This window comes from Rattus norvegicus, chromosome 15 (assembly GCF_036323735.1).
Source record: "Rattus norvegicus strain BN/NHsdMcwi chromosome 15, GRCr8, whole genome shotgun sequence".
NCBI classification, from domain to species: Eukaryota; Metazoa; Chordata; class Mammalia; order Rodentia; family Muridae; genus Rattus; species Rattus norvegicus.
The window spans coordinates 20,282,431-20,353,934 of NC_086033.1; the positions used below are offsets into that span (position 1 = coordinate 20,282,431).

At 43.5% G+C, this 71,504-nt stretch overlaps 4 protein-coding genes and 1 pseudogene across 4 annotated transcripts in view; 1 reads left to right on the forward strand and 4 right to left on the reverse strand.

Moving 5' to 3' along the window:
* LOC102550211 (disks large homolog 5-like) overlaps positions 1-1,400 on the reverse strand; it is a 5,583-nt gene extending 4,183 nt beyond the window's left edge. The window contains exons 1-2 of the mRNA XM_006251692.5: positions 1,218-1,400; positions 318-480 (exon numbers count right to left, since the gene is read on the reverse strand). Coding sequence (XP_006251754.3) covers positions 318-480; positions 1,218-1,368 — 314 coding nt within the window. The 5' untranslated portion in view covers positions 1,369-1,400. The remainder of the gene's footprint in view (positions 1-317; positions 481-1,217) is intronic.
* A 22,306-nt stretch (positions 1,401-23,706) lies between these two features.
* On the reverse strand, positions 23,707-26,103 carry LOC134482258 (disks large homolog 5-like). Its single transcript, XM_063274946.1, has 3 exons — positions 25,913-26,103; positions 25,008-25,170; positions 23,707-23,842 (listed from the first exon to the last, which is right to left on the reverse strand). Exons 1-3 carry the CDS (start codon positions 26,061-26,063, stop codon positions 23,707-23,709), a joined length of 450 nt encoding a protein of 149 aa, XP_063131016.1. The 5' UTR covers positions 26,064-26,103.
* Positions 26,104-36,133: 10,030 nt separating this feature from the next.
* Galnt12-ps3 (polypeptide N-acetylgalactosaminyltransferase 12, pseudogene 3) lies at positions 36,134-37,729 on the forward strand (annotated as a pseudogene).
* A 4,082-nt stretch (positions 37,730-41,811) lies between these two features.
* On the reverse strand, positions 41,812-49,381 carry LOC120093102 (disks large homolog 5-like). The gene is made up of 5 exons (XM_039093771.2): positions 49,048-49,381; positions 48,147-48,309; positions 46,852-46,983; positions 46,020-46,196; positions 41,812-42,345 (listed from the first exon to the last, which is right to left on the reverse strand). The coding sequence occupies exons 1-5, from the start codon at positions 49,196-49,198 to the stop codon at positions 42,261-42,263; spliced, it is 708 nt and encodes a 235-aa protein (XP_038949699.1). The 5' UTR covers positions 49,199-49,381; the 3' UTR covers positions 41,812-42,260.
* An 11,839-nt stretch (positions 49,382-61,220) lies between these two features.
* Positions 61,221-68,633, reverse strand: LOC108349347 (disks large homolog 5-like). The gene is made up of 5 exons (XM_063274779.1): positions 68,432-68,633; positions 67,527-67,689; positions 66,240-66,371; positions 65,399-65,575; positions 61,221-61,822 (listed from the first exon to the last, which is right to left on the reverse strand). Exons 1-5 carry the CDS (start codon positions 68,580-68,582, stop codon positions 61,738-61,740), a joined length of 708 nt encoding a protein of 235 aa, XP_063130849.1. The 5' UTR covers positions 68,583-68,633; the 3' UTR covers positions 61,221-61,737.
* Positions 68,634-71,504: the final 2,871 nt, after the last annotated feature.

Consider the following 71,504-nt stretch of genomic DNA (forward strand, 5'->3'; position numbering starts at 1 on the left):
TCCACGTCAATTACAACAATGATTGGTCATAATCAGAGCACCTAGAAATTCCCACAACCCAACAACTGTCCAGGCTACTTAAACCACACACTGAGAGCTCACACACTACTACCCTCATTCGCAGACTGTAATTCAGGCCACAGGCTATGATTTACGTTTGTAGGAATCAAAACAGCCTGTGCCACCATCTCATTCCCATCTGATCTCCACATTCTGATGCAATCAGGAAAGTGATTTTGACCATGAGCCCACCCTGGAGTTGTAGCCTACTGTGATGTGAGGAAATGTGGATTTAACAGAACTTGCATTGTGACTACCTGTCATTTAAATTCTTTCCTGGGTAATCAGCCAGGATTCTCCTGAGTTCATCTCTCTCCTTCTGCATCTTGTGGAGATCAGTTTTGAGGTTCTCCAAACGCTTCATTCTCTCCTCTTCAACAGGTGTCCTGGAGGTTTGGGATGATGCCTTCTGATCAAACTCTGTAGGTGGATAAACACCAGTGAACAGGCATATATGTGGACATAGTGTCAAGAAAAACTATGCTTACTCTAAAACAGAAGTCTGAGGATGAACAGTTCTACAGATACAGTGAATCCCTGACAGAACAAGAAAGCTATCTTTAAGCTGAACTCAGCTAGGTCCCTGTTCCCCACCATCATAGCCATATGATGACATATGCCATCATAGATATAGACCACACCTCCTAAAGCCATTCTTCTGCCACTGAAATTCTAAAGCTGGCCTAAACAAGAAGAATTGGAGGACCTTCTCAGCTAATGTCTGATGTGAGCCAGGTAAGTCCGTGAGTCCAAACTGCTTAACATCTTGAATCCCTAGTCATGTGTGTTTAAGTACAAAGTAACTGAGATCTTGATATATGACCAGGAGAGTATCCCTCTTGGCATCAATGACCCACGTAGTCTACAGGACACAGCTGAGAGGAAGTGCTTCCACAGCCTATCCTGAGAGAGACACTTTGTTATTCTTATACAGGCTCATCCTGGTATTCTTTGACACATGATATTAAAGATATCCAAGGAAAGCCCCTTGACATATAACATTTCTTCGTTCTCTGTCAAACTAATGATCAGAAATTGTTGAGTCTGGGTCAGCCATTTAGGAAGACTGAGGCTCTAAATCATACGTCCTACTCCTGGAAGGACCAGCTCAAGCCAACCTCCTCCAGGAAGCTCCCCTTGCCCTGCCCAGTACTCACTTGACCTCCTCCAGGACCTTTCCATTCGTCTTGTTCTCCAACGTGATAGAAGGCTGGCCTCCCTCTGCCTTGGTCTGGTCTCTGCATGGATATGATTGTCCCTCTGAAAGAGACTGAGGATCCTGGAGAACATGCCTCCTCGGGAACCCATTAGGAAATGAAGGGAAATGGCTCAGGCAGTTGGTGTCACCACAACACTGCTGACATCACAGAACATTCTAGTGTTTCCTGGATACAAGAGAATTTCCAGGGAAGACACTACCGGTGATGTTACTGGGAAATGCCATAGCTTACTTTCTAACTACCTCTACCCAGACTGACCAGGTTCTGCAGTGGCTTTTCCAGAGACTCACTTTTGAGTCAGGGAACACCCATTCGCACACTCTCCTTCCACAACTTCAGAGTTCTCACTACTTCATTACAACTCAGTTGCTGAGGAGAGGGAGAGTTGGTTAAAGCCTTGATATGGATAGAACATCTTTGTTAACAGCAGAAAATCTAAAGACCCTTGGTGAGGGAGATTCTTCTCCCTGAAATGTATAAACCCAGGATCCAGGCATGTGACATATAGTCCAATTCCCAGAGTTTTTACTGTTCCCAGGAGGCCAATATTTTTTCCTACACCTTTAAATGTATGCAAGTTGGAGTATGTTGTTTCATGGGTGCGCCTTGGGAGGGGGCATGGTTTCAATATATTCACCCATGTTTTTTCCTGAAATCTCTGTCTTACAATCCCATTTTGTGCAACGAAATCTCCCTTTTCGGGGAACATAGGTGCTCAGGTATAGGGCAAACATCAAATTGTAAACTTTCTGTCCATTCTTAAAAATTAAAATCCCCAAAAGTGAGGCAAGTGAGAGCCATGGAGGGGCAGAATGCAGAGGTGCTGCTGGCCAAGGAAGAGCAAGAGGAAGCAGAGAAGCTGTAGCACATCATGGTGCACAGGGAGCTAGAACTGGAGTTCGACCTGGGCAACCTGCTGGCTTCTGACAGCAACCTCTCGATGGTGCTGTGCCAGGCCAGGGCGTTGCTGGAGGCCGAGCTGCGTGCCCTGGAGTGGGAAAACCCAGAACATCTCATCAACCAGCTGTGGAAGCTGCTGACCAAGGCATGGAGGAGGCGGTGGTAGTGTGCTTGCAGGAGCCTGACACAGGCCTTCCCCGCAGGAAGCCACTGCCTGGCCAAGGGCTCTCACTTGCTGGTAGCAGTTGTTGAGTTTTAAGGGCATCCATCCCAAAAAGAGGACCAACCTCATGTGGGAGGAGGTGAATGGCCAGTAGTAATCCCCTTGTGGCTACAAGCCCTCCCTGGATGACACTGACTCTGGTTTGCCTGAAGCCTCACAGATAGTATTAACTTAACGTATGTATGTATGTATGTATGTATGTATGTATGTATGTATGTATGTATGTATGCATGCATGCATGCATGTATGTATGTATGTATGTATGTATGCATGTATGTATGTATGTATGTACGTAAATATGGCAAAACTCAAAAAGCCAAACTAGGAATGAAGGAAAAATAAATTGAGAGTATGACACAGTTGAAAAAAGTTCTTGGTTTTGGTTTAACCTGTGTTTCTATGTTTAATGTAAAGAAGAATCTTTCTTCTTGTCTGAGTAGGTGTACCTTTTGTGTCCTACTGTCAGAAGGTGTGCTATGGTATTTGCTAGAGAATTTAATAAAGCACCAGATGAATCCACAAATGTAATTTTATAAGGTTTTCAAAGAATGATGTTTTTTATGTAAAAGAAAAGCATCTGATATTGTTTCTATGAGCAAATAATTGCCATCAATATTTCAATCTCTAGCTATGCAAGTGTGGATTTTCCAAAGTAGGTCTTAATATTACCTAAACAAAATTTCCTAGGCTTATCCAAGAGCTTAGAGTTCCTGTTTGTTTTACATGAAATGCTGATAAACTGCTCTGACGATAGCCATGTCAAGTTACAGTCCACTGGGCAGGGATCCTCACTGGTTGATCAGTAAAGTATTAAATCCCTGTCACAGACCTCATGCACAGCAGTTGGCTGGGTGCACTTTGCTCCTTGTCCACTAGAGGGAGACAAGACTCAATGGTTGTAATGCAAATGGGATTCTCAGTAGCCATGGGCTCCTGCAGTGCTAAGATGTCCCCAGCAGAGCAAACCTGTCTGAAGAACTTCTCAGGGAGCAGGTGTTTCCTTAAAGCACTGAAAGGGGGTGCACAGGACAACTGAAAACTGACAGCACGTTCAAAGACAGTGCACAGAAGAAGGAACACATATCCTTGAGAAATGTAGAAAACCATGCAGCCTAATCACAGAAATACAGATGCTGAATTAAATGATGGACGGCCAAGCAAAACTCTGTGACTTACAGGGAGGTTATTGAGATGTAAATATTCACGATCCTCTGGGATGTTTGTCAATTTCTACATCCTTCCTAGATAGCAGCCTTGCTACAGATACACTAAGAGCCTAAAAAGTCCTAGGGTGCCAGCATTTCCAACCTGAAATTCCATCCCAAAAGAAGAACTAGAGATGTTGTCAAAATTACATTTTAAAAAATTGTAGCCCTATGTTAAGTAGAAGAAAAGAAAGAAATGAAAGATACTACCAGGATAAGGACTAAACAAACAAATTCAAACACACATTTATAAAGAAACTACTTACAGATGGGAATAATAAATATGTCTACAAAGATAATGTCTTGCAAAAATAAATCAAAAGCATGAATCACAGTTGCTCTTGTCCATAATTCTTTATGTTTTCCAAGATTTGAGAGAATAAGTAATCCTTTTACATGAAAGTTCATTTGAAAAAGTGTCTAGAACTAAACTGAGAAAATAGGAGGAAAAGGTAACCAGGGTGAGCGTTGGGTCTGAGGCATCAGAATGTGCAGAGGCAGGCAGACATGAATGAGGACAGCAGGCTTAGGAGCTTCATCTTGTCCCAAGTGTGGATTCATGACCCAAACCTCACAAAGAAGGCGCTGCAAGAGTGGCAGTTTTCACACTGGGGAGTAATGGGTGGGTCAGCAGTAGGAGCTAGAGTACTGGCAGGCCCTGCCTTTTTATAACTGGGGGCTTTTAAATGGGGGCGGTTTGATAGATGGAGTTGGGGGCTCACCCTAGGATGTGGACTCTGACCAGGGAGGGCAGGGGCAACAGGGTGCATGAGAGCATGTGTCACACCTGATACAGTGCTGCAGTCTTTGTACTGGACAAGGTAAGGAAGTAATGAATCTGTAAACAGCCTGGCCCTGGTTTTCATGCCTTGAAACCAACAGAATCGGAGGGAGGGGTATTTTATGATTTATGTACTTGAAAGGGGACATAGAGACTCTATGTGCAGGGGCAGAGAAGCTTAGTTGAAAGACTCCCCTCAAAGATAAAAAGGAGTCAAAGGCTTTGTCCTCTAAATGTAAACAAAAACTAGTGTTAGACTCAGCAGAATTCAAACCACAAAGGGTATTTGATTGAATTCAACTATGTGGCTATAGGATAGCACCAGGAGTAAATCCATCACAGCATGGTGGTTTTTAAACAAGCACCATAGCCATCAGAATACAAAGGGAAGAGCACAGAATCATGGGAAATCAAAGTGGTAATACCATGACACATGGCAGAAAGATTCAGGCAAGATGGAGCTGGATTCAGGTAACAGGGGAAAAGGAGTTGAGTACACAATAGCTTAGGAAGCAGAGCTAATGGGATCTACCATCTGACTCATGGGAACCACCGTGTGACTCATGGGATCTACCATGTGACTCATGGGATCCACCATGTCATTGGAGTCTGTGTCTTTTAAGTTCCATTGCAGTTGACCACTTTTTGTCTCTGAGTGTCTGTGCTCCCATAAAATGCTGGTGAAAGAGAACCACTGTGAAAGAGTGTCTCTTCCCCCTAAATTTCCAGTTTTTCTGGACAATAGGTTATGACTCCTGGCTGAGATTTCTGTGGATATTCAGGAGCTTAAGTGAAAGTTGATTGGCTTTGTCACTTCTCTGTTGCTGGGATTAAATATGTGCACAAAAGCAACAGTTAAGGGAGAGAAGTTTACTTTGTTTTATAGTTGCAAGATGCACCACAGTGGAAAGTCAAGACAGCAGGAGCTTGAGAGCTGTTGTACTGACTGCAGGCAGAGAGCAGAGGAAGATGCTGGTATTCAGATCACTTCATCCCTCTTATCCAGTCCACTGTCCCAGTCAACCACAGAGGGTGGGTCTTCCCACTTCAATTAGTCTAATCAGAATAGTTCTGCACAGCATGTCCCGAGGCTAACCTACATCTAGTAATGCCTTATATAATAGAGCTAATAATCAAATGATCTTCCACTTGGGTGCCTAGAGCTGTGTCTCCAGGGAGATTCCAGGTGCTGTCAAGTTGACGATCAACAAACACTAACCACCATGCAAACTATGAGGACAAGATCTTCATTTAGACTCAAGTCTACTTGCCATGTACTGCTAGAAGTTCAGGAAAGTAGAAATTCCATAAATATCAAAACCTGAATAACCTCCTCACTTACCAGTCAGGCATGCTAGACCAACACTTCTGAAACTGTGACCTGGACAAGCACCAGTAGCTTCATTACCTGGGAATTATCAGAAATGCAAATTTTAACTCTACTCAACCTATTCTCTGGATGAAGCCAATCACCTCCTCTCATTGGACTTCCTGGAATGGATGCTTTCTCTTCCCAGAATGGCCTCCAGGTGCAGCAAAGCTAAGTTCACAGCAAATTGCAGTTGGGTGTTTGGGGCTTCCTTTTCCTGCCCTTCACAATTACCTGACTTAGTAAAAAGAATCAGCGGGCCCCATCTGTTATTGACAATGTGACCAATCCAGTCTTGAGAAAAGCAAGATTTAGAAATCACTATAGTCTTGAAAATCATCGCAATGAAGGTAGCTAGGTCTTACCATGCCCTGGAAAAGAATCTACAAAATCAGAAAGCTTGGTTTTTGTTCTTATTTCTATTACCAGAATGCTAAAACTGAGAAGGACTAAACAGGTGACGCAGGTGACATATAGAACAACATATTTAATTGGGGACTTGCAATTTCAGAGTTTTAGAGCAAGAAAATGTGGCATGAACAGCTGAGACTTCCAGTGTTGATGAAGAAGTAGAAGAAACAAATGCTAACTGGGAATGGTGGGGGCCTTTGCAACCTCAAAATCCACTCCCAGTAACACACTGCCATCTCTGGTCCAGACCCTGAAACACTGGTTGTCTTGGAGTCCTCTGGAGCTAGAAAGAAAGAACTCCAAGAGTTATACAACCTGAGATGTTCCTCATGAAATCTCTTTGATGGCCAATGCTTTAAAAGAATCTGACACCTCCAGTCCAAAAAAGGATCAAAATTGAACGTTGTCTGGTTTGTCACCTCTAGAGTTAAGTCTGGTTAAGGCACCTTCTGTTTAGGAGGCCAATGAGATGCAGGTGGTGAGGATCTATGACTGGGATCCATATGGTCTCTTCAGGTGCATGAATGTATGAATGAGACCGTAATAATTTTCTCTATGTATCTATCTCTCTGTATATTTCTGTCACTTCTATGGATTGGAGACAAAGATCTAAAAAAGAAGGGAAGTGAGCCCTCCTAGGACAACAGCTACTGCTGCCCCTGGGATGATTCACAACTTCCCATAGGCTCATAGATCATGCTGGCCCATCCATGCTGTAGCCCTCTTCTGGCAGCAACTGTGGCTGCAAGCCGGTGCTACTGTTGCTATGATGATGCTAGCAGCAGGAGCTCCTGAGTAGTATTGTGGGTGATGGACACAGGCCCAGAAGGGGTTTTATGGAGTAGGATGGCTGTGATGGATGTCTCAGGCACTGTGATCCTGGAGGAGGCTAGTGATAGCCTCTCTATCCAAAAGACTTGATCCTGTTTGGCCTGCTTTTTTGTGAGCAGTTGTGGCTACAACCACACTAATAAATACATTGACTTTGTGCCAGGAACTGTTATTAACTTACACCTTCATCATCCTCCTGAGGGGAACCGCAGGAAGTGGATGCATGACATTGAAATAACCCATTATGAGGCACCTCTTCTGGGCCAGACCCATATCTGACTTAAAAACAGCGACAGCCGTCAGCCCAGCCAGCCCATTACCACATGATAACCCAATAGAGCCACTCCAAGACAGCAGCCAAGTTCAGGTCATCAGACTCCACCGAACAGAGGAGGGACATAGCCGTGGATGTGGAGAGGCCCAATAACAACCCTCATGAGGGGAAATGAACTCCAGGAACTGCTCTGGCTCTGGCCCCTCCAGTTCTGATCAACAGGAGCTCAAAGCTCAGATCCTGCAGGCAGGGTCTGACAATACAGAAACACCCACAGCTGTGGTAGAAGGTGGATGTGAGCAGTTTCATCTCCCGTCTTAAGCAGGAACCCAGGTCTGATTGCTGCTACCTCTGCAGTTGTGGCTACTGCATTCTGCTCTGCTCTGGGGCTGGCTGGGGCCTCTGGCTTCCACTCTGGGCTCCACTGCACTGCACTCTGCCCTTCCTAAAAGTGACTGATGCGGTCCAATATCACACATGGAGAGGTTTATATGGAGCAGTTTTCTTCAACATGGAATCAGGTACACTAGGTTGCAGTGTGGTACAGGCCCAGTCCCTCAGCCAATGGACTTCAGCACAAAGGGCTGACCTTCTGGCTTCATCCCATTCATTTTGCTGGGAGAAGGGCAAAGACATGCATATTGCAAACAGTTGACATGCATTTGCCAATGCCAGTGTCCATGGGCCCTTTTTAGAGAGAAGGGACTCCTCACCTTGACAGAAAGAAGACAGGAGGAAACCAAGTGACAAAAAGAAACAGGAGACAAATAGATGGCAGTTCTTATTGAACAAGAGACACATACTCAGAAGACAAAAAATTCTGTATATGGGTTGCCTCTACCTCTGAGATTTGACAATGCCCTCACCTTCATGACCAAAGTTTTCCCTAAATCTGGCAAAGGCCCTAAATGTTTATCTAAAATTACATTGTGCCTAGAAGCTGCAAAACTCAGGAACGGTAAAATGAATGTGTCCATGAGACCAATGAAAATTAGGCTAACCTCCTAAGGGTCAGATGCTCCCCATATTGAGATGTTTACTAGGTAAACGTTACTAGCCGTTCCCCCATCACATTCTTGGAGACACTGCAACAGACCCAGAGGACTATTCACAAGGCTGAACCCTTGCTCATGTCTGAGCTTGACCAAATGTTCCAGACTGGAAACCTTATGTGGACTGAGAGGATCCTGACACAGAGCTTGGAACCAACAGTGAAAGCCCATACATTGTGGTCCTCAGCACCCACTGTCACCACACCCAGCTAAACGGGGCTACAGAATGTAGGTCACCCCCAGAGTCTCTAAACCACTAAAGACAAAACAGACAGTTCTTATATTGAGTCTTCTTATTTTCTTTAGATTTATGTTTCACTAATCATTTAATTAATCCATACATATTTGGACACATAAAACATTTTAAAATAGTATTGGTATGATTATAACAACTTTCCAAGCTTAAAACTATAAAATTGTATGTTAAGTTACCAAATATTTTCTACTTCTTCATCTCTCTTGTCTTGATCACTCAGCAAACTTGGTTTAGCACAAATTACCACATGAATGCTAGAGCCCAGTTTTATATGCCATTCACAGAATGATGCCATGGCAATGATGCCAGCCACAGTGGGCTTCCAACCTCAATAAACTGAAGTTTTCTTATGTTGTCTTTTTTGTAGGAAACTCATTAAACCCTGATAATCCAAAACATCAGAAGCAGGGAGCTCATAGCCAATCTAAGCTCTACCTCCAATTCTATCAGCTAGAAATGGGACCAATCTAAGGTCACACCGGGGAATCTCCAGGGAAAGGGTACATGTTTAATGTCACCAAGATACCGGCTAGTAGTTCCTGGGTGAAGATGTTTTAGCCATGCACAGCAGATTAATTCGAAAAATGAAAGTCAAATGTTTTCCAGGCCCCAGAGACTACGTAGCCTGCTCGCACTAACAACTTAACTAAGGGTTAAGGAGCCAAATCTGGACCATTAATAGCTGATTCCCTCAAGAATTGCAGGACTGAGGGGTATCCACAACACTTATGGCTGCGGACTCACCCTGCGGACTCACCCTGCAGCCAGTGTGGCTCTGCTTCCTGCATCTTGAAATGCAGGTTTTGGGTCTGAGAAGGCAGATCCTCTAATGCAGTGTACACAGGCCTGTGACTTCAGGATCACAGGGGATGGGCACACCTAGTTTTATTGGCATAAAAATGTTTCCAACTTACACCACATCCCAGGATTTTGGGTGCTTCCTATCAGTCTGTGTCCTCAGTAACACTTCTATTGTTGGACGTTTCTGTTTATCTATTCTGGACTTGTTATCTCACTGAAAAAAATTTCTTTTTAGACAAACTCTAAGCTGGCTTTGAACTGACTATGTAGTCCTGGCTGACCCAAACTCACAGAGATCCTCCTGCCTCATCTTCACAAGTGCTGGGATTACACACATGTGCCAACATGACTAGAATGTCTCTCCTTGAAATATGGATGTGTTTTACTTGTGAATGTTGGTGTTGTACATACAGTATACTTAAGGACTGCAATTTGGAGATTTTTTTGTTTAAGAAGCTTCCTCTGGATCCTTTTCCTACTTTTAACATGCTTGCCTTTTCACGCTGATTTGTACATGTCCTACCACATGAATTCCTTCCCCATTCCTAAAACACATGCCTGAGAATCAACTTAATGAAGGGGTGTATGTTCGCAAGCAATTGGAGGTCACAGTTCACCCTGAGAACACAGAGAGCAATGAATGCTTATGCTCCACCCCCTTTCTCTTCATATTCAGTCAAGGCCTATTGATTGATCAGTGCTGTTCACTGTTAATATTTATTTTGCAACTAGCCTGACCCCAGTAATCCCTCAGGGTATCCAGAAGGTTATATAATCAAGGTGTGGTCCATTTCCTCAGGCTCTTGTTTTCTTGTTTTCTTGTGTGTGTGTGTGTGTGTGTGTGTGTGTGTGTGTGTGTGTTTTCAGACAGGGTCTCACTATGGGCTGAAGTTGGTCTTCACCATGACTGATCCTCTGTCTCCAGGGTGTTAGAATTATAGGGCCTAACCACCACATTTGCCTGAAACAGGAAAACTCCACAGATCTAAATCTATTTGTTTCTTGCTGATCAAAAAGAGAAAATGACAATGACAAGCTAGGCCCAATGTCTTTGCTCCCTTTCTGCTGCCTGCTGACTGGACTGTAGAATTCTCAGCTGTCTCTCCAGTACCATGACTTCCTGCAAGCCCCCCTCCCCCGCTCCCCATGACAATAAAAGACTGGACCCCTGAAAATGTTAAGCCAGTCCCAATTTAAAGTTTTCCTTTGTAAGAGTTGTCATGGTCATGGTGTCTCTTCATAGCAATAGAACATTGACTACGATACTGGTACTATGTCTGATCTTAAACAACTGTAACTCAACCAGGCATGATGTTAGTAGAACATCCAGGTGAGATGATGTTGGTGCTAGAAGCTCACAGAGAACCCCAACCAACAGGTACCTGTAAGGTCTCATGGGCAGGTCTCTGTTTTCTTTAGTGTCTTCTTTCCGTCTATCTTACTGAATTTTATTCTGCCCATGAACAGAGTGTAAAAATACGTTGTCTTTACTCCTAATTCCTTAGCCTTTCCTTTAAGCCTGAGTTTATGGGACAAGGTTTCTTTTTTTAAAGATATATTTATTTATTTTATAAATACATAAATCTTTATATATTTTTACAGTGTATATGAGTACACTGTAAATTCAGACACACCAGAAGAGGGTATCAGATCCCATTACAGATGGTTGTGAGCCACCATGTGGTTGCTGGGAATTGAACTCAGGACCTGTGGAAGAGCATTCAGTGCTCTTAACTGCTGAGCCATCTCTCCAGCCCCGGGGCAAGGTTTCTTACTAGAATCTTCACCTTTGGAATATTTCTAATCTCTGGACTCTTGGGCCCTGAAGAACAAAATAAGAACCAGGTTCTCAGAGACTCTCAAAAAGAAGAAATGAAGTCAGTGAAAATTTTTACCAACCCAAAGTCAAACTGATTCAAATCAATGCTGGCCCACTAAATTATCAGAGCATCTTCAAGAGAGAAAGTTCCCAGTACTAGGGAGATATGTTGAAATTTGAGCTTTGAATCTCATTTAAGAAGAAAGCGATGTGGACTGGGAGCAGAGGCAGGAGGGTCTCTTGGTTGTGTTAAGTCTGGGCTGTGCATTGAGAGCCTTTCTCAAGAGAACAGTCACAAGGAAGTAACATGGAAACAAGCTGTTATCTCAGGGGATGTCACTTTATATGATTTGGTGGTTTAATCCTGTGAAAAACTCAGATGTGGGGTGACAGTCTAATGGCAGAACCTTGTCTAGCAAAGACAAATAGAAGGACAGGAAGGAGGGAGGAAGAAGGGCCAAAGGTGAGCGATGCTGCAGGCATTCAAATGTGAATAATGCTATCCCTAAGGACTGGAGGAGAGCTAGCTGTCCCACACTGGAGCATTGCTCACAGCTGACTGCAGTTCAGAAACTGGAGATGATTGTCCCTGTGTTGCTGTACAGAAAGGACTAGAAGAGTAGCAAGGACACTGGCTGTGCCCATTTCATGGGTGCTTTAGAGCATGACACCTTCCGGAGAGGTTTCCAACTAAAAATGTTCAAATGTTACCTCTCAGCTTTAAAATTTTATAGCTTAGTTAAAATCAGATTTTAATTGTTATTTCCAAATGAAGTTTTGAAGGTTTTCAAGTCGTTCCTCTAGAGGGAGCCCCAGGACTTGAATATTCTGACAGTGAACCTCCCCAGGCATCTCCCCAGGGGTCAAGGTTTAATATGGGAACAGTTAGTGATTTTTACACAGCTCTTTTTGTTTGGGTGAGTGAGCTGTCCCTTGTGGACAACAGCTCTTTGTTTTCCTCAATGAGGAGTGTTGCTCATTTGTGAGCCATCATTAACTCAAAGTGAAATGGTTAAAAATATTTATCCTGTTAGAATAGGCTGCATCTTTTTAACGACTCATTAAAAAATGACAACAACGAAAACAAAACTCTGGCTTTTGAGATGACTTATACTAATTCACATTGTTTACCTAGCTATAGTGCTATATGAACACTATTTAAAAGGAAAAATAAACTTGGTTTACATTGAAAAAAAAACAACAAAAGGTTTCAGAGCTGCAGAGGAACAGCCTTGAAGGATGCTACTGACATGGAGACTCCAGGCTCAGCCTCAGCCCATGAAGAAGAGAACAGAACACAGAAATCTTCCTGTTCCTGCTAGCGCTGTGGCAGCCCACACCTGCCCTCCTGATGCTTGGGGAACTGAGACAGCAGAGGCTGGAGTCTGAGGCTACAAAGGGAGGCCCTGTGCTTTCTCATTACCAAGCCTAGTACAGCACAACACAGCACAACTGTGAAATGGGTCTCTCCCGCTCTTGCAGTTGCAAAGGGAAATGGGATGCAGCTTTGCACAGTTCTCAAGTTCCACCTGAGTCTCCCCTCTCCAGCTCTGAGCCCAGTCTCCCAGTTTGTTGGATGTGAATTCTAGGATCCCAAATTCATGTGCAAAATCTTTTTCCTATAATCCAGCTTTTCCTCAAAGCCACCAAGAACCAGAAGCTAAACAAAAAGCCACAGCTTCTCAAAACTTTTTACTTCTTTCATTTACAAGGGCCCAGGCCACCATCAAAGAGACTAAAGCTGGGGTGGGAAGAGCATGAGAAAGTCTCAGAGGTGTTGGGCCTGTACTGGGAAGATCTTTTCAGATGCCCCTAGAACGGTCTGAACTCACAGATGGGATTTAGAGGTGGGACTCTTTATCCTGGTATCTAGATGTGGAAATGACACTTCAACTCCTATTTGGGGTTGGCTTACCCAGGCAGCTTGACTCAGTGGTTGAGAGCATTGGACTTTTTTTCAGAGAATCCAAGTTCAATTCTAGCAAGAACCTGTCAACTCACAACTGACAGGATCTGATGCCTTCTTTGGCTTTCTAGAGCATCAGGCATGTGAAGAGCAATGGGGCAGGGGAAGAAAAGGGGGATGGGGTCAGGGAAAGCAAAGGGGTTAGAGAGTCAGGGAACATGAGAGGCTAAAGAGTCTCTTTTATAGCAAGCCAGGCCTACCTGGCTGTTGCTAGGTAACTGCTGGGTGGAGTGTAGAATGAATGCCAACATTAACAATAATTCTGGTACAAATGCAAATGTCTGCATCGAGTTCTCAAAAAATCCTTTGATGGTCCATTTGTTGGGACACAGCCTGGTTCCCAATCGTTTTTACCTCAGGACCCACCTTCTTAGAAACTTGCTTGCTTGCTGAAGACTTGGCCTACTGCTCCTGCTGAATGGCCTGCTTCTCTCTTCTGTTCTGCAACATTGACTGGATGCTAAGATTCATTCTTAGGCATTGTGACGTTTGAACCTTTACAAAATATATTATTTTTATTCACCTCTCTCTCTCTCTCTCTCTCTCTCTCTCTGTGTGTGTGTGTGTGTGTGTGTGTGTGTGTGTGTGTGTGTGTGCAATTGTGTACATGATTGCCACTGTGTACTATGTAGTAAAGTGTAACTTTTGGGAAGAATTCTCTTCTTTGGACCTGATTCCAGGGATCACACTCAAGTCACCAGGCTTGGTGGCAGTCTCCTTTACCTGATGAGCTTGTTGGTCCAGTCTGAGCTTTCACTGATCCCTTAGCCCCTCTCTCACCACCAACCACAAGAAAGCAATCTCTGTAGTGTTACTTTTGGTCCCATGTGACTTTCTTATGTCCCAACAACTAAACATTTTAATTAGAATTCAACATAGTAACTAAATTGCTGAATTTAATAGGAATTACAGAATGTGGGCTTTTCTGATTCTGTCTTGCTTTCCATATTCTTAATTAACAGTCTTCTATACAGTAGAACAGTCAACATTTGGACCTTTTTGGTTTCCTTAAGATACATTTTTAAAAAGCTTCGATGTTTAATTTGCTCCTCAAATACCAATTTTCAAACTAGGAAGTGAGTGTACTATGAACTTCAAATGAGAACCCACTCAATAGATTTTTTAAAAACGCTTTTGAGTCATTCAAAAGCTGTTTCTACCTCCTTCTTTGCAGGCCTCAGAATTCCTGGGAGGCCTTTTGTTTACTAATGAGAAAGCAGACTGTGGTGGAGCAGTGGATGCACTGACACTGTCTCTCCTCTTGCTGTGCCATCCATGCAGATGCCTGAAGCCTTGGAGGAGCTGAATGGTAGAGTTTCCTGTGTCTTCCAGAGGAGAAGAAAATACCATCCAGAATCCAGCTTGCATGTATGGGGGCCGGAGGACAACCTTGGTTGTTACTCTTCAGGTGCCGTCCACCATTTTTATAAAACGGGAGTTCATTGCCTCGGAATAGGACAGGTCAGCTGGGCTGGCTGGCTAGGGAGGACATGGAGTCTCTGTCTCCCCAGCAAAGGTGTGTGCCACCACACCAGGGTTCTTTATTGTGGTTGATATTGTAATTGGCTTCTTGTTTTTGCACTGAAGTTTATCATCTGGGTTTCTGGCTCCATGGCTTCCCATGTGAGCAGGAGAGGCCATAAAATGTCTGACTGACTGTGTGTTGTGTATGATTGTCCCTGAGTCTGGTATAAAAGTGAACCAGAATGTTGCTTTCTGGCTTAGTCTTCCTTGGTCACACTCAAGGCTTAAGAGGAACTTCTTGAAGGTTTAGTCACACAACAAAGGTTGTATAATTCTCTAAGTCCCTGATTCTTACATCTGAGATGACTAAGAATTTACTTCCTTTCATTTTCCCCGATTTAGGTACAGTCTGGATTAGGTAGATGAAATGTGGAATAAATTACTAATACTAAAATTATTGTGTTCTTAAATTAATTAGGGCCAAACTATTGGAAAAGGCTGGATCTGGTGCAAATATTGAGACTTTTCCCTTGCCTGTGATAGCCCAAAATTAGGCAGCCAATCCACAGAGGGCAGCATTTCTCCGGCTATTGAGGGCCACAGGTCCCTCTGTCTGCTTAGCCATTCTCTAGGGATTAGGGGTGACACTATTTTACTGTACTGTAGAGAAATGCCGTGAGGCAACTGTTCCTAGTTTTCCAGAGGCAGGGCACCCTAGGATGGTTCGCTCACTCTCACCACACTGAGATACAGAGGAGGTGAACGTCCTCAAGCAGAGGATCCTGGTGCTCTGTCTGCCAAGGAAGCTGCAAACCTGAGGACGTGGACTTCATGGTCATTTTCTCACGAGAAAGTAACTTTCTTTATAGCTTAAATAGACAGCAGCACCTCTAACACGTCTAAGAGTTGGACAGCTGACATGTTTCTCATTCTGCAAGGTGGTTTGGGTCACTAAGATCCAAGATATGCTATGGCTAGGGAAACAGCTTCTGGAGAAACTAGAAACAGTGGGAAACTTTTATCCTGTTTTGTCTTTAACAGAAATGAAACTGAATAAACTGTGCATTGGCTGACTGGGCTGTGTACCCCGTGTCCAGTTTAATATGACCCTCACCTGGTACCTCAATGTACCAGACTGTAGCAGTGAATTAATTAAACAGCTTTGGCTCCTTAGTGCAGTCATGGCACCTGCCAAAGAGTTCTCTGATTTTGAGAATGAAACACACGCACACAGGCACACACACGGTCAATGTCTGGACATTTCTAATCCTCCTGACAGCTACCATACACCTCCCTTCCACCCAGCATCCCAGGATTAACACCTTTTAAATCTATGTTTTATCTTTGCTGCCTGTTGCCTTCTGGGAAACAACCCACTCCCCCAGTAGGGTCCTATTCCCTTCCACCTACATTGTAGGCTGCTTTCTCTCCTGTAGCTCTTAACTCTGATCCTTCTAAGTCTGGATCATGGTGGTTCCCTTCATCCTCCACTCGCTCCCAATCCCTTGCCCTGTCCTTCTGTCTTTCTGTCCAAACATTGGCAATGGCAACTCGAAGCCCTCAGGGACCCTCAGGTCTGGAAGTGCAGCTTTTTGGGAGCCAAATAAGACAATTATGAACACTGGATATTGATACCTTACACATACATTCTTGATATTGAATAAATCAACTAACTTTAAGAATATGGGAATTTGATCCTCAGTACTACAGAGGGTAAACATCATGAAGAAAATGGCAGACATTTTGCCTATGGACTCTGTTCATATGTTTCTGAACAAAACTTAGTCACATGCAAACTCTTGGTTTGAGAGGCACCTAGGAAATATAATTCATAGTTGTCAACTCTGTGCTCTATTGAAGATGTAGGAAATGGGAAGGGAAGCTAGAAAATAACAGTACAGACTCTCTCAAAATTCTCTGAGGCCTGTGGGTTTGTACTTCCAGGGACCCTGGAGGCCTGCTCAAACCAGAGACCCAGGAGGCCCACCCTAAACAGAGACAGTACTACCTGACTCCCAGGAGACCAGCTGTTGCCCAGCTCATAGAGCTCTATATTCCTCCAATGAGGCTGGATCCAGTCAGAGACACTCATGACAGTTAACATCAGAGATAACCAGTTGGGGAGAGGCAAACCATAAACAACAGAACCCAATGCAAAGTCTGCTGCTCACTCAGAGGACCTATAGGGCTCTTAACAATCATCTATAACAGGATATCTCGTGCCCTCTTCTGGCCACTGAGAGAACTGCATGCAAGGGACCTCAGACTAAAGTCAGCCAAAGAACAATTTACCAATATAAATAAAGATGAATACATTTCTCTTTCAGAAAGGAATACAATTGTATGATCAAGGCAAACAACACCGAAAATGGGGACACTCTGGCCCACGTCCCTTGACCCTTACACTAAACTGATCATACAATTACACAGGTCCAACAATTAACATTCAGATTACAGTGAATATGTATCCCATTTGTCCTCATTGATCTGGATCACCACTTCCAGGATGATTTTACAAGATCCTTTCATTGTCCTGAAAATTACATGCTTTCCTTTTTCCTTTTGCAGTTATTGATCAGCAATCCTCTCTGGAAATGCACCATGCTTTCTTTATGCACTCATCTCGTAAGGGACCACTTGAATATTTCCAAATTCTAAATATTATAAGAGAGCTTCACTGAACATGGTGGAGAAAGGGTGTCTATACTAGGATGAGTCAATATTAGGATATATGCCTTGGTGTTGTATCTTGAGGTTTACCCATTACCACCTTCCTGAAGAAACAGCATACCGATTTCCAATGTTGCTACAGATATTTGCATTGCCACCAGGAGAATCTCAATGTTCCCCTTGCTCCATACCCAGTAGGAGGGAATTCTCTTATGTGTTACTGAACTAAGTTATGAAAGGTATGAAAAAATATCTCAGAATAATTTTGATTGGCATTTCTGTAGTGTCCAAGGATAATAAATATTTAATATGAGTTTCTAAGTCATTTAAGTTTCTTCAACTGTATTATGCTTATGTATATAGCCCATTTGAATTACGTTTTTTTAAATATAGTGTTTTAGTTTTTCAAATCTGTTTCAAATATAAGCCCATTAGTGAATGTGCACAGGGAAATAATGTTTAACAATTTCTGTAAATAGTCATTAAAAAAATCATTAATGACAAATTAGAAAATGCTCTCTCAATGAACTCACAGAATTGGCAGACAAGTTGTAAATAATAGAATTCATTACAAAAGTCCAGGACAGGGACTGGAGACATGGCTCATCTGTTTCAGAATTTGAATCCCAGAGGACCTAAGGGGCAATTAACAATTCTCTGTCACATCACATCCCAGTGAAATCCACTGCCCTCTGCTGGCCCCTGGCAGAATTGCATGAAAACGAATATGGGGAGGTGGGAGGGAGATGACAGGCATGTGGGGTAGCACCCACATAGAGGTAGGCATTCTGGGAAGAGAATAGGGATTTTATGGGATGAAACTGGAAAGGGACAGAATATTTGAAATATAGATAAAAATATCCACTACAAATTGCAAAAAAAGAAATAATTCAAAACTGTAAGACCTCTGCCCAAAAGAAGCTATGATATATATCAAAATGAACTCAGTAAAACATCATTATCAATAACAACAAACACACCAACAACAAAAATAGTAAAAATGTTCATTCCTCTACAATTGGTGGAATTCATTAAATGTGCAGTCATAGTTGATACTATATTTCAAGGAATCCACAGGCATCAAACTCTGTGTGTCCTGAACATTTTACATTCCCATACTGAATTGTTTTCTTTCCTCTAATGTATTAGAGAAATACTTCTGTGTTTCTCCTTTGTTTGTCATTATAAAGGAAGCTAAATTTGTGAGCACAGGGATAAAGCAAGGATATATTTCATCATGAAGGGGGGTTCCACAGAGCATGACACACTGTCTACATCAAGAGCACAGTTTCCTGCACAGCTCTGGCTGGCTGTGAACTGATGATGAAGCCTACGCTGCATGAGACTTGCAGAAAACCACTGTTGCCTTACACTTGTGCTGTTACAGGAGGAAGAACCACACACGACTCAGGACCGGCTTGTGAGTGAAGGGTTAAAGGTCACATTTTTATTTATAGACAAACATTAATTTATTCAAGAACATTTTAAATTGGGGAGTCAATGAGTTCAATGTATATAGCCTTAGGAATATTAATTAATTAATATTAATTAAGTACACTAAAGTTAACAAATGAATAACAAAACTTCAAACTTAAACAAATAAAACCAAATGCATAAAACAACCAAACTTCAAACTAAAAACCAAATATAACAAGTAAATTAGTCAGCATTCAATTCCTGCTGATTTTTCAACATATAACTCCAGCCTGTTGCTGGCCTTGCAAACACAGCAGAACGGCAGGGAAGATGGTAAAAATCTCTTCAAGAGGAATGTAGACCTGCCTCATACAGGGTGGTTGGTTGTTGATGGACAAGTCGTCAAAGGGTTAAACGTGAGGCGTGTTCCATGCCACATCTCAAGGTCTTTCAAATCAGCCCAAGATTGGAACGGTTACAAGGACTGAGATGCGGGAGGAGTTGTCAATCTTTGCACCCTCAGTGCTCCTGGTGGACAGGTCTGTCTCTGAGAGCTGTAGTCCTGGTCTGGGCCATGGGCAAGCGTCTGCTGGAGTGTTCAGACCTAGGGGTGGAAAAGGCCTGGTGAGGACCTGCCATGTCACTTCTCCCATACACAGTGCACAATTCAGCAGGATAATCCAGAATGATCTTTCATCTGAGGTCATTTTCTCATGCCCAAGTCAGAAGGGTAAGAGACCCCACAGGCCTGCATGTTTTCCCAGCTTTTAAAACTGCTAAAAATTGAACAGTGAACAGCAGATAATTCCAATCATACATATATATTATATTTTAAAATCATGTAGCAATGTCTCAACGTCAGTTGAGGAGAATGTGAACAACCTAGAAAACAATAGGAAGGCCTTGGAGGCCGGGCCATCACTGAAATGAAGACTATTATTATTCCTCCAGTGCAGGAATATGCCTGGGGTCCACTCACAACCTCAATATCTGCAAAGACCCAGAGAAAAAATATCTCAAGAAGTACATGCACACTGAAGTGATATTATATTTGGCAAGAATATACTGCATGGAAATCTTGCCAAGGGTAGGCATTGAACTCTAAAGGAGATACTCATGCAGAAAATAAACTATACCACTCCTTTGTTTATGGGTATCGTAAAACTCTTTGTGGGGAGACTTAAAGGCACTGGGTCAGATAATACAAGAGAGCTCAGACTGGAGGGATCAGTACACAATAGCCAGAATCTCTATGGATCACATACACTTCATGGATGGAATTTCTTTTTAAATGGACAGGAATAATATTCTGAGCTGCTCCTACCTGACAGATGCTGATAACTATGAGGAAAGTCACACACCCAATAAGACAGTTTATAAGTACAGGTAATCTACTTGGGTCCTCTCATCCTGTGCTTTCAAATCATCTCAGTGACACCGAAATGATGCTGCATCTTCTCAGCCAAGGCCTTTTGCTCAGTGAACAGTTTGTTCTGATTCAGGGCGTCCTACAGACTTTCCTACATTCTCTCCTCATCCTGATCATTAGAAGATTATATTGTCCATGGACACAGGCATGTATACAGAGACAGACAGACAGACAGACAGACAGACATAAACACCTTTGAACTCACCCAAATATATTTGTTCACACATACAAGCAGAGTATTTTGCAGAATGTGCTTAGTTTCCCAGTTAATGGTAATAGAAGAGATCACCCAGTCTACTATTGTGGCATAAGAAAAAAAACCTGGAATGGGGTAAGTACACAGTGAGCATAGGCTAAAGACAGCTCAGCCAATAAAGTGTATTCCCCTGAAAATCAGAAATTAGAAATGTGACATCTAGGCCTGTTAGCCAAGCCTGTTTAGCAAGTTCACAAGGCTGTGCACAGGAGGCTGATTTCAGGCAACAGAGCACTGGGTGGGGGCAGGTGAGCCTCTTCTGTCCTCTGCTCACTGTTTCCCAGTGCATGCAAAGTGAGCTGCATTTTTCAATATGAGGTCCCTTTAGGATACAGTACCTTACAGGGCAGCCAAACTACCAGCACAAACAGCTAGGAAATCGCCATAACCACAATCCAAGGTAAAACTTGGACTGGGATGCTATCAGATATAATTCGAGTGAGATAAGGCTGACTGATTCAAAGTCAAATGCTGGCAGGTATAATCAAACTCAGCCACAGTCCATGGAAATGCTGGACAACATTGTACCTTTTCACTTTCTGACTGGTGGACTTCTGGGTAATTTTGCTTCATGGCTGCTCTGAGGTGAACCACTACAACACTAATGTGCCACAGTTTCTCTGCTGACACCTACTTCTTGTTCTGGAATCGCTGTGTCAAAGGTTGAACTTTCACAAGAGTTGTACATGGCTTCTCACAGGGCTACCCATTTGACACCTCCAGCAATGTCTGAGGGTCATCACTTTCTAAACCCTCCTTACAGATGATTTTCACTCAGAACAAATGATTTTGAATAACAATAGTTAAGAGTGCCACAACCCAACACAGGGTGAGTGCTGTGGACTATTTTGAGCCTAAGTTTCTGTCTGTAGCAAAGATGTGATTCCACCTCAGCATAACTCCTGGACATCTTCTGCCTGCAGATTCAACTCTAAGCAAATTAATCTTTCAATTAACAATTTCCAGAGCAAACTCCAAAGCCAATGTATATTCAATCAAGTTTAGGTCGATCTAGAAAGAAAGTGGTGGCAGGTAACGATTAACATAACCAGGATGTTGAGAAGACACAACAAGCACGTGACCTTCCAGTGTTACTGCACACCGAGAGCAAAGGAGGCAGAAGAGCCCTGAGTCAGCAGTTTCCACACTCAGGTACATGGATTTCACACAGCAGCCTCTCCTCACATCCCTGTACCCTATTCCTGAGATTTCTCCAATAATGTCAATGTTGATGAATAGTTTTCCCACTGTAATAATTTCAATAGTAATCAAAACCCCATTAAGAACAGTTTAAAAATAATTGGAAACATTGCGTTTCCTCTTCTTCTCTCTTTTACATTTCTATATGTGTACATATAGACTAATACAATATATATAAATATGTGTCTGTGTTCAGAAACTTGTTGTGGTCACACACACACACACATATGCACAAACACACATATACACACACTTCTATATGTAAGCACCCATACCGCAAACACTTAAAACAAGCAACTCCCAATGTAACATATGTACCATAGCCATAACCATGTTCACACATCTGTGCCCAACGACATAAACACACACACACACACACACACACACACACACACACACACACACAGAGTCAGAGAGAAATGGAGAGGGGGACGTAGGGAAGGAGGGAGGGGGAGAGAGAGAGAAAGAGAGAGAGAGAGAGAGAGAGAACTGAAATCATAAGTGAGAAGCAGAAAAGAATGAGGAGGCCATCCTTCTGGAAGCACAGTTGTTGAATACAGATTAGGCAAAGGAAATGTGTCAAGTGAGAGCTTAGACACTGCTATCCATCCCTTATAGAGTAAACCTGTATAGGGAATGCACTTCTTGGGCACACTAGGTTGAGAGAGTTGGAGAAAAATTTCCCTCAAACCCTCACGTATCTCACACAAACCCTCACCCTGAGAGAAGTCTTTCTTACATCCCTGTTCATCCAGTCAGCTCCAGGACATAAGCTACAGGAAAGAACACTGAAACACTGACATAGAACAGGACTGACAAACTGCTTCTCAAGCTCCCTCACTATGAACACCATTTGGAAAGGCAGAAGGGACCATTTTCAATGTATGGGGAAAAGGAGAGAAAGTCCACAAGCCCCATCATAATTGACAATGGTATCCATTCTTTTGGCAATTGAACTGAACTCTAATCAGTTCTGGGCACTACAAAGATGGCTACCACATGGCATCCCTCTAGCATAATGGCATGTATGTGTGCAATGTGTGATCAACAGATCCCCCTTAAGGAAATGCATTTTCTAGTTGAGCAGGAGGATTTGGTTGTCAATCCTCCAGTTTCTTGCATGAAGCTAGAATCACAGAAAGTTTTGTAAATGGGCAAAGAAATGAACAACTGGATGAGACCTAGGAGAGTGTCTGGATAAGTTGGAGAAGGTTAAATTGGTTTGACTTGGTTTCTGCTTAGATATCAGGGAAACCTGCCCTTGATGCTTCATTCATCCTACCTGAGGCTGCTTGGTACACGGATTTTCATACTGGCTTCCCCACAGAACCTTGTTGATTCCTTAATGGATTCTTCCAGTGCAATCTGATCCCTTAGAAGCCCTTTGTACTCATTCCATGCTCTCTGGGCATTGTTCTTCAGCTCAAAACACTCAGTTAGGAGCAGGCAGAAGCTGCGGCTGAGACACAAAGAAAAAATGGTGAATCCCAGCCAGTCTCCAACTTCCTCCCACTTCTCCAAGTCCATTCCTCCTTCTAGGGTCCTGATCAGAAGAGAGCCCCAGATTATAGTCCACGTCCACAGTAGCCATGGAGCATAACCTAGAGACAGGTCAAATGGAGAAAAGAGCAACATTCCAGAAGACTCAGGGCACTTCTCAAAAACCTGACACCATTGATTCAAGTTTTTCCTAGAAGTGGACTTAATCGTTATGTGTGCTTATATGTCCATTTTATTAGAATGTCCCTTGGAGGCCAATTTTTCTATGTGTCCTGTGTGTGTGTGTGTGTGTGTGTGTGTGTGTGTGTGTGTGTGTCCTATCAGAGCCCCAGAGCATCAGGATTGATTGATGACTCCATCATTGTGCACACATTTTTTATGTACAGGATCCCTATTTGGGAAGGACAATGACTGATGAATCTCACAGTCTCTTTCCATTTGTTCAAACTATCTACAAGAGGTAAAAATCCTAGAGCCTTCCTTAGAGACAGGCTTCCTGGTATGCTTCAAACACTATAAAGCCTGATCCTCACTTTATTTCAAAGATAAGAATGGGCTGACACATGCTGTGCCTAGTGCTGGGGTCACAACCTTGTAAGTTACTCACCAGTACCAGTCATTTTCCAGTGTAAGGTTTTTACATTTGACCAAAGCTCTATTGATCTGCTCGCTCATTTTCTTCATGTCGGTCATCACTTCCTCGTGCTGCATCATGAGCATCTCAGACTCAAACTTGTTCCTGTGGCAGGGCGTGGTCCAAGGATCAAATAACATTATGAATGAAGGAATCAAGAATTACATGAATTTAGACTGAATCCTGAACTACTCCAGCCTAGGACATGCCACGCCCTTAGTCCTTGGTACTGTGTGCATTTGGTATTTATTCAGTTTATTATTATGGACACAGGGACAGCAGTGCCAGGAAACAAAAGCAGGGAGCTGATTTGCTTGAGCTCCCTGACAGGGTTTGAAGGAATAGACTAGCTTGCCAAGAACATTCGAGGGTCCTGTGCCACCATCCAGGCTCCAACTTAAACCCATGAAGACTATTCTCCTGTTCTTAGGTAACAATTCTCAATCATACAATCTATTGCTACATGAAAACCCAAAGGAACATGAACAGTATTTACAGGGAAAAGAATTTATAGCACACACCAGGAGATTCCCATGTGCGTCCACCTGAGCAGATGTGAAATGTTGTACTGTTCAAAGTGAGGCTGTCAGCCACATCATTATCATGCCATGAAAATTGACACAGGATAATTCTCAGGCCAAATCAGAACACAGAATACCCAGATCTTAAATGATACACACAAACGCACTCACACATGCATACACACACACAAACTCACACAAAACACTTTCTCTCTCTCTCTCTCTCTCTCTCTCTCTCTCTCTCTCTCTCTCTCTCTCTCTCATACAATTAGAATGCCAAATAAATACAAGAGTGTGGCATTATCTCAAAATACAATCAATAAAATCAGAGAAAAGCAATGATACCCTGTTGACAGTGCAGTCACACACGTGAGGCAGCAAGAGGGATTGGGTCCCTCCAGCTCTTCACAGGACCTATTGAACCCAAAGCACCTCCACGTCAATTACAACAATGATTGGTCATAATCAGAGCACCTAGAAATTCCCACAACCCAACAACTGTCCAGGCTACTTAAACCACACAATGAGAGCTCACACACTACTACCCTTATTCCCAGACTGTGACTCAGGCCACAGGCTATGATTTACGTTTGTAGGAATCAAACAGCCTGTGCCACCATCTCATTCCCATCTGATCTTCACATTCTGATGCAATCAGGAAAGTGATTTTGACCATGAGCCCACCCTGGAGTTGTAGCCTACTGTGATGTGAGGAAATGTGGATTTAACAGAACTTGTACTGTGACTACCTGTCATTTAAATTCTTTCCTGGGTAATCTGCCAGGATTCTCCTGAGTTCATCTCTCTCCTTTTGCATCTTGTGGAGATCAGTTTTGAGGTTCTCCAAACGCTTCATTCTCTCCGCCTCAACAGGTGTCGTGGAGGGTTGGGATGATGCCTTCTGATCAGACTCTGTAGGTAGATAAACACCAGTAAACAGGCATATATGTGGATATAGTGTCAAGAAAAACTATGCTTAGTCTAAAACAGAAGTCTGAGGATGAACAGTTCTACAGATACAGTGACTCCCTGACAGAGCAAGAAAGCTATCTTTAAGCTGAACTCAGCTCAGTCCCTGTTCCCCACCATCATAGACATATGGTGACATATGCCATCATAGATATAGACCACACCTCCTACAGCCATTCTTCTGCACTCAAATTCTAAAGCTGGCCTAAACAAGAAGAATTCGAGGACCTTCTAACCTAATGTATGATGTGAGGCAGGTAAGTCCTTGAGTCCAAACTGTTTAACATCTTGAATCCCTAGTCACGTGTGTTCAAGTACAAAGTAACTGAGACCATGATATATGACCAGGAGAGTATCCCTCTTGGCATCAATTACCCACGTAATCTACAGGACACAGCTGAGAATGAAGTGCTTCCACAGCCTATCCTGAGAGAGACACTTAGTTATTCTTACAGACGCTCATTCTGGTATTCTTTGACACTGCCCATGACATTAAAGAGATCCAAGGAAAGCCCCTTGACATATAACAGTTCTTGGTTCTCTGTCAAACTAATGATCAGAAATTGTTGTGTCTGGGTCAGCCATTTAGGAAGACTGAGGCTCTAAATCATACGTCCTACTCCTGGAAGGACCAGCTCAAGCCAACCTCCTCCAGGAAGCTCCCCTTGCCCTGCCCAGTACTCACGTGACCTTCTCAAGGACCTTTCCATTCGTCTTGTTCTCCAACGTGATAGAAGGCTGGCCTCCCTCTGCCTTGGTCTGGTCTCTGCACGGATATGATTGTCCCTCCGAAAGAGACTGAGGATCCTGGAGAACATGCCTCCTCGGGAACCCATTAGGAAATGAAGGGAAATGGCTCAGGCAGTTGGTGTCACCGCAACACTGCTGACATCACAGAACATTCTAGTGTTTCCTGGATACAAGAGAATTTCCAGGGAAGACACTACCGGTGATGTTACTGGGAAATGCCATAGCTTACTTGCTGACTACCTCCACCCAGATTGACCAGTTTCTGCAGTGGCTTTTCCAGAGAATCACTTTTGAGCCAGGGAACACCCATTCGCACACTCTCCTTCCACAACTTCAGAGTTCTCACTGCTTCATTACAACTCAGTTGCTGGGGAGAGGGAGAGTTGGTTAAAGCCTGGATATGGACAGAACATCTTTGTTAACAGCCAAAATCTAAAGACCTTGGATGATGAATATTCTTCTTCCTGAAATGTATAAACCCAGGATCCAGGGTCCATGTGTGTGACATATAATCCAATTCCCACAATTTTTTCTGTTCCCTAGAGGCCAATATTTCTTTTCCTACACCTTTAAATGTATGCAAGTTGGAGAATGTTGTTTCATGGACTGTGCCTTGGGAGGAGGAATGGTTTCAAAATATTCACCCATGTTTTTTCCTGAAATCTCTGTCTTACAATCCCATTTTGTGCAATGGAACCTCGCTTTTTCTGGCAACATAGGTGCTCACATCTAGGACAAACATCAAACTGTAAACTTTCTGTCCATTCTTAAAAGTTAAAATCCCCAAAAGTGAGGGACCTGAGACCCAGCGAGAGCCATGGAGGGGCAGAATGCAGAGGTGCTGCTGGCCAAGGAAGAGCAGGAGGAAGCAGAGAAGCTGTAGCACATCATGGTGCACAGGAGCTAGAACTGGAGTTTGACCTGGGCAACCTGCTGGCTTCACTCAGAGGACCTACAGGGTGCTCAACCATCATTTATAACTCGGTATCTGGTGCCCTCATCTGGCCACCGAGGGAACTGCATTCAGAGGAACCACAGACAAAAGTCATCCAAAGAACAATTCACCAAAATAAATAAAAATGAATACATTTTTCTTTCAAAAAGACATACAAAAGTATGGGCAAGTCAAACAAAACCCAAAGAAACACAAGAAATGAAATATTTCACAACAACCCAAGAGTGCAAGAAACAGCATAAAAACAATCTCTTAACCCTATAATAATTCTATATGTATTTCTTGAAATAGCAGTTGCAGTAAGCAACCAGGCTGCAATGCTCTTATAAGTTCCATAGCCTCATCAACCCTTCATAACAATCTCCACCTATTTGATTTTTCCTTAATTACAAATATGTGTGAGTTAGAATCCTGCATCTCTCTGTGATCGAACTGTAAACTGTAGCCAATGTAACACTGGCAATCATTAACCACACTCTTTAAGTTTCCCTTATAACACCTGAGCACAGCCATAACTTTGGAAAGCAACATTCACCCTCCACCAAACTATCTATCCTCCAAAATCCAGTCTCTCCAAAACACCAAGTCCATTCCTCATGCTATAAAGTATGACGGCCAAGCCTTGCATATGAACGAACGATGCTGCAGGCTCTAATACCCCAACAAAGAGACATTGCCCTAAATTCTTTTATAAGTCCGGTTTCCATGATAAGAGTTATATTCAAATAGTATCCCAATCTAGACCTGTTCCCCTGGGTTGGCTCATGGCACTTGTTGTCTAGAATGACTCCAGTTTTAAGCCAACTTTCTGTTACCAATGTTACAAATTTTTAACCATACCCAATAACCTAAAAGCCAGTAACCTATAGCCAAGAAATGTAGAGCGTATTATATATTTAAAACCAAACAGAAAAAAATGAAGTGATTACACATAACTTTAGTATTTAGATCAAACACCATTCTTACTTTTTGTAGCTGTCATTTTTAAAAGAAGCACCTTATTACCTGTTGAATCCAGTAATCACAATCTAAGATTTTTCTAAGAGAAACAGACATCAGCTCCATTACCATAGAAGCTTTGAAGCTGCTGGCACCTTGAAGGCCAGCTAGTGTAGACATTTAGCCAGCCCCCTGGGGAGCTTCCCCAGTGGACAGACCTATGCTCCTAGCTACATTCCTCCATTGAGGCCGGATTCAGTCAGAGACATGCATGACAGTTAACACCAGAGATAACCAGTTATCTAGGATGCAGGGCTCCAAAGGTCAATTGAAACTCTTTTTATTTATTTGTTTCTTTCTTGAAAGGACTTAAAACTAAATCAAGGGGGGAATCAACCAGCATTTAAAGTTTTCACCATTTTTTTTCTCTTAAACCTGAAACACAAAACATTCAAGCAACGAGAAGCAAAAACCCAGACATAAATTGACATCCGTGGACAGCTTGGTGCACCAAGGACAGACAACAGACATAGAGGGAAGGAGCTAGATGGTGTCCCACCAAAAGGTCCCAGATATCGTACTTAAAGGACCCAGAACCAGAGATAAGCACTTCTCCAATAGGAGCCAGCAAGGAGCCAGGACGTCTGCCTCCCTCCTTCTGTCCCCAGGAGAGCTCCAAAAAAGCTTAAGCTCATTTTCCTTCTTTCACCAAAGCATCTGTGGAGAGTCCAGAAGGACTGTTTTTCTCTTAAACCCATTTTCTCTCTTGTCTAGGGTATAAACGGTCTCTAGTCAGGGTCCAAAGACTAAAAGCATCTATGAGAATTGACATCACTTCTTTAGGTTTTAGCATAACTCTAAAAGAACACATACACAAAAAACATCATCATTCCCTTGTCGCTTTTTACAAGGTTTACTCACCACTAGCCCAAATCTTTATTTTTCGTTGCACATGATTTCAATTCTGGTGGTCCTTCTGGATCTTGATTACTGAGGCCTTTTGTGGCCCATTTTCCCCTCTATATCCCTCCTTTTTCACCGGCCGGATTCCTGGCATGATCTCATTGAGTTGTCCTCTCCAATCCCAGTGGAACCTCCATTTGGGACCCCTGCATCATTACCACACTAGAACCGGTCGTGGGCCTGCGAGAAAGCCGTCCAGGCTTTACTGAGATTTCCTTACATACAAGAGGCAAAAGCAGTGGTAAAGTACTAGACGCGTCTCAAAGTAGCAGGTGGAAGACCCCACCAGGAACCAGGAAATAACGTCCTGGAAAGTCCCCACCCCAAAACAGGGCAAGAGCAGCTGCCAAGGTCATCAACAACCTCTGGCCACAGCAGGCTGAAAGGCTCAGCCAGGGGGAAGGGAAACACCCCAGGGTAGGGCCCAACACTTGTGTTTATAGCAAGATAAAAAGAGAGTTTTTTACAGAAAACACCAACCGCCAAACGTATTCAGTAAGTTAGGGTTAGTATTTGGTTTATTTTAGTAGCGGGACGCTGGGTGTCATTCTGTCCTCATATGTTCACTGAAGTGTCGGACCTTACACGGTAAATGTGTTAATGCTGAAAGAAAGGTAGGTTCACAGGGTGCTACAGCAATCACAGTACACTAGGCAGGCCAAGTTCCCTTTTGTCTTTTATTGCATATTTTTTATGTGCATTTCAAATGTTATTCCCTTTCCTGGATCCCCAAACAGAAGTCCCCTATCGAATCCCCCTTCCATTCTTCTCTAAGGGTTTCCCTACCCGTCTGCCCACCTTCCTCCCCCCATATTCCCCTAAACTGGAAGGTCCAGCCTTGGCAGGACCAAGGGCTTCTCCTTCCACTGGTGCCCAACAAGGCTGTCCTCTGCTACACATGCAGCTGGAGCCCTGGGTCAGTCCATGTATAGTCTTTGGGTAGTGGCTTAATCCCTGAAAGCTCTTGGTTGGCATTGTTGTTCTTATGGGGTTGCAAGCCCCTTCAGCTCTTTGAATCTTTTCTCTAATTCCCCAACGGGGATCCTGCTTTCAGCTCAATGGTTTGCTGCTAGCGTTGGCCTCTATTTGACATGCTCTGGCTGTGCCTCTCAGGAGACAGCTACATCTGACTCCTGTCAGCATGTACTTCTTAGCTTTATCAATCTTATCTAGTTTTGGTGGTCATATATATGGGCTGTATACCAATGTGAGGCAGTCTCTGCTCCAAACTTTGCTTCCATACCCCCTCCTATGAATGCTTTTGTTCCCCCATTTAAGAAAGAGTGAAGCATGTGCACTTTGGTTGTTCTTCTTGAGATTCATGTTGTCTGTGGATTGTAGCTTGTATAATTTAAGCTTTTGGGCTAATACCCACTTATCAGTGAGTGAATACCATGTTTGTTTTCCTGTGATTGGGTTACCTCACTCAGGATGATATTTTCTAGTTCAATCCATTTGCCTATGAGTTTCATGAAGTCATCGTTTTTGATAGCTGAGTAGTAGTCCATTGTGTAGATGTACCACATTTCCCTTATCTATTCCTCTGTTGAAGGGCATCTGGGTTCTTTCCAGCTTCTGGCTATTATAAATAAGGCTGCTGTGAACATAGTGGAGCACGTGTCCTTCTTGCATGTTGGAGCATCTTTTGGGAATATGCCCAGGAGTGATATAGCTGGGTCCTCAGGTACTGCAATGTCCAATTTTCTGAGGAACCTCCAAACTGATTTTCAGAATGCTTGTACCAGTTTGGAATCCCACCAACAATGGAGGGGTGGTCCTCTTTCTCCACATCCTCACCAGCATCTGTTGCCATCTGAGTTTTTGGTCTTAGCCATTCTGACTGGTGTGAGGTGGAACTCAGGGTTGTTTTGATTTGCATTTCCCTGATGACTAAAGATGTTGAGCATTTCTTTAGGTGCTTCTCAGGAATTCGATATTCCTCAGCTGGGAATTCTTTGTTTAGCTTTGTACCCCATTTTTAATAGGGTACTTTGGCTCTCTGCAGTCTAACTAGTTGAGTTCTTTATAGATTTTGGATATGAGCCCTGTATCAAATAAATTGGTAAAGAATCTTTTCCTAATGTGTTGGTTGCCATTTTGTCCTAATCACAGTGTCCTTTACCTTACAGAAACTCTGCAGTTTTATGAGATCCCGTTTGTTGATTCTTGATCATAGAGCATAATCCATTGGTGTTTCGTTCAGGAAATTGTACCCATTGCCCATGTGATCGAAATTCTTCTTCACGGTTTCTTCTAAATAGTAAGCAGAACTTACACTATGACTTCTGCAGTTGATGGTTTCTGCACAAAACATTGTGTTTTTTCCTATATAGAGATGGCCTCAGTCTGAGATATGTAAAGTTACCTGAAAAGGGGAATAAGATGAGGAACACTCTCCTGGGTACTGGCACAGAGAGGGCCACACAGGCTTGCTCAGTTCATTGTATTTTCTCTAGCATCTATGTTACATTAATTTGAGCAATAACAAATTATACTGCACTCTCTGAAATGTAGTAGTGATGATATGGTAAAATAATGATGTAGGGAGTAACCCTAACATCGCTCATCAAACCCTGTTGTTCTCTGGGAAGAAGTTTGTGGAGTCTGCCAAGGAGCCAAGGTGGGTGCCTGGGAGGAGAGATAAACCTCTATGAGTGTCCTGGTGGGGAGTGGGAGCTCCAGTTGATGTCTCCCTAAACTCCCCTGGGCTGGTCTTCCTCTGCTGGTTCACACCCCTCACCCCCTCACTGGTAAAGCTGCTCTGGCCCTCCCCTCCCCCTCCATCTCTCATGCTGCATGGGCTGAGCTCCCAGTGTTGGCCTCCTTTTCATCCTGCTGATGCTGGCTGCAGTCCTGTGTCCTGCGTTCCCCATTGGTACACTCTCTCCTGCCTGCTACAGGAGACAAAACATTTTGTTAAAGGCTCAGAAAATTTCTCTTCTTTTTAGTATTGTTTTCATTAGTGTGTGTGTGTGTGTGTGTGTGTGTGTGTGTGTGTGTGTGTGCGCACACAGGTGCACTTGTGTGCAGGAGAGAGGACAACCTTGAGTGTCACGTTAGGGATGCCATCTACATGGTCTCCTGCTGGCTTAGAATTTACTTGCCACATAGTCTAGACTGCTGGCCAGAAAGTCCTAGGGAACTCACTGCCTCTCTTGGTTTTGTCTTTTTGTTTTTGATTTTGTTTATTGTTGTTTTCAACATGAGTTCTGCGAATCCACCTCCGGTCCTAATGCTAGCAAAGCACATTCTTTACTGGTTGACCCATCCTCAGTCCTATAGATTAGGTATGTATGTATGTATGTATGTATTTATTTATGTATTTTTGAGGCAGGGTCTCAACGGGTAGCCCTAGCTTTCTTGGAACCTGCAGTGTAGACTGGGCTATCCTCAGACCCACAGAGATCCATCTGCTCATGTCTCCTGAGTGCCGGGATTTAAGTTGCGTACCACCCGGCATGTCCACTTACAAGCCGTTTTTCTTTTTTTATCATATCCAGATTATTTTCAAATTATATCTGCGCATATAAGTTCTAGCCTTTTATCCTTTGCTTAACTCTGTTTTCATAACTCAGAGCCAGCAGTGAGCCTGCAATGCAGCAGATGTGTGAGCCTCCTTTCTCTGAGGTGACTTGTGGGCCAGCCGGATGCTGCAGGGTTCATTAGCTTGGACAGGGATTGCATGACTACGGTGAGTGGTTACACACACTTTGCACTAACATTTCTTTCATGATCCTATGGATGGAAATGTTTGGAGACATATAGAAGTTCTATGATTGGAACCAAATCATCTGTCTGTAAAGCCTCAAAAATGTTTTGTACACTCTCCCTCCAGATTAGAGACTTAGAGGCCTCCTATGGACAGGGCTACTTTGTTGGGAGGGTTAAAAGGAGGACAGTTTATGTTATGGAACTGGTTACATAGTTTAACTGAACTTGACTTAACTTTGTACATGGTATCTGTGTATAATTTCACATTTTTTCTAGATTTCCCAGTTCTGGTGAGTCATGATTTTTTAGTTTCCTCATTTTCTGTTGGTATTTTTCCCCTTTCATTACAGATTGTGTTACTTTGGATACAATCGTTGTGACTTTGAATTAGTTTGTCTAAAGGTTTCTCTATCTTACTGAGGTTTTCAAAGAACCGGTTCTTGGTTTTCTTGATTCTTTGTATCTTTCTCTGTGTTTCTATTTCTTTTTCTTAATCTTTAGTACTGCACAACATTTTCTTTTAAAATACAGTCTCTTCTGAGGCAGACAGACCATAACTACAGAGCATCATCAGACAGGAGATAAACAGGATGTACAAGATACAGCAAAATGAGGTAGAAATGTGTCACAACTGAGAGAGGATCCCAAACCAATGTTAGCAGAGGGGATGGAGGGCCAGTGTGCCCTCCCCTGTGCTCTATCCCTGGATTCTTTGCTATGACCCCAACATTGCTAGGGCTCAACCTGCCCTGCCATTCTGCCCTGCCATCCTGCCCCATGCTCGTGGGGTAGGTGCTGCCGCTGGGGACTATCTTCTTGTGAAAAGCTTCCAAACCTGGAAACAGAAAGAGCCCAGCAAAGCAAGTGTGGGGACCTTAGGTACTGGTCCATTATCTCTTACCTAGCCCCTTGTGATGCTGCTGCCTGAAAGGACAGCTGGGTTCCCAACCTCACTTCCCTGCCCTGGTATCCCCACCCCCACCCCAAGATCTTAGAGATTCCCCTACTCTGTGCCCCATGGAGGGTCATCTGCAGCATCACTCGAGGCTACTTTGAGGTATCCAGTCCTGCACTTGGTTGGCTGGCTCCAAGGAGCGGCTTGCAGAGAACAAACATGAAGGGGACACAGCAACTCCCCTGTTCACCCTCCTCTGCTCACATCTGCCCTCAGCACTCCGCCCCTGCCATGTCTCTCATGGCAGCCTGAGCATCCAGAAAATGACGGGTAGGAGCTGTAGGGGCAAAGCAGGGAGGTTAAGGTGGGACAAAGATGGGGGGAGGGGGTCCTTTCTTGCACCAAAGATTGTGAAATGGCCTGAGGGGCCAAGGAGGTGAAGCCTTGTCAAGAGAAGGAGCAGGAGGGATGTGGTTTGCAGAGAAGGGCTCTGGACCAGAATCATAGGAAAACACCCAGTTGCCTCCAGGCCCTCCAGGTCTAGCCAGACCCAGCACTCCACAGGGACAAGTAGACATCCCCACATAGAGACACAGAAACCTTTCCAGGGCACTGCTCTGCCTTGTCACAGGTGGCCTGGGTCCTAGTAATCAATAGTTTGCCCAGCCAGACTTGTGGCCAGATCACATTCATGCCTGAGGAAATCCTCTTAGCTTTTTATTGAGCATCTCTGACAGAACCTACTTTCAGTCACATAGCCTGAGAACCTTCTGCCTGGGTCATCTCTAAGGCAGGAAATGGACAAGAGTACCCCAACTCTCTGGAAGGTTTGCAGACCACTGGAAGCTGAGGACTGGGGCCCAAGGTGGAGAATGGCAAGAAAGCAGCAAGCCCCTTCCTCTGGGGCCTCTGACCCATCCTCACCTCTTGCTTGCAAGCTAGTCCTGGGGAGGAAGCTCTTAGATACATTGTTTCTATCACTGGAACAGCAGTATGGGGCTCATGTCTGGTCTTCCTCATTAGCCCAAACCTCTCTGGTCTGGGAGAATCTACTCCCCAGGGACGGGGCTTGTGGTAATAGGAGAGCAGCCAAACTCAAACACTCTTTCTGAGGTCAGTTTCTTCCTGAATTGTCAAAATAAAACAAAACACATCAAATACAAAATACATATTACAAAAATAAGAGACCTAAATTATTAAGCAACCTGCATTTCTGGGACTTCCCCTCAAAAAAAAAAAATGAACAAACCAAAGAGCAAAACAAAAGCCTTCTTTGGGTAGTTTTTATCCTTGTCCCACCCCTAAGACCCCAAGATATCAGGTGGGTAGGGTACAGAGGAGGCCTGGGGTACCTGGTCCACCTTTCTCAGCCTCCAGGGAAAAAGAACTTCTGCCAAGAGTCTCTGCAGTGTTAATCAGAACATGAGGGAGGGTGGGTTAAAGCACAGCGTCAGGGAGACACAGGGTGAGGCAGAGACAGAAGCAGAGGGTGATAGATGGGGGTGGGAAGGAGGAGCTGAAAAGGAAGGGGTAAGTGACAAAACCCTGAGGAGGAAACTAGGCCAGTACTGAGAAAGTAGAATGGGAAAGTAGGGTGTGGTCCAGAGGACAAGAGACAGAGGTTAAGGAGAGAGAGCAGGAGTTCCTTAGGCCCCGATGCCAACTCATGTCAGGTGTGTCTGGTCTGCCCAGCAGAGATGGCGAACCTCCTGTCCACAATAAATAGGAAAAACTTGAGTCCACCAGCGCTTATGGCATCAATCTGCAGGCAATTTCCTTCCCATTTAAAAAAAAATCCACCAGGAGAGCCTTTCTTCTCCCACCCCACATTCATCACTCCTTTGGCCAAAGACATCTCCACCTCAGTCCCCCCACGCCCCAGGCAGAGTTGACTTCCTCTGCCACCCTCAGTGTCAGGACCCATACAGTTTGTCCCACTCAAATAATGAATACAGCTCCTTGGGAGGAGCCCGAGGGCCCACCTTGGCTAGAGCAGCCTCCATGTCTTTGTAGGAGAGGGACCTGTGCACTCTGGAGAGGCTGGCCTGGGCTGCTGCCTGCTGACACAACTGCCCCAGCTCACCCCAAAGAAGCCCTGGGTGCCCTGCACTAGGAGGCCAGCTCCAGCTCCCTCAGAGCACAGCAAAGGCTGCCTGCAGGAGGTGCACACCCTTGACAGGGCAGGAGGCCACCAGGCCTTTTCCCATATGCTCAGCAGCGTGTTACCAAGCTGGGTGGCAAGGCAGTGCCCCAGCAGCGCCTTGCATCAGCCGCGGGGCCTGAAGAACAGCGCCATCCGCGGAGGGTGCCCTGACCAGCCATGTCTAACCAATGCACCAGGCGCCCACAGTCCACCATCCTGCCACTCTCCAGCTCCAGCGCCCTGGGTCCACTCCTTTGGCGGGCTCCCCTGATGGCTCCTGGGAGCCTCTGTGCATGGCAGGAACATGCTCTGCAAACTTGTCACAGGGCTCCAGCTGCGGGTTGTAGGCAGGGGAGCCGGGGACCTTGAGAGCACCGCTGCTGCCATCCTCTGTCGCCCCGGGTGGCTTAGCTTTCTCCCAACACTGGACATCTTCTGAGGTGGGCTACTACCCTTACTTGCGGTAGCGGGTCTCCGTGCCCTCGTCCACCCCCTTGTGCTTCAGCAAAACTCCATGGGCTGGAAGCCGTAGGGCGTGGACTGGGGTGGCATGGGCACAGGCAGGGACGTGGGCCTTGCCCAGAGGGTAAGTAGGGCGTGAGCAGCAAGGCGGGTGGTGCGAGTGCGCGTCTTAGCTGGGCTAAGCAGCATAGCCGGCCACCAGGTAGTTAGTTGTAGGGTGGCGCTGAGGGCCCATAGCTGGTTGGCGCCACTGGAGGTAGGAGTGCAGCCCGGAGCCCTGTGCTTGTCTGAGCACCTTTTCAGGATGCCAGGTTCCCGCTTCCGTGGCCTGCGGGTATGATTATGATAACCTGCCCAAGACATCCGTTGTCATAGCATTTTATAATGAAGCCTGGTCCACACTCCTTCAGACAGTTTACAGTGTTCTCGAGACTTCCCCTGATATCCTGCTGGAGGAGGTCATTCTGGTAGATGACTACAGCGACAGAGATCACCTGAAGGAGCCCCTGGTCAAGAGCTTCACAGCTGCCCTAGGTGCACCTGATCCCTGCTAGCAAGAGAGGACCTAGTGCAAGCCGGCTACTGGGAGCCTTTGCGGCCAGGGGCGAAGTGCTGAGGTTTCTGGACTGTCACTGTGACTGTCATGAGGGGTGGCTGGAGTCCCTGCTGCAGAGGATCCACGAGAAGGAGTCGGCCGTGGTGTGCCCGGTTATCGATGTCATTGACTGGAACACCTCTGAGTACCTGGGCAACTCCGGAGAGCCCCAGATTGGTGGCTTTGACTGGCGCCTAGTATTCACGTGGCAGGTGGTCCCTTGGCGGGAGCGGAAGTTGATGCGGACTCCTATTGACATTATCAGGTCTCCAACTATGGCTGGGGGACTGTTTGTTGTGAGTAAGAGATATTTTGAATACCTGGGGTCTTATGATACCGGAATGGAAGTCTGGGGAGGAGAAAACCTTGAATTCTCCTTTAGGATCTGGCAGTGTGGTGACTCTGGAAACACACCCTTACTCCCACGTGGGCCACGTCTTCCCTAAGCAAGCTCCCTATTCACGCAGCAAGGCTCTAGCCAACAGTGTCCGAGCTGCAGAAGTGTGGACGGATGAACTTAAAGAACTCTACCACCCCCGAAACCCCCAGCCCGCCTGGAACCCTCTGGGGAGCTGACAGAGAGAAAGAAGCTTCAGCCCAAGCTCCAGTGTGAAGACTTAAAGCGGTTCCTGGCTACACTGTACCCAGAACTGCATGTGCCAGAGGACAGGCCTGGTTTCTTCGGGAAGCTTGAGAACAGAGGACTACGGGGGTACTGCCTGGACTATAATCCTCCCAGTGAAAACAATGTGGAAGGCCACCAGGTCCTTTTGTACCTCTGCCACGGGATGGGTCAGAACCAGTTTTTCGAGTGTACATCCCGGCAAGAAATACGGTATAACACCCGCCAGCCCCAGGTCTGCATAGCAGTGGAGGAAGGGAAGGATCCTTATCCCGGATCTCTGGAAAGATACCGTTCCAGAGAATCAAGAGTTCATCCTACAGGAGGACGGCACGTTAGTCTACAAGCAGAGCGGGAAATGTGTGGAGGCCACAGAGGAGGAGTTCAACTCTGCCTTTGCTCCGAACTTGCGAGACTGTAGCAACTCAGACAGCCAGAGGTGGTCCTTCAAGGAGCACATGTCATAGTGCACGGCCTTGTCAGGGAAGGAGCCCACCGCAGCTGTGGGCTGTGTGCCCAGTGAGAGGGACAAAGTACGTGGTTGTCATCTGTGAATGTGTTGGACTCCACAACAATGTGAATTATATTTGTACAGATTTGGAAAACTTTAAAAATGTCTTCCAGTATCCCGTTTTCTAAGGGCCGTCCTAAGATGCTGCCTTTGGTATTTGGGAAGCTTAATGCACGAACTGCATTTTACCCATGGTGCCTTTTATTCTCATTAGCAGAAAGGGGAAATATTTTACTTTGTTACTTACGAAGCTTCCCGGGTGTTTAGTATACTTGACACAAACTGGTAATACCTCAAATGTCGACTGGTAATACCTCAATGTCATCAAGTTAGAGTTCTCTCAGGGGGATGAGATGGACACTAGAAATACTGTCTTAATTTCGTTTGGTGTGAGTGGGTGGGACAGTCTAGATTTATACAAGAAAGAATGCTTTTTGCTTATGTGCTGATGCCACAGTCAAACCTCCATCATAACGCTCAGACTGACCCAAACAGGCTCACCATCTCTGAAAGCTCAAAGAAAGAATATGGTTTGCCAAGGTCCTACAAACTTGCGAGTGTGCATTTCCAGCAATGTCTAGTGGGAGGATGTCTAGTGACTTAGGAGGACTTAACTACTGTGACTGGAAAAAGCATTTATATCATTTCTAGTTTTTAATCAACAAATGACAGTTCCAGGGAGAAACGTAATGTTCTACATGAAACTCAACTTTAAAGTTTTTCCCTAAATACTATTTGATTTTTTAATATATTATCTATAATAGTATTTGGTAATAGATATAATTATTAAAATAGTATCTGATTATTGAGAGTTTGTCATGAGGCAGCTGCTGTGGCCATGATGGATAATCCTGATGTCTCAGTGGTTCTAGATCAGCTACAGTGACCTGAGGGTGTGGGTCTCTGGCTAGAGTGCCTGCCTACCACGTATGAAGCCCTGGGTTAAGTTCCCAGAACCCCATTTACAGAAATCAGCTTGTCTGCACACCCCTAATCCCTGCACTTGGGAAGTGGAGGCATGGGAATCAGAAGTTTAGGGTTATCACTGTCCACACAGAGAGTTTGAGGTGAGGCTGCGCTACATGAGACCCTGTCTCAGGACAACATCAGTCAGAAGGTAGACTGCGGACCTTATTTTTGTCCCGGTCAATTGCGAAAACACAAGTGTGATTGATTAAAAGTGTCACTGCATTTCTCCAAAAAAAAAAAATCTTGGCATAACTCGAACCGAGCAAGTGAAAAACCATATGGCAAGAAATAGAAGTCTCTTAGGAATGCAATGAAAGAGGACCTCAGAGGATGGGAGGTTTCCTGTGTTCAGGGATCATCGTGAAGGAACATGGTTAAAAAAAGGTCATCTAAAAAAAAACAGTCTCCAGATTAAAAAATCTCCATCAAAATGCAACTCAATTCTTCACAAAAAAAAAAAAAAGAAAAAGAAAAAGAAAGAAAGAACAGCCCAAACAATTCTCAACAATATAAGAACTTCGGCGCAAATCGCCATTCCGGCAGGAAGATGTACTGCAGAGAAACAGTGAGAAAAACCTTAGTGGTGATGGTAACACAGACAGGTGGAGGAGTGAACTAGAATTGAAGACCCTTAAATAAACCCACACACCTATGATCACTTGATCTTTGACGATGATTCCAAAACAACTGAATGGAAAACAGAAAGCATTTTAAGAATGACGCTACCTTCAGTGGTGGTCTGCATGTAGCAGAGTGCAAATTGATCCATTTCTATTTCTTTCTACAAATTTCAAGTCCAAGTGGATCAAGGACATTAACATAAACCCAGATCTGCAGAAGCTAATAGAAGGGAAAGTGTTGGACAGTGCCTAGAACACATTTGCACATTGATAATATATTTATGTTTTCAACAGAGATTTTGACATATGTCTCCATAAGGACCAGATATACATTGTCTGTTACTTAGATTAACTGAAGATTGAACTCCATAAGTTTTGTGACTCATTTTTATTGAAATTTCACATAGATGAACCCAATCGATATTTTATCTTCTGTCCTTGCACCCATAATAAATCTTTAGTTACCTCGATAAAAATTTTGAAAAAATAATTTGTATTTCTACTCCATTAGGCTTCAGTTCACTGCCTCAAATGACTCTCAATATCAGCTGTCCCTCTCTATGTTCCCTCCACTGCCACCCTCGCCCTGTACTTCACATTCAACATTCCTGTCCTGACACTGTCCCTCAGCATCCATGAGTGAATTTGTACTTCCCTAAATGGGGACAGTCTGGCCAACATCCCTAGACCCTCACACTCAACTGATCACACAGTCACACAGATTGAAGAATTAACATTCAGATTAAAGTGAATACGAATCCCATTTGTCCTCATTGATCTGGATTACCACATCCAGGATGATTTTACAATATCCATTCATTGTCCTGAAAATTACATGCTTTCCTTTTTCCTTTTTGTAGTTATTGATCAGCAATCTAGTCTGGAAATGCACCATTCTTTCTTTATGCACTCATCTCGTAAGGGACCACTTGAATATTTCCAAATTCTGAATATTATAAGAGAGCTTCACTGAACATGGTGGAGAAAGGGTGTGTATACTAGGATGAGTCAACATTAGGATATATGCCTTGGTGTTGTGTCTTGAGGTTTACCCATTACCACCTTCCTGAAGAAACTGCATTCTGATTTCCAAAGTTGCTACAGAAATTTGCATTGCAAATCTACAGGAGACTCTCAATGTTCCCCTTGCTCCATACCCAGTAGGAGTGAATTCTCTTATGTGTTACTAAACTAAGTTATGAAAGGTATGAAACAATATCTCAGAATAATTTTGATTGGCATTTCTGTAGTGTCCAAGGATAATAAATATTTAATATGAGTTTCTAAGTCATTTAAGTTTCTTCAACTGTATTATGCTTATGTATATAGCCCATTTGAATTACGTTTTTTTAAATATAGTGTTTTAGTTTTTCAAATCTGTTTCAAATATAAGCCCATTAGTGAATGTGCACAGGGAAATAATGTTTAACAATTTCTGTAAATGGTCATTAAAAAAAATCATTAATGACAAATTAGAAAATGCTCTCTCAATGAACTCACAGAATTGGCAGACAAGTTGTAAATAATAGAATTCATTACAAAAGTCCAGGACAGGGACTGGAGACATGGCTCATCTGTTTCAGAATTTGAATCCCAGAGGACCTAAGGGGCAATTAACAATTCTCTGTCACATCACATCCCAGTGAAATCCACTGCCCTCTGCTTGCCGCTGGCAGAATTGCATGAAAACAAATATGGGGAGGTGGGAGGGAGACAACAGGCATGTGGGGTAGCACCCACATAGAGGTAGGCATTCTGGGGAGAGAATAGGGATTTTATGGGATGAAACTGGAAAGGGACAGAATATTTGAAATATAGATAAAAATATCCACTACAAATTGCCTAAAAGAAATATTTCCAAACTGTAAGACCTCCGCCCAAAAGAAGCTATGATATATATCAAAATGAACTCAGCAAAACATCATTATCAATAACAACAAACAAGCCAACAACAAAAATATTAAAAATGTTCATTCTTCTACAATTGGTGGAATTCATTAAATGTGCAGTCATAGTTGATGCTATATTTCAAGGAATCCACAGGCATCAAACTCTGTGTGTCCTGAACATTTTACATTCCCATACTGAATTGTTCTATTTCCTCTAATGTATTAGAGAAATACTTCTGTGTTTCTCCTTTGTTTGTCATTATAAAGGAAGCTAAATTTGTGAGCACAAGGATAAAGCAAGGATATATTTCATCATGAAGGGGGGTTCCACAGAGCATGACACACTGTCTACATCAAGAGCACAGTTTCCTGTGCAGCTCTGGCTGGCTGTGAACTGATGATGAAGCCTACGCTGCATGAGACTTGCAGAAAACCACTGTTGCCTTACACTTGGGCTGTTACAGGAGGAAGAACAACACACGACTCAGGACGGTCTTGTGAGTGAAGGGTTAAATATCACATTTTTATTTATAGACAAACATTAATTTATTCAAGAACATTTTAAATTGGGGAGTCAATGAGTTCAATGTATATAGCCTTAGGAATATTAATTAATTAATATTAATTAAGTACACTAAAGTTAACAAATGAATAACAAAACTTCAAACTTAAACAAATAAAACCAAATGCATAAAACAACCAAACTTCAAACTAAAAACCAAATAGAACAAGTAAATTAGTCAGCATTCAATTCATGCTGATTTTTCAACATATAACTCCAGCCTGTTGCTGGCCTTGCAAACACAGAGAACGGCAGGTAAGATGGTAAAATCTCTTCAAGAGGAATGTAGACGCCTCATTCAGGGTGGTTGGTTGTTGATGGACAAGTCGTCAAAGGGTTAAATGTGAGGCGTGTTCCATGCCACATCTCAAGGTCTTTCAAATTCAGCCCAAGATTGGAACGGTTACAAGGACTGAGATGCGGGAGGTGTTATCAATCTTTGCACCCTCAGTGCTCCTGGTGGACAGGTCTGTCTCTGAGAGCTGTAGTCCTGCTCTGGGCCATGGACAAGCGTCTGCTGCAGTGTTCAGACCTAGGGGTGGAAAAGGCCTGGTGAGGACCTGCCATGTCACTTCTCCCATACATAGCGCACAATTCAGCAGGATAATCCAGGATGATCTTTCATCTGAGGTCATTTTCTCATGCCCAAGAGAGAAGGGTAAGAGACCCCACAGGCCTGCATATTTTCCCAGCTTTTAAAACTGCTAAAAATTGAACAGTGAACAGCAGATAATTCCAATCGTCCATATATATTATATTTTAAAATCATGTAGCAGCGTCTCAATGTCAGATGAGGAGACATGTGAACAACCTAGAAAACAATAGGAAGGCCTTGGAGGCCTGGCCATCACTGAAATGAAGACTATCATTATTCCTCCAGTGCAGGAATATGCCTGGGGTCCACTCACAACCTCAATATCTGCAAAGACCCACAGAAACAATATCTCAAGAAGTACATGCACACTGAAGTGATATTATATTTGGCAAGAATATGCTGCATGGAAATCTTGCCAAGGGTAGGCATTGAACTCTAACGGAAATACTCATACAGAAAATAAACTATACCACTCCTTTGTTTATGGTTATCAAAAAACTCTTTGTGGGGAGACTTAAAGGCACTGGGCTCAGATAATACAAGAGAGCTCAGACTGGAGGGATCAGTACACCATAGCCAGAATCTCTATGGATCACATACACTTCATGGATGGAATTTCTTTTAAAATGGACAGGAATAATATTCTGAGCTGCTCCTAGCTGACAGATGCTGATAACTATGATGAAAGTCACACACCCAATAAGACAGTTCATAAGTACAGGGAATCTACTTGGGTCCTCTCATCCTGTGCTTTCAAATCATCTCAGTGACACCGAAATGATGCCGCATCTTCTCAGACAAGGCCTTTTGCTCAGTGAACAGTTTGTTCTGATTCAGGGCGTCCTACAGACTTTCCTACATTCTCTCCTCATCCTGGTCATTAGAAGATTATATTGTCCATGGACACAGGCATGTATACAGAGACAGACAGACAAACAGACATACACACCTTTGAACTCACCCAAATATATTTGTTCACACATACAAGCAGAGTATTTTGCAGAATGTGCTTAGTTTCCCAGTTAATGGTAATAGAAGAGATCACCCAGTCTACTATTGTGGCATAAAAAAAAAAAAACCTGGAATGGGGTAAGTACACAGTGAGCATAGGCTAAAGACAGCTCAGCCAATAAACTGTATTCCCCTGAAAATCAGAAATTAGAAATGTGACATCTAGGCCTGTTAGCAAAGACTGCTTAGCAAGGGCACAAGGCTGTGCACAGGAGGCTGATTTCAGGCAACACAGCACTGGGTGGGGGCAGGTGAGGCTCTTCTGTCCTCTGCTCACTGTTTCCCAGTGCATGCAAAGTGAGCTGCATTTTTCAATATGAGGACCCTTTAGGATACAGTACCTGACAGGGGAAACAAACTACCAGCACAAACAGCTAGGAAATCTCCACAACCACAATCCAAGGTAAAACTTGTAATGGGATGCTATCAGATATAATTCGAGTGAGATAAGGCTGACTGATTCAAAGTCAAATGCTGGCAGGTATAATCAAACTCAGCCACAGTCCATGGAAGGGCTGGACAACATTGTACCTTTTCACTTTCTGACTGGTGCACTTCTGGATAGTTTTGCTTCACGGCTGCTCTGAGGTGAACCACTACAACACTAATGTGCCACAGTTTCTCTGCTGACACCTACTTCTTGTTCTGGAATCGCTGTGACAAAGGTTGAACTTTTACAAGAGTTGTGCATGGCTTCTCACAGGGGTACCCATTTGACACCTCCAGCAATGTCTGAGGGTCATCACTTTTCTAAACCCACCTTACAGATGATTTTCACTCAGAACAAATGATTTTGAATAACAATAGTTAAGAGTGCTACAGACCCAACACAGGGTGAGTGCTGTGGACTATTTTGAGCCTAAGGTTCTGTCTGAGGCAAAGATGTGATTCCACCTCAGCATAACTCCTGGACATCTTCTGCCTGCAGATTCAACTCTAAGCAAATTAATCTTTCAATTAACAATTTCCAGAGCAAACTCCAAAGCCAATGTATATTCAATCAAGTTTAGGCCGATCTAGAAAGAAAGTGGTGGCAGGTAACGATTAACATAACCAGGATGTTGAGAAGACACAACAAGCATGTGACCTTCCAGTGTTACTGCACACCGAGAGCAAAGAAGGAAAAAGAGCCCTGAGTCAGCAGTTTCCACACTCAGGTACATGGATTTCACACAGCAGCCTCTCCTCAAATCCCTGTACCCTATTCCTGAGATTTCTCCAAGTAGTGTCAATGTTGATGAATAGTTTTCCCACTGTAATAATTTCAATAGTAATCAAAACCCCATTAAGAACAGTTTAAAAAAACTAATTGGAAAAATTGTGTTTCCTCTTCCTCTCTCTCTCTCTCTCTCTCTCTCTCTCTCTCTCTCTCTCTCTCTCTCTTTCTCTCTCTTTCTCTCTCTCTCTTTATATATATATATATGTATATATATGTATATATATATATACTTTTACATGCTTCTATATGTGTACATATAGACTAATACAATATATATAAATATGTGTCTGTGTTCAGAAACTTGATGAGTTCACACACACACACATATGCACGAACACACATATACACACACTTCTATATGTAAGCACCCATAGCGCAAACACTTAAAACAAGCAACTCCCAATGTAACATGTGTACCATAGCCATAACCATGTTCACACATCTGTGCCCAACGACACAAACACACACACACACATACACACACACACAGAGTCAGAGAGAAATGGAGAGGGGGAGGTAGGGAAGGAGGGAGGGGAGAGAGAGAGAAAGACAGAGAGAGAGAGAGAGAGAGAGAGAGAGAGAGAGAGAGAGAGAGAGAGAAATCACAAGTGAGAAGCAGAAAAGAATGAGGAGGCCATCCTTCTGGAAGCACAGTTGTTGCATACAGATTAGGCAAAGGAAATGTGTCAGTGAGAGCGTAGACACTGCTCTCCATCCCTTATAGAGTAAACCTGTGTGGGGAATGCACTTCTTGGGCACACGAGGTTGAGAGAGTTGGAGAAAAATTTCCCTCTAACCCTCACATATCTCACACAAACCCTCACCCTGAGAGAAGTCTTTCTTACATCCCTGTTCATCCAGTCAGCTCCAGGACATAAGCCACAGGAAAGAACACTAAAACACTGACATAGAACAGGACTGACACACTGCTTCTCAAGCTCTGTCACTATGAACCACCATTTGGAAAGGCAGAAGGGACCATTTTCAATGTACAGGGAAAAGGAGAGAAAGTCCACAAGCCCCATCATAATTGACAATGATAACCATTCTTTTAGCAAGTGAACTGAACTCTAATCAGTTCTGGGCACTACAAAGACGGCTACCACATGGCATCCCTCTAGCATGTAAGTGTGCAATGTGTGATCAACAGATCCCCCTTAAAGAAATGCATTTTCTAGTTGAGCAGGAGGATTTGGTTGTCAATCCTCCAGTTTCTTGCATGAAGCTAGAATCACAGAAAGTTTTGTAAATGGGCAAAGAAATGAACAACTGGATGAGACCTAGGAGAGTGTCTGGATAAGTTGGAGAAGGTTAAATTGGTTTGACTTGGTTTCTGCTTAGATATCAGGAAAACCTGCCCTTGATGCTTCATTCATCCTACCTGAGGCTGCTTGTTACACGGATTTTCATACTGGCTTCCCCACAGAACCTTGTTGTTTCCTTAATGGATTCTTCCAGTGCAATCTGATCCCTTAGAAGCCCTTTGTACTCATTCCATGCTCTCTGGGCATTGTTCTTCAGCTCAAAACACTCAGTTAGGAGGGGGCAGAAGCTGCGGCTGAGACACAAAGAAAAAATGGTGAATCCCAGCCAGGCTCCAACTTCCTCCACTTCTCCAAGTCCATTCCTCCTTCTAGGGTCCTGATCAGAAGAGAGCCCCAGATTATAGTCCAAGTCCACAGTAGCCATGGAGCATAACCTAGAGACAGGTCAAATGGAGAAAAGAGCAACATTCCAGAAGACTCAGGGCACTTCTCAAAAACCTGACACCATTGATTCAAGTTTTTCCTAGAAGTGGACTTAATCGTTATGTGTGCTTATATGTCCATTTTATTAGAATGTCCCTTGGAGGCCAATCTTTCTATGTGTCGTGTGTGTGTGTGTGTGTGTGTGTGTGTGTGTGTGTGTGTGTGTGTGTGTGTCCTGTCAGAGCCCCAGAGCATCAGGATTGATTGATGACTCCATCATTGTGCACACATTTTCTATGTACAGGATCCCTATTTGGGAAGGACAATGACTGATGAATCTCACAGTCTCTTTCCATTTGTTCAAACTATCTACAAGCGGTAAAAATCCTAGAGCCTTCCTTAGAGACAGGCTTCCTGGTCTGCTTCAAACACTATAAAGCCTGATCCTCACTTTACTTCAAAGATAAGAATGGGCTGACACATGCTGTGCCTAGTGCTGGGGTCACAACCTTGTAAGTTACTCACCAGTACCAGTCATTTTCCAGTGTAAGGTTTTTACATTTGACCAAAGCGGTATTGATCTGCTCGCTCATTTTCTTCATGTCGGTCATCACTTCCTCGTGCTGCATCATGAGCATCTCGGACTCAAACTTGTTCCTGTGACAGGGCGTGGTCCAAGGATCAAATAACATTATGAATGAAGGATTCAAGAATTACATGAATTCAGACTGAATCCTGAACTACTCCAGCCTAGGACATGCCACGCCCTTACTCCTTGGTACTGGGTGCATTTGGTATTTATTCAGTTTATTATTATGAACACAGGGACAGCAGTGCCAGGAAACAAAAGCAGGGAGCTGATTTGCTTGAGCTCCCTGAGACGGTTTGAAGGAATAGACTAGCTTGCCAAGAACTTTCGAGCGTCCTGTGCCACCATCCAGGCTCCAACTTAAACCCATGAAGACTATTCTCCTGTTCTTAGGTAACAATTCTCAATCATAGAATCTATTGCTACATGAAAACCCAAAGGAACATGAACAGTATTTACAGGGAAAAGAATTTATAGCACACACCAGGAGATTCCCATGTGTGTCCACCTGAGCAGATGTGAAATGTTGTACTGTTCAAAGTGAGGCTCTCACCCACATCATTATCATGCCATGGAAATTGACACAGGATAATTCTCAGGCCAAATCAGAACACAGAATACCCAGATCTTAAGTTATACACACAAACGCACTCACACATGCATACACACACACAAACTCACACAAAACACTCTCTCTCTCTTTCTCTCTCTCTCTCTCTCTCTCTCTCTCTCTCTCTCTTTCATACAATTAGAATGCCAAATAAATACAAGAATGTGGCATTATCTCAAAATACAATGAATAAAATCAGAGAACAACAATGATACCCTGTTGACAGTCCAGTCACACACTGTGAGGCAGCAAGAGGGATTAGGCCCCTCCAGCTCTTCACAGGACCTATTGAACCCAAAGCACCTCCACATCAATTGCAACAATGATTGCTCATAATCAGAGCACCTAGAAATTCCCACAACCCAACACCTGTCCAGGCTACCTAAACCACACAATGAGAGCTCACACACTACTACCCTCAATCCCAGACTGTAATTCAGGCCACAGGCTATGATTTACGTTTGTAGCAATCAAAATAGCCTGTGCCACCATCTCATTCCCATCTGATCTTCACATTCTGATGCAATCAGGAAAGTGATTTTGACCATGAGGACACCCTGGAGTTGTAGCCTACTGTGATGTGAGGAAATGTGGATTTAACAGAACTTGCACTGTGACTACCTGTGATTTAAATTCTTTCCAGGGTAATCGGCCAGGATTCTCCTGAGTTCATCTCTCTCCTTCTGCACCTTGTGGAGAGCAAATTTGAGGTTCTCCAAACGCTTCATTCTCTCCTCCTCAACAGGTGTCGTGGAGGGTTGGGATGATGCTTTCTGATCAGACTCTGTAGGTAGATAAACACCAGTAAACAGGCATATATGTGGACATAGTGTCAAGAAAAACTATGCTTACTCTAAAACAGAAGTCTGAGGATGAACAGTTCTACAGATACAGTGACTCCCTGACAGAGCAAGAAAGCGATCTTTAAGCTGAACTCAGCTCAGTCCCTGTTCCCCACCATCATAGACATATGGTGACATATGCCATCATAGATATAGACCACACCTCCTACAGCCATTCTTCTGCACTGAAATTCTAAAGCTGGCCTAAACAAGAAGAATTGGAGGACCTTCTCAGCTAATGTCTGATGTGAGGCAGGTAAGTCCTTGAGTCCAAACTGCTTAACATCTTGAATCCCTAGTCACGTGTGTTCAAGGACAAAGTAACTGAGACCTTGATATATGACCAGGAGAGTATCCCTCTTGGCATCAATGACCCACATAATCTACAGGACACTGCTGAGAGGAAGTGCTTCCACAGCCTATCCTGAGAGACACTTTTTTATTCTTACAGAGGCTCATCCTGGTATTCTTTGACACTGCCTATGACACTAAAGAGATCCAAGGAAAGCCCTTGACATATAACAGTTCTTGGTTCTCTGTCAAACTAATGATCAGAAATTGTTGAGTCTGGGTCAGCCATTTAGGAAGACTGAGGCTCTAAATCATATGTCCTACTCCTGGAAGGACCAGCTCAAGCAAACCTCCTCCAGGAAGCTCCCCTTGCCCTGCCCAGTACTCACTTGACCTCCTCAAGGACCTTTCCATTCGTCTTGTTCTCCAACGTGATAAAAGGCTGGCCTCCCTCTGCCTTGGTCTTGTCTCTGCATAGATATGATTGTCCCTCCGAAAGAGACTGAGGATCCTGGAGAACATGCCTCCTCGGGATCCCATTAGGAAATGAAGGGAAATCGCTCAGGCAGTTGGTGTCACCACAACACTGGTGACATCACAGAACATTCTAGTGTCTCCTGGATACAAGAGAATTTCGAGGGAAGACACCACCGGTGATATCACTGGGAAATGCCATAGCTTACTTGCTAACTACCTCTACCCAGACTGACCAGGTTCTGCAGTGGCTTTTCCAAGGACTCACTTTTGAGCTAGGGAACACCCATTCGCACACTCTCCTTCCACAACTTCAAAGTTCTCACTGCTTCATTACAGCTCAGTTCTGAGGACAGGGAGAGTTGGTTAAAGCCTTGATTTGGATAGAACATCTTTGTTAACAGCCAAAAATCTAAAGACCCTGGGTGAGGGAGATTCTTCTCCCTGAAATGTATACCCCAGGGTCCATGGATGTCACATATAGTCCAATTTCCACAGTTTTTACTGTTCCCAGGAGGCCAATATTTTTTCCTACACCTTCAATGTATGCAAGTTGGAGTACATTGTTTCATGGACTGTGCCTTGGGAGGGGGCATGGTTTCAATGTATTCACCCATGTTTTTTCCTGAAATCCCTGTCTTACAATCCCATTTTGTGCAATGAAAACTCCTGTTTCCTGAAAACATAGGTGCTCAGGTATAGGGCAAACATCAAACTGTAAACTTTCTGTCCATTCTTAAAAGTTAAAATCCCCAAAAATGAGGGAACTGAAACGCAAGCGAGAGCCATGGAGGGGCAGAATGCAGAGGTGCTGCTGGCCAAGAAAGAGCAGGAAGAAGCAGAGAAGCTCTAGCACATCATGGTGTACAGGGAGCTAGAACTGGAGTTCCACCTGGGCAACCTGCTGGCTTCTGACAGCAACCCCTCGATGGTGCTGTGCCAGACCAGGGCCTTGCTGGAGGCCGAGCTGTGTGCCCTGGAGTGGGAAAACCCAGAACATCTCATCAACCAGCTGTGGAAGCTGCTGACCAAGGCATGGAGGAGGCGGTGGTAGTGTGCTTGCAGGAGCCTGTCACAGGCCTTCCCCGCAGGAAGCCACTGCCTGGCCAAGAGCTCTCCCTTGCTGGTAGCAGTAGTGAGCAGAGCTTTAAGGGCATCCATCCCAAAAAGAGGACCAACCTCATTTGGGATCAGGTAATGGTCAGTAGTGATCCCTTTTGGCTACAAGCCCTCCCTGGATGACACTGACTCTGGTTTGCCTGAAGCCTCAGAGATAGTATTAACTTAACGTATGTATGTATGTATGTATGTATGTATGTATGTATGTATGTATGTGGGTGTGTGTATGTATTCATGTATGTGTGTATGTATGTATGTATGTATGTATGTATGTATGTATGTATGTACGTAAATATGGCAAAACTCAAAAAGCCAAACTAGGAATGAAGGAAAAATAAATTGAGAGTATGACACAGTTGAAAAAAGTTCTTGGTTTTGGTTTAACTTGTGTTTCTATGTTTAATGTAAAGAAGAATCTTTCTTCTTGTCTGAGTAGGTGTACCTTTTGTGTCCTACTGTCAGAAGGTGTGCTATGGTATTTGCTAGAGAATTTAATAAAGCGCCAGATGAATCCATAAATGTAATTTTTTAAGGTTTTCAAAGAATGATGTTTTTTATGTAAAAGAAAAGCATCTGATATTGTTTCTATGAGCAAATAATTGGCATCAATATTTCAATCTCTAGCTATGCGAGTGTAGATTTTCCAATGTAGGTCTTAATATTACCTAAACAAAATTTCCTAGGCTTATCCAAGAGCTTAGAGTTCCTGTTTGTTTTACATGAAATGCTGATAAACTGCTCTGACGATAGCCATGTCCAGTTACAGTCCACTGGGCAGGGATCCTCACTGGTTGATCAGTAAAGTATTAAATCCCTGTCACAGACCTCATGCACAGCAGTTGGCTGGGTGCACTTTGCTCCTTGTCCACTAGAGGGAGACAAGCCTGAATGGTTTAATGTAAATGGAGACTCTCAGTAGCAATGGGCTCCTGCAGTGCTAAGATGTCCCCAGCAGAGCAAACCTGTGTGAAGAACTTCTCAGGGAGCAAGTGTTTCCTTAAAGCACTGAAAGGGGGTGCACAGGACACCTGAAAACTGACAGCACGTTCAAAGACAGTGCACAGAAGAAGGAACACATATCCTTGAGAAATGTAGAAAACCATGCAGCCTAATCACAGAAATACAGACGCTGAATTAAATGATGGACGGCCAAGCAAAACTCTGTGACTTACAGGGAGGTTATTGAGATGTAAATATTCACGATCCTCTGGGATGTTTGTCAATTTCTACATCCTTCCTGGATAGTAGCCTTGCTACAGATACACTAAGAGCCTAAAAAGTCCTAGGGTGCCAGCATTTCCAACCTGAAATTCCATCCCAAAAGAAGAACTAGAGATGTTGTCAAAATTACATTTTAAATAATGGTAGCCTTACATTAAGTAGAAGAAAAGAAAGAAATGAAAGATAGTACCAGGATAAGGACTAAACAAACAAATTCAAACACACATTTATATACAAACTACTTACAGATGGGAATAATAAATATGTCTACAAAGATAATGTCTTGCAAAAATAAATCAAAAGCATGAATCACAGTTGCTCTTGTCCATAATTCTTTATGTTTTCCAAGATTTGAGAGAATAAGTATTCCTTTTACAAGAAAGTTCATTTGAAAAAGTGTCTAGAAGTAAACTGAGAAAATAGGAGGAAAAGGCAACCAGGGTGAGCTTTGGGTCTGAGGCATCAGAATGTGCAGAGGCAGGCAGACATGAATGAGGACAGCAGGCTTAGGAGCTTCATCTTGTCCCAAGTGTGGATTCATGACCCAAACCTCACAGAGAAGGTGCTGTAAGAGTGGCAGTTTTCACACTGGGGAGTAATGGGTGGGTCAGCAATAGGAGCTAGAGTACTGGCAGGCCCTGCCTTTTTATAACTGGGGGCTTTTAAATGAGGGCGGTTTGATAGATGGAGTTGGGGGCTCACACTGGGATGTGGACTCTGACCAGGGAGGGCAGGGGCAACAGGGTGCATGAGAGCATGTGTTACACCTGATACAGTGCTGCAGTCTTTGTACTGGACAAGGTCAGGAAGTAATGAATCTGTAAACAGCCTGGCCCTGGTTTTTCATGCCTTGAAACCAACAGAATCGGAGGGAGGGTTATTTTATGATTTATGTACTTGCAAGGGGACATAGAGACTCTATGTGCAGGGGCAGAGAAGCTTAGTTGAAAGACTCCCCTCAAAGATAAAAAGGAGTCAAAGGCTCTGTCCTCTAAATGTGAACAAAAACTAGTGTTAGGCACAGCAGAATTCAAACCACTAAGGGTAATGATTGAATTCAACTATGTGGCTATAGGATAGCACCAGGAGTAAATCCATCACAGCATGGTGGTTTTTGAACAAGCACCATGGCCATCAGAATACAAAGGGAAGAGCACAGAATCATGGGAAATCAAAGTGGTAATACCATGACACATGGCAGAAAGATTCAGGCAAGATAGAGCTGGATTCAGGTAGCAGGGGAAAAGGAGATAAGTACACAGTGGCTTAGGAAGCAGAGCTAATGGGATCTACCATCTGACTCATGGAAACCATGATGTGATTCATGGCATCTACCACGTGACTCATGGGATCCACCACGTGACTCATGGGATCTACCACGTGACTCATGGGATCCACCATGTCATTGGGGGCTGTGTACTTTAAGTTCCATTGCATTTGACCACTTTTTGTCTCTGAGTGTCTGTGTTCCCATAAAATTCTTATGAATGGAGAAGCATGGTGAAAGAGTGTCTCTTCCCCTAAATTTCCAGTTTTCCTGGACAATAGGTTATGACTCCTGGCTGAGATTCCTGTGGATTTTCAGGAGCTTAAGTGACAGTTGATTGGCTTTGTCACTTCTCTGTTGCTGTGATTAAATATGTGTACAAAAGCAAAAGTTAAGGGAGAGAAGTTTACTTTGTTTTATAGTTGCAAGATGCACCACAGTGGAAAGTCAGGACAGCAGGAGCCTGAGAGCTGTTGTACTGACTGCAGGCAGAGAGCAGAGGAAGATGCTGGTCTTCAGATCACTTCATCCCTCTTATCCAGTCCACTGTCCCAGTCAACCACAGAGGGTGTGTCTTCACACTTCAATCAGTCTAATCAGAAGAGTTCTGCACAGCATGTCCCGAGGCTAACCTACATCTAGTAATGCCTTATATAATAGAGCTAATAATCAAATGAGCTTCCACTTGGGTGCCTAGAGCTGTGTCTCCAGGGAGATTCCAGGTGCTGTCAAGTTGATGATCAACAAACACTAACCACCATGCAAACTATGAAGACAAGTTCTTCATTTAGACTCAAGCCTTCTTGCCATGTACTCCTAGAAGTTCAGGAAAGTAGAAATTCCATAAATATCAAAACCTGAATAACCTCCTCACTTACCAGTCAGGCATGCTAGACCAACACTTCTGAAACTGTGACCTGGACAAGCACCAGTAGCTTCATTACCTGGGAATTCTCAGAAATGCAAATTTTAAGTCTATTCAACCTCTTCTCTGGATGAAGCCAATCACCTCCTCTCATTGGACGGCCTGGAATGGATGCTTTCTCTTCCCAGAATGGCCTCCAGGTGCAGCAAAGCTAAGTTCACAGCTAATTGCACTTGGGTGTTTGGGGCGTCCTTTTCTTGCCCTTCACAATTACCTGACTTAGTAAAAAGAATCAGTAGGCGCCATCTGTTATTGACAAGGTGACCAATCCAGTCTTGAGAAAAGCAAGATTTAGAAATCACTTTCGTCTAGAAAATCATCACATAGAAGGTAGCATGTCTTACCATGCCCTGACAAAGGATCTACAAAATTCAGAAAGCTTGGTTTCTGTTGTTATTCCTATTAACAGAATGCTAAAACTGAGAAGGACTAAACAGGTGGCCCAGGTGACATATAGAACAACATATTTAAATGGGGACTTTCAATTTCAGAGTTTTAGAGCAAGAAGATGTGGGATGAACAGCTGAGAGTTCCAGTGTTGATGAAGAAGTAGAAGAAACAAATGCTACCTGGGAATGGTGGGGGCCTTTGACGCCTCAAAATCCACTCCCACTAACACACCTCCATCTTGCCTCCAGACCTTAAAGCTCTGGTGGTCTGGGAGTCCCCTGGAGCTGGAAAGGATGTAAAGGTCAAGACCTCTGATTGTTGTACAACCTGAGATGTTCCACAGCCTCATGAATTCCTTTGATGGTTTGCTGCCCAACACTTCTGAAGAATCTGACACCTCCACTCCACAAAAGGAACAAAGAAGGGCAAAAGGTGAGCTATGCTACAGGCATTCAAATGTTAAGAATGCTCTCCCTAAGGACTGGAGGAGAGCTAGCTGTCCCACACTGGAGCAATGCTCACAGCTGACTGCAGTTCAGAAACTGGAGATGATTGTCCCTGTGTTGCTGTATAGAAAGGACTGGAACAGTAGCAAACACAGTGGCTGCGCCCATTTCATGGATGCTTTAGAGCAAGAAACATTCCGGAGAGGTTTCCAACTGAAAAAGTTCAAATGCTACCTCTGAGCCTTAAAATTTTATAGCTTAGGTAGAGTCAGATTTTTCTTGTTATTTTCAAATGAAGTTTTGAAAGTTTTCAAGTCGTTCCTCTAGAGGGAGCCCCAGGACTTGAATATTCTGACAGTGAACCTCCCCAGGCATCTCCCCAGGGGTCAAGGTTTAATATGGGAACAGTTAGTGATTTTTACACAGCTCTTTTTGTTTGTGTGAGTGAGCTGTCCCTTGTCCACAACAGCTTTTTGTTTTCCTCAATGAGGAGAGTTGCTCATTTGTGAGCCATCATTAACTCAAAGTGAAATGCTTAAAAATATTTATCCTGTTAGAATAGGATGCATCTTTTTAACGACTCATTAAAAAATTAAAACAACGAAAACAAAACTCTGGCTTTTGAGATGTGTTATACTAATTCACATTGTTTACCTAGCTATAGTGCTACATAAACACTACTTAAAAGGAAAAATAAACTTGGTTTACATAAAAAAAAAAAACAAAAAACAAAAACAACAAAAGGTTTCAGAGCTGCAGAGGAACAGCCTTGAAGGATGCTACTGACATGGAGACTCCAGGCTCAGCCTCAGCCCATGAAGAAGAGAACAGAACACAGAAATCTTCCTGTTCCTGCTAGCGCTGTGGCAGCCCACACCTGCCCTCCTGATGCTTGGGGAACTGAGACAGGAGAGTCTGGGGTTTGAGGCTACAAAGGGAGGCCCTGTGCTTTCTCATTACCAAGCCTAGTACAGCACAACACAGCACAACTGTGAAATGGGTCTCTCCCGCTCTTGCAGTGGCAAAGGGAAATGGGATGCAGCTTTGCACAGTTCTCAGTTCCACCTGATTCTCCCCTCTCCAGCTCTGAGCCCAGTCTCCCAGTTTGTTGGATGTGAATTCTATGATCCCAAATTCATGTGCAAAATCTTTTTCCTATAATCCAGCTTTTCATCAAAGACACTAAGACCCAGAAGCTAAACAAAAAGCCACAGCTTCTCAAGAACTTTTTACTTCTTTCATTTTCAAGGGCCCAGGCCACCATCAAGGAGACTAAAGCTGGGGTGGGAAGAGCATGAGAAAGACTCAGAGGTATTGGGCCTGTACTGGGAAGAGCTTTTCAGATAGCCCTGGAATGCTCTGAACTCACAGGCAGGGGATTTAAAAGTGGGACTCTTTATCCTGGTATCTAGATGTGGAAATGGCACTGGCAAGTCCTATTCGGGGATGGCTTGCCCAGGAAGCTTGGCTCAGTGGAGTATAGAATGAATGCCAACATTAACAATATTCTGGTCCAAGTGCAAATGTCTGCATCAAGTTCTCAAAAAATACTTTTATGGTCCATTTGTAAACAAAAGACAGAAGTGAGCAGGGGCCAAGAACAGATGATATGAAAAACCTTTAATTAAGTAATCCATTAATTAATCCATTGTCGTATTCTGTGTGCATATGTATATATGTGTTACTGTGCATATATGGAGGTCAGAGGACAATGAGTGAGGAGGTCCTCCTCCTACCACATGGGTTTTAGTGATAGAACTTGGATCCTCATGGTTGATGACATGTTCCTTATCCCCATTTCAAAAGTTATATTTATTATTTGTGTGTGGGGGGCAGTAGTTGTGTGTATACATGTTGTAGAAATTATTTAATCCCAACCTGGGGTTTCTCCCCTGCCTCTGACCACTTAGTTCCCAGGTAAAAGACACGCAAAAGCTTTATGCTTACATTAAGCCTTAATCAGCAAAGGACCTGGGCAGATATGGATCCTCTGGCTGTTATGTCTGTTTCCCAGCTAATAATCCCACTATATAATTTGCTGTGTTTCGTATGGGCTGCTCTTAACTCCAATTAGCCAACCACCTGACCCATGGTGGCTTCCTCCCCCCTTCACCTTCTTTCCTACTTGTGGTTCTTCTCTGATGCGGGAAGCCCTGGGAGGCTAAACCCTGCCTGTGCCCAGCTGTTGACTGTTGGCATCTTTATTCACCTACCAGAAATAATTTGAGGACACAAGTTTACATAGTATCACTTGGGTAAACATGTAGACTCTCTTGTCTCTGGGACAATCAGGCTGTGGAGGCCTGCAGTTATCATTAGATTACAGAGCAACAGACCAAACCAAAGCATGGAGGTCAGGGCCATCTGGTAGGAGTCAGGTTTCTGTGTAGGTCCCAGGAATTGAACTGATTACGTCAGGCTTGGCCACATAAGAACCTTTACCCATTGAGCTATCTTCCTGGCTCATGAAAAGCCTTTTACAGGCTAGTGTGGTCCCGTGGCTCTGCATGTGTGAGCTTGCATGTGTGCAGGCCAGAGGACAACCTTGGGGTATACTCTACAGGTGCTGTCCACCATTTTTATAAAACGGGAGTTTTCATTGACTTGGAATAGGACAGCTCAGCTGGGCTGGCTGGCTAGGGAGGACATGGAGTCTCTGTCTCCCCAGCAAAGGTGTGTGCCACCAAACCAGGTTTATTTTTGATGTTATTTTAATTGGTTTCTTTTGTTTGGACTGAAGTTTATCATCTGAGTTTCTGACTCCATGGCTTCCCATGTGAGCAGGAGAGGACATGAAATGTCTGACTGATGTGTGTATTGCATATGACTGTCCTTGAGTCTAGTATAAAAGTGAACCAGAATGTTGCTTTTTGGCTTAGTCTTGCTTGGTCACAGTCAAGGTTTAAGAGGAACTTCTTGAAGGTTTAGCTACACAACAAGGGTTGTATAATTCTATAAGTCCCTGATTCTTACATCTGAGATTACTAAGAATTTACCTCCTTTCACTTTTCCTGTTTTAGGCACAGTCTGAATTATGTACCTGAAATGTGGAATAAATTACTAATACTAAAATTGTTAAGTGTTTTTAAGTTAATTAGGGCACAGGAAAGGTATTGGAAAAGACTGGATTGGCTGCAAATATTGAGACTTTTCCCTTGCCTGTGATAGCCCAAAATTAGGCAGCCAATCCACAGAGGGCAGAATTTCTTTGGCTATTCGGGGCCACAGGTCCCTCTGTCTGCTGAGCCATTCTCTAGGGTTTAGGGTTAACACTATTTTACTGTACTGTAGAGAAATGTCATGAGGCGACTGCTCCTAGCTTGCCAGCGGCAGGGCACCCTAGGATGGTTCACTCACTCTCACCACACTGAGATACAGAGGAGGAAAACGTCCTCAAGCAAAGGATCCTGGTGCTATGTCTGCCAAGGAAGCTGCAAACCTGAGGACATGGACTTCATGGTCATTTTCTCATGAGAAAGTAACTTTCTTTATAGCTTAATTAGACAGCAGCACCTCTAACACGTCTAAGAGTGGACGGCTGACATGTTTCTCAGTCTGCAAGGAGGTTTGGGTCACTAAGATTCAAGATATGCTATGGCTAGGGAAACAGCTTCTGGAGAGAGCTAGAAACAGTGGGAAACTTTTATCCTGCTTTGTCTTTAAAAGTAGTTGAAACTGAATAAACTGTGCATTGGCTGACTGGGTTGTGTACCCCGTGTCCAGGTTAATACCTCCCTAACATGGGACCTCAATGTACCAGACTGTAGCAGTGAATTAATTAAACAGCTTTAGTGCAGTCATGGAACTTGCCCAAGAGTTCTCTGATTTTGAGAATGAAACACACACACACAGGCACACACACGGTCAATGTCTGGACATTTCTAATCCTCCTGACAGCTACCATACACCTCCCTTCCACCCAGCATCCCAGGATTAACACCTTTTAAATCTATGTTTTATCTTTGCTGCCTGTTGCCTTCTGGGAAACACCCCACTCCCCCAATAGGGTCCTATTCCCTTCCACCTACATTGTAGGCTGCTTTCTCTCCTGTAGCTCTTACTCTGACCCTTCTAAGTCTGGATCATGGTGATTCTCTTCATCCTCCACTCCCTCCCAATCCCTTGCCCTGTCCTTCTGTCTTTCTGTCCAAACATTGGCAATGGCAACTCGGAGCCCTCAGGGACCCTCAGGTCTGGAAGTACAGCTTTTTGGGAGCCAAAATAAGACAATTATGAACACCAGATATTGATACTTTATACATACATTCTTGATATAGAATAAATCAACTATCTTTAAGAATATGGGAATTTGATCCTCAGTACTACGGAGGGTAAACATCATGAAGAAAATGGCAGACATTTTGCCTATGGACTCTGTTCATATGTTTCTGGACAAAACTTAGTCACATGCAAACTCTTGGTTGGAGAGGCACCTAGGAAATATAATTCATGGTTGTCAACTCTGTGCTCTATTGAAGATGTAGGAAATGGGAAGGGAAGCTAGAAAATAACAGTACAGACTCTCTCAAAATTCTCTGAGGCCTGTGGGTTTGTACTCCAGGGACCCTGGAGGCCTGCTCTAACCAGAGACCCAGGAGGCCCACCCTAAACAGAGACAGTACTACCTGACTCCCAGGAGACCAGCTGTCACCCAGCTCACAGAGCTCTACATTCCTCCAATGAGGCTGGATCCAGTCAGAGACACTCACGACAGTTAACACCAGAGATAACCAGTTGGGGAGAGGCAAACTCAGGACCATAAACAACAGAATCCAATGCAAAATCTGCTGCTCACTCAGAGGACCTATAGGGCGCTTAACAATCATATATAACAGGATATCTCCTGCCCTCTTCTGGCCACTGAGAGAACTGCATGCAGAGGGACCACAGACAAAAGTCAGCCAAAGAACAATTCAACAAAATAAATAAAAATGAATACATTTCTCTTTCAGAAAGGCATACAAATGTATGATCAAGGCAAACAACACCCAAAATGGGGACACTGTGGCCCATGTCCCTTGACCCTTACACTAAACTGATCATACAGTTACCCTTGTGGAACAATTAACATTCAGTTTAAACTGAATATATATCCCATTTGTCCTCATTGATCTGGATCACCTCATCCAGGATGATTTTACAAGATCCATTCATTGTCCTGAAAATTACATGCTTTCCTTTTTCCTTTTGTAGTTATTGATCAGCAATCCTGTCTGGAAATGCACCATGCTTTCTTTATGCACTCATCTCGTAAGGGACCACTTGAATATTTCCAAATTCTGAATATTATAAGAGAGCGTCACTGAACATGGTGGAGAAAGGGTGTCTATACTAGGATGAGTCAACATTAGGATATATGCCTTGGTGTTGTATCTTGAGGTTTACCCATTACCACCTTCCTGAAGAAACAGCATTCTGATCTCCAAAGTTGCTACAGAAATTTGCATTGCAAATCTACAGGAGAATCTCAATGTTCCCCTTGCTCCATAACCCAGTAGGAGTGAATTCTCTTATGTGTTACTGAACTAAGTTATGAAAGGTATGAAAAAATATCTCAGAATAATTTTGATTGGCATTTCTGTCGTGTCCAAGGATAATAAATATTTAATATGAGTTTCTAAGTCATTTAAGTTTCTTCAACTGTATTATGCTTATGTATATAGCCCATTTGAATTACGTTTTTTTAAATATAGTGTTTTAGTTTTTCAAATCTGTTTCAAATATAAGCCCATTAGTGAATGTGCACAGGGAAATAATGTTTAACAATTTCTGTAAATGGTCATTTAAAAAAATCATTAATGACAAATTAGAAAATGCTCTCTCAATGAACTCACAGAATTGGCAGACAAGTTGTAAATAATGGAATTCATTGCAAAAGTCCAGGACAGGGACTGGAGACATGGCTCATCTGTTTGAGAATTTGAATCCCAGAGGACCTAAGGGGCAATTAACAATTCTCTGTCACATCACATCCCAGTGAAATCCACTGCACTCTGCTGGCCGCTGGCAGAATTGCATGAAAACGAATATGGGGAGGTGGGAGGGAGACAACAGGCATGTGGGGTATCACCCACATAGAGGTAGGCATTCTGGGGAGAGAATAGGGATTTTATGGGATGAAACTGGAAAGGGACAGAATATTTGAAATATAGATAAAAATATCCACTACAAATTGCAAAAAAAGAAATAATTCAAAACTGTAAGACCTCCGCCCAAAAGAAGCTATGATATATATCAAAATGAACTCAGCAAAACATCATTATCAATAACAACAAACAAACCAACAACAAAAATAGTAAAAATGTTCATTCCTCTACAATTGGTGGAATTCATTAAATGTGCAGTCATAGTTGATGCTATATTTCAAGGAATCCACAGGCATCAAAGTCTGTGTGTCCTGAACATTTTACATTCCCATACTGAATTGTTTTATTTCCAATTAGATGTATTAGAGAAATACTTCTGTGTTTCTCCTTTGTTTGTCATTATAAAGGAAGCTATATTTGTGAGCACAGGGATAAAGCAAGGATATATTTCATCATGAAGGGGGGTTCCACAGAGCATGACACACTGTCTACATCAAGAGCACAGTTTCCTGCATAGCTCTGGCTGGCTGTGAACTGATGATGAAGCCTACGCTGCATGAGACTTGCAGAAAACCACTGTTGCCTTACACTTGTGCTGTTACAGGAGGAAGAACCACACACGACTCAGGACGGCCTTGTGAGTGAAGGGTTAAAGGTCACATTTTTATTTATAGACAAACATTAATTTATTCAAGAACATTTTAAATTGGGGAGTCAATGAGTTCAATGTATATAGCCTTAGGAATATTAATTAATTAATATTAATTACATACACTAAAGTTAACAAATGAATAAAAAACTTCAAACTTAAACAAATAAAACCAAATGCATAAAACAACCAAACTTCAAACTAAAAACCAAATATAACAAGTAAATTAGTCAGCATTCAATTCATGCTGATTTTTCAACATGTAACTCCAGCCTGTTGCTGGCCTTGCAAACACAGCAGAACGGCAGGTAAGATGGTAAAATCTCTTCAAGAGGAATGTAGACCTGCCTCATACAGGGTGGTTGGTTGTTGATGGACAAGTCGTCAAAGGGTTAAACGTGAGGCGTGTTCCATGCCACATCTCAAGGTCTTTCAAATTCAGCCCAAGATTGGAAAGGTTACAAGGACTGAGATGCGGGAGGTGTTGTCAATCTTTGCACCCTCAGTGCTCCTGGTGGACAGGTCTGTCTCTGAGAGCTGTAGTCCTGGTCTGGGCCATGGGCAAGCGTCTGCTGGAGTGTTCAGACCTAGGGGTGGAAAAGGCCTGGTGAGGACCTGCCATGTCACTTCTCCCATACACAGCGCACAATTCAGCAGGATAATCCAGGATGATCTTTCATCTGAGGTCATTTTCTCATGGCCAGGACAGAAGGGTAAGAGATCCCACAGGCCTGCATATTTTCCCAGCTTTTAAAACTGCTAAAAATTGAACAGTGAACAGCAGATAATTCCAATCGTCCATATATATTATATTTTAAAATCATGTAGCAATGTCTCAACGTCAGTTGAGGAGAGATGTGAACAACCTAGAAAACAATAGGAAGGCCTTGGAGGCCTGTCCATCACTGAAATGAAGACTATCATTATTCCTCCACTGCAGGAATATGCCTGGGGTCCAAATACAACCTCGATATCTGCAAAGACCCAGAGAAACAATATCTAAAGAAGTACATGCACACTGAAGTGATATTATATTTGGCAAGAATATACTGCATGGAAATCTTGCCAAGGGTAGGCATTGAACTCTAAAGGAGATACACATGCAGAAAATAATCTATACCACTCCTTTGTTTATGGTTATCATAAAACTATTTGTGGGGAGGCTTAAAGGCACTGGGCTCAGATAATACAAGAGAGCTCAGACTGGAGGGATCAGTACACAATAGCCAGAATCTCTATGGATCACATACACTTCATGGATGGAATTTCTTTTAAAATGGACAGGAATAATATTCTGAGCTGCTCCTAGCTGACAGATGCTGATAACTATGATGAAAGTCACACACCCAATAAGACAGTTTATAAGTACAGGTAATCTACTTGGGTCCTCTCATCCTGTGCTTTCAAATCATCTCAGTGACACCGAAATGATGCCGCATCTTCTCAGACAAGGCCTTTTGCTCAGTGAAGAGTTTGTTCTGATTCAGGGCGTCCTACAGACTTTCCTACATTCTCTCCTCATCCTGGTCATTAGAAGATTATATTGTCCATGGAGACAGGCATGTATACAGAGACAGACAGACAGACAGACAGACAGACAGACAGACACACCTTTGAACTCACCCAAATATATTTGTTCACACATACAAGCAGAGTATTTTGCAGAATGTGCTTAGTTTCCCAGTTAATGGTAATAGAAGAGATCACCCAGTCTACTATTGTGGCATAAGAAAAAAAAAAACCTGGAATGGGGTAAGTACACAGTGAGCATAGGCTAAAGACAGCTCAGCCAATAAAGTATATTCCCATGAAAATCAGAAATTAGAAATGTGACATCTAGGCCTGTTAGCCAAGCCTGCTTAGCAAGGTCACAAGGCTGTGCACAGGAGGCTGATTTCAGGCAAGAGAGCACTGGGTGGGGGCAGGTGAGCCTCTTCTGTCCTCTGCTCACTGTTTCCCAGTGCATGCAAAGTGAGCTGCATTTTTCAATATGAGGACCCTTTAGGATACAGTACCTGACCGGGGAGCCAAACTACCAGCACAAACAGCTAGGAAATCTCCATAACCACAATCCAAGGTAAAACTTGGACTGGGATGCTATCAGATATAATTCGAGTGAGATAAGGCTGACTGATTCAAAGTCAAATGCTGGCAGGTATAATCAAACTCAGCCACAGTCCATGGAAGGGCTGGACAACATTGTACCTTTTCACTTTCTGACTGGTGGACTTCTGGATAATTTTGCTTCATGGCTGCTCTGAGGTGAACCACTACAACACTAATGTGCCACAGTTTCTCTGCTGACACCTACTTCTCGTTCTGGAATCGCTGTGTCAAAGGTTGAACTTTCACAAGAGTTGTACATGGCTTCTCACAGGGCTACCCATTTGACACCTCCAGCAATGTCTGAGGGTCATCACTTTTCTAAACCCTCCTTACAGATGATTTTCACTCAGAACAAATGATTTTGAATAACAATAGTTAAGAGTGCCACAGACCCAACACAGGGTGAGTGCTGTGGACTATTTTGAGCCTAAGGTTCTGTCTGAGGCAAAGATGTGATTCCACCTCAGCATAAGTCCTGGACATCTTCTGCCTGCAGATTCAACTCTAAGCAAATTAATCTTTCAATTAACAAATTCCAGAGCAAACTCCAAAGCCAATGTATATTCAACCAAGTTTAGGCCAATCTGGAAAGAAAGTGGTGGCAGGTAATGATTAACATAACCAGGATGTTGAGAAGAGACAACAAGCACGTGACCTTCCAGTGTTACTTTACACCGAGAGCAAAGAAGGCAGAAGAGCCCTGAGTCAGCAGTTTCCACACTCAGGTACATGGATTTCACACAGCAGACTCTCCTCAAATCCCTGTACCCTATTCCTGAGTTTTTCTCCAAGTAATGTCAATGTTGATGAATAGTTTTCCCACTGTAATAATTTCAATAGTAATCAAAACCCCATTAAGAACAGTTTAAAACTAATTGGAAACATTGTGTTTCCTCTTCTTCTCTCTTTTACATTTCTATATGTGTACATATAGACTAATACAATATATATATAAATATGTGTCTGTGTTCAGAAACTTGTGTTCACACACACACACACATATGCACAAACACACATATACACACACTTCTATATGTAAGCACCCATACCGCAAACACTTAAAACAAGCAACTCCCAATGTAACATATGTACCATAGCCATAACCATGTTCACACATCTGTGCCCAACGACACAAACACACACACACACACATACACACACACACACAGAGTCAGAGAGAAATGGAGAGAGGGAGGGAGGGAAGGAGGGAGGGGTGCGGAGAGAGAGAGAGAGAGAGAGAGAGAGAGAGAGAGAGAGAGAGAGAGAAATCATAAGTGAGAAGCAGAAAAGAATGAGGAGGCCATCCTTCTGGAAGCACAGTTGTTGAATACAGATTAGGCAAAGGAAATGTGTCAAGTGAGAGCGTAGACACTGCTATCCATCCCTTATAGAGTAAACCTGTGTGGGGAATGCACTTCTTGGGCACACGAGGTTGAGAGAGTTGGAGAAAAATTTCCTTCTAACCCTCACATATCTCACACAAACCCTCACCCTGAGAGAAGCCTTTCTTACATCCCTGTTCATCCAGTCAGCTCCAGGACAGAAGCCCCAGGAAAGAACACCAAAACACTGACATAGAACAGGACTGACACACTGCTTCTCAAGCTCTGTCACTATGAACCACGATTTGGACAGGCAGAAGGGACCATTTTCAATGTACGGGGGAAAGGAGAGAATGTCCACAAGCCCCATCATGATTGACAATGAGAGCCATTCTTTTAGCAATTGAACTGAACTCTAATCAGTTCTGTGCACTACAAAGACGGCTACCACATGGCATCCCTCTAGCATAATGGCATGTAAGTGTGCAATGTGTGATCAACAGATCCCCCTTAAGGAAATGCATTTTCTAGTTGAGCAGGAGGATTTGGTTGTCAATCCTCCAGTTTCTTGCATGAAGCTAGAATCACAGAAAGTTTTGTAAATGGGCAAAGAAATGAACAACTGGATGAGACCTAGGAGAGTTTCTGGATAATTTGGAGAAAGGTTAAATTGGTTTGACTTGGTTTCTGCTTAGATATCAGGAAAACCTGTCCTTGATGCTTCATTCATCCTACCTGAGGCTGCTTGTTACTCGGATTTTCATACTGGCTTCCCCACAGAACCTTGTTGTTTCCTTAATGGATTCTTCCAGTGCAATCTGATCCCTTAGAAGCCTCTTGTACTCATTCCATGCTCTCTGGGCATTGTTCTTCAGCTCAAAACACTCAGTTAGGAGGGGGCAGAAGCTGCGGCTGAGACACAAAGAAAAAATGGTGAATCCCAGCCAGTCTCCAACTTCCTCCCACTTCTCCAAGTCCATTACTCCTTCTAGGGTCCTGATCAGAAGAGAGCCCCAGATTATAGTCCAAGTCCACAGTAGCCATGGAGCATAACCTAGAGACAGGTCAAATAGAGAAAAGAGCAACATTCTAGAAGACTCAGGGCACTTCTCAAAAACCTGACACCATTGATTCAAGTTTTTCCTAGAAGAGGACTTAATCCCTGTGTGTACTTATATGTCCTTTTTATTAGAATGTCCCTTGGAGGCCAATCTTTCTATGTGTCCTGTGTGTGTGTGTGTGTGTGTGTGTGTGTGTGTGTGTGTGTGTGTGTGTGCTGTGTGTGTCCTGTCAGAGCCCCAGAGCATCAGGATTGATTGATGACTCCATCATTGTTCACACATTTTCTATGTACAGGATCCCTATTTGGGAAGGACAATGACTGATGAATCTCACAGTCTCTTTCCATTTGTTCAAACTATCTACAAGAGGTAAAAATCCTAGAGCCTTCCTTAGAGACAGGCTTCCTGGTATGCTTCAAACACTATAAAGCCTGATCCTCACTTTATTTCAAAGATAAGAATGGGCTGACATATGCTTGCCTAGTGCTGGGGTCACAACCTTGTAAGTTACTCACCAGTACCAGTCATTTTCCAGTGTAAGGTTTTTACATTTGACCAAAGCGGTATTGATCTGCTCGCTCATTTTCTTCATGTCGGTCATCACTTCCTCGTGCTGCATCATGAGCATCTCGGACTCAAACTTGTTCCTGTGGCAGGGCATGGTCCAAGGATCAAATAACATTATGAATGAAGGATACAAGAATTATATGAATTTAGACTGAATCCTGAACTACCCCAGCCTAGGACATGCCACACCCTTGCTCCTTGGTTTTGGGTCCATTTGGTATTTATTAAGTTTATTATTATGGCCACGGGGACAGCAGTGCCAGGAAACAAAAGCAGGGAGCTGATTTGATTGAGCTCCCTGACAGGGTTTGAAGGAATAGACTAGCTTGCCAGGAACATTCGAGGGTCCTGTGCCACCATCCAGGCTCCAACTTAAACCCATGAAGCCTATTCTCCTGTTCTTAGATAACAATTCTCAATCATAGAATCTATTGCTACATGAAAACCCAAAGGAACATGGACAGTATTTACAGGGAAAAGAAATTATAACACACACCAGGAGATTGCCATGTGTGTCCACCTGAGCAGATGTGAAATGTTGTACTGTTCAAAGTGAGGCTCTCAGCCACATCATTATCATGCCATGGAAATTGACATAGGATAATTCTCAGGCCAAATCAGAACACAGAATACCCAGATCTTAAGTTATACACACAAACGCACTCACACATGCATACACACACACAAACTCACACAAAACACTCTCTCTCTCTCTCTCTCCCTCTCTCTCTCTCTCTCTCTCTCTCATACAATTAGAATGCCAAATAAATACAAGAATGTGGCATTATCTCAAAATACAATCAATAAAATCAGAGAAAAGCAATGATACCCTGTTGACAGTGCAGTCACACACTGTGAGGCAGCAAGAGGGATTAGGCCCCTCCAGCTCTTCACAGGACCTATTGAACCCAAAGCACCTCCACGTCAATTACAACAATGATTGGTCATAATCAGAGCACCTAGAAATTCCCACAACCCAACAACTGTCCAGGCTACTTAAACAACACAATGAGAGCACACACTCTACTACCCTTATTCCCAGACTGTAATTCAGGCCATAGGCTATGATTTACGTTTGTAGGAATCAAAATAGCCTGTGCCACCCTCTCATTCCCATCTGATCTTCACATTCTGATGCAATCAGGAAAGTGATTTTGACCATGAGCCCATCCTGGAGTTGTAGCCTACTGTGATGTGAGGAAATGTGGATTTAACAGAACTTGCACTGTGACTACCTGTCATTTAAATTCTTTCCAGGGTAATCCGCCAGGATTCTCCTGAGTTCATCTCTCTCCTTTTGCATCTTGTGGAGGGCAATTTTGAGGTTCTCCAAACGCTTCATTCTCTCCTCCTCAACAGGTGTCGTGGAGGGTTGGGATGATGCCTTCTGATCAGACTCTGTAGGTAGATAAACACCAGTAAACAGGCATATATGGGGACATAATGTCAAGAAAAACTATGCTTACTCTAAAACAGAAGTCTGAGGATGAACAGTTCTACAGATACAGTGACTCCCTGACAGAACAAGAAAGCTATCTTTAAGCTGAACTCAGCTCAGTCCCTGTTCCCCACCATCATAGACATATGGTGACATATGCCATCATAGATATAGACCACACCTCCTATAGCCACCCTTCTGCACTGAAATTCTAAAGCTGGCCTAAAAAAGAAGAATTGGAGGACCTTCTAAGCTAATGTCTGATGTGAGGCAGGTAAGTCCTTGAGTCCAAACTGTTTAACATCTTGAATCCCTAGTCACGTGTGTTCAAGTACAAAGTAACTGTGACCATGATATATGACCAGGAGAGTATCCCTCGTGACATCAATTACCCACGTAGTCTACAGGACACAGCTGAGAATGAAGTGCTTCAACAGCCTATCCTGAGAGAGATACTTTGTTATTCTTACACAGGCACATCCTGGTATTCTTTGACACTGCCCATGACACTAAAGAGATCCAAGGAAAGCCCCTTGACATATAACAGTTCTTGGTTCTCTGTCAAACTAATGATCAGAAATTGATGAGTCTGGGTCAGACATTTAGGAAGACTGAGGCTCTAAATCATACGTCCGACTCCTGGAAGGACCAGCTCAAGCCAACCTCCTCCAGGAAGCTCCCCTTTCACTGCCCAGTACTCACTTGACCTCCTCAAGGACCTTTCCATTCGTCTTGTTCTCCAACGTGATAGAAGGCTGGCCTCCCTCTGCCTTGGTCTGGTCTCTACATGGATATGATTGTCCCTCCGAAAGAGACTGAGGATCCTGGAGAACATGCTTCCTCGGGAACCCATTAGGAAATGAAGGGAAATCGCTCAGGCAGTTGGTGTCACCACAACACTGCTGACATCACAGAAGATTCTAGTGTCTCCTGGATACAAGAGAATTTCCAGGGAAGACACTACCGGTGATGTTACTGGGAAATGCCATAGCTTACTTGCTAACGACATCCACCCAGACTGACCAGGTTCTGCAGTGGCTTTTCCAGAGACTCACTTTTGAGCGAGGGAACACCCATTCGCACACTCTCCTTCCAGAGCTTCAGAGTTCTCACTGCTTCATTACAGCTCAGTTGCTGAGGAGAGGGAGAGTTGTATCAGGCCTTGAAATGGATAGAACATATTTGTTAACAGCCAAAGATCTAAAGACCTTGGATGATGAATATTCTTCTTCCTGAAATGTATAAACCCAGGATCCAGGGTCCATGCATGTGACATATAATCCAATTCCCACAATTTTTTCTGTTCCCTAGAGGCCAATATTTCTTTTCCTACACCTTTAAATGTATGCAAGTTGGAGAATGTTGTTTCATGGAGTGTGCCTTGGAGGAGGAATGGTTTCAATATATTCACCCATGTTTTTTCCTGAAATCTCTGTCTTACAACCCCATTTTGTGCAATGGAACCTCACTTTTCTTGGCAACATAGGTGCTCACATCTAGGGCAAACATCAAATTGTAAACTTTCTGTCCATTTTTAAAAGTTAAAATCCCCAAAAGTGAGGGACCTGAGACCCAAGCGAGAGCCATGGAGGGGCAGAATGCAGAGGTGCTGCTGGCCAAGGAAGAGCAGGAGGAAGCAGAGAAGCTGTACCACATCATGGTGCACAAGGAGCTAGAACTGGAGTTCGACCTGGGCAACCTGCTGACTTCTGACAGCAACCCCCGATGGTGCTGTGCCAGACCACGGCCTTGCTGGAGGCCGAGCTGCGTGCCCTGGAGTGGGAAAACCCAGAGCATCTCATCAACCAGCTGTGGAAGCTGCTGACCAAGGCATGGAGGAGGCGGTGGTAGTGTGCTTGCAGGAGCCTGACACAGGCCTTCCCCGCAGGAAGCCACTGCCTGGCCAACGGCTCTCACTTGCTGGTAGCAGTTGTTGAGCTTTAAGGGCATCCATCCCAAGAAGAGGACCAACCTCATGTAGGACGAGGTGAATGGCCAGTAGTGATGCCCTTGTGGCTACAAGCCCTCCCTGGATGACACTGAGGAGTGGCTGATGGAGGTCCCTGGGAGCACTAACTCCATGGAAGACCAGTTTTCCAAAAAGGATTCAGGCCAAGAAGAATGCATGGCCAAGAACTAGCTGAACCATCTTTGGAACTGGCCTGCATGCACAAGATGCAGATGCCCAGCTTGGCTGGCCTGCACCTTCCTGACACCAGAGTAAGCGGGAGCTGGGCTGCACCATGCAAGTGTCCAAGGTCTCCAAAGCTTCCTTGGGACACTTCCAGGAGGGTTCTGTTCTACCAGGTCTCCTGGGTATGCACATATTCCACATTCTGGGGAAAAATAAAAGGTTTTCTAGTTCCAAACAATTTGGAGTAAATATGTATTTGTTCACCTATGAGCGTGTGAGTGTATGTGCATGCCTGTGTGCTTGTGTATATGTACACCACAGAACACAGTGCTTGGCCTCACTAATTAATATCAGCATGGTTACTAACAGTGGCTCTCGTTTATTATTAGTACCTCGTGACTATAGCAAATTATCAGGAGTCTGACCTCCTCAGGAGACTTCATGCTAGCCGAAGGCAGCAGTCTGCAGACTTGTTTCTGACGACCTCTTTTTTCTTTCCTTTTTTTTCTCTCTTTCTTTCTTTTGTTTTGTTTTGAAGACAAGGTCATAGTCGAGGCTGGCCTGAAACTCAGAGATCCACTTGCCTCTCCCTCCCGAGTGCTGGGATTGAAGAGATGAGCCACAACTGCAGGCATCTAAGGACCTCTTAATGTTCTCAAAAATCACTAAGGACTCATACTTCATGAATCTAAATGAATAGTACCTGAATCTGTCTACTAATCATATAGTAAACATAGGAAGCTTATAAAATGTAGTTGTAGGGTACTGGGGAGAAGGCGCAGTTAGTGAATCGCTTGCCATGCAAAAGTGAGGACCAGAGTTTGAATCCCCATCATCCTTGTAAAGCATCATCAAGTTGACAACAAAAACTTTTACTCAATAAGTGTTGAACCCACCATAGGGCACTCTCTCAAACAAGTGCTCTGTTTATATTCAGAATATTATTAATTACATGCATATATATGAGTGTGCATGAATTTACGGGCACACACACACACACACACACAGACATGTACAAATGATTTGAAAATGCACATGTAGAAAGGAGAGAACGAACTCCCATGAGTTAACTTCTGATTTCCACATGTGTACAGTGATGCCTCTAACCCTAAACATATAAAATAAATAAATATATTTTTAATTTAAAAGTATACTGTTTCTTTTAGTTATACAAGAACCATTCCTTTATCAACCATTCTTACATGGTTGGAATTTTGGTTGGAATTACATTTCACCGCACCTCTCTCTGAGGACATAACCAAGAAATATATCCCACATCTGTGAAATGTTTGGTTCTAAATCAATTTAAGGTTGTGGTCTGAGTCCTATCCATTCAGTAGACATCAGACCTCATCCTACCTACCTCATCCAGCACACTGTAGCTGAGTGAGAAACACAATGAGAAAAACATCCTATGCATCTGCACAGACTGTAAGGGAGAAGAATGATTAAGGCTAATGGAGAGCTTGGCAGATTAAAGGGGCACCTCCTGCTGAGCAAATGATACACGAGTTAATTATCAAGTGTTTATAATATCCCAGAACCTGTTCTTGAAGCCATCTTCACTCCATCGCATTCCGGCTTCAGAATCATGGGAAGCAGGAGCAGTGACTTTCCATAAAACTAGGAAAACTAGATGTA

What these genes read in the sequence shown, in the direction of transcription:
- LOC134482258 (XM_063274946.1), bottom strand. Translation starts at nt 26,063, where the DNA reads ATGGGTTCCCGAGGAGGCATGTTCTCCAGGATCCTCAGTCTCTTTCGG. An exon ending in AAGGTCCTTGAGAAGGTCAC is followed by an intron (nt 25,171 to 25,912) that starts GTGAGTACTGGG and finishes ATCTACCTACAG; the next exon opens with AGTCTGATCAGAAGGCATCA. An exon ending in GGAAAGAATTTAAATGACAG is followed by an intron (nt 23,843 to 25,007) that starts GTAGTCACAGTA and finishes GCCCTGCCACAG; the next exon opens with GAACAAGTTTGAGTCTGAGA.
- LOC120093102 (XM_039093771.2), bottom strand. Translation starts at nt 49,198, where the DNA reads ATGGGATCCCGAGGAGGCATGTTCTCCAGGATCCTCAGTCTCTTTCGG. An exon ending in GGAAAGAATTTAAATCACAG is followed by an intron (nt 46,984 to 48,146) that starts GTAGTCACAGTG and finishes GCCCTGTCACAG; the next exon opens with GAACAAGTTTGAGTCCGAGA. An exon ending in CGTGTAACAAGCAGCCTCAG is followed by an intron (nt 42,346 to 46,019) that starts GTAGGATGAATG and finishes TTCCACCCCTAG; the next exon opens with GTCTGAACACTGCAGCAGAC.
- LOC108349347 (XM_063274779.1), bottom strand. Translation starts at nt 68,582, where the DNA reads ATGGGTTCCCGAGGAAGCATGTTCTCCAGGATCCTCAGTCTCTTTCGG. An exon ending in GGAAAGAATTTAAATGACAG is followed by an intron (nt 66,372 to 67,526) that starts GTAGTCACAGTG and finishes GCCCTGCCACAG; the next exon opens with GAACAAGTTTGAGTCCGAGA. An exon ending in CTGGAAAATGACTGGTACTG is followed by an intron (nt 65,576 to 66,239) that starts GTGAGTAACTTA and finishes TTTGTGTCTCAG; the next exon opens with CCGCAGCTTCTGCCCCCTCC.